Source organism: Musca vetustissima, unplaced genomic scaffold (genome assembly GCF_032173495.1).
Source record: "Musca vetustissima isolate MV318-11 ecotype Yass unplaced genomic scaffold, APGP_CSIRO_Mvet_v1 utg98279, whole genome shotgun sequence".
NCBI classification, from domain to species: domain Eukaryota; kingdom Metazoa; phylum Arthropoda; class Insecta; order Diptera; family Muscidae; genus Musca; species Musca vetustissima.
Window position 1 is genome coordinate 1 of NW_026883880.1, and position 54,309 is coordinate 54,309.

Here is a 54,309-nt window from a genome sequence, read left to right on the forward strand (position 1 = left end):
AGGCCACTGTGGCCGATATTTTTTTATTAGATAAAATTCAGAGGCCACTGTGGCCGATATTTTTTCATTAGAAAAAATTCAGAGGCCACTGTGGCCTCTATTTTTTCATTAGAAAAAAATCAGAGGCCACTGTGGCCACTATTTTTTTCAATAGAAAAAAATCAGAGGCCACTGTGGCCACTATTTTTTTCAATAGAAAAAAATCAGAGGCCACTGTGGCCACTATTTCAATAGAAAAAAAATCAGAGGCCACTGTGGCCACTATTTTTTTCAATAGAAAAAAATCAGAGGCCACTGTGGCCACTATTTTTTTCAATAGAAAAAAACAGAGGCCACTGTGGCCACTATTTTTTTCAATAGAAAAAAATCAGAGGCCACTGTGGCCACTATTTTTTTCAATAGAAAAAAATCAGAGGCCACTGTGGCCACTATTTTTTTCAATAGAAAAAAATCAGAGGCCACTGTGGCCACTATTTTTTCAATAGAATAAAAATCAGAGGCCACTGTGGCCACTATTTTCAATAGAAAAAAAATCAGAGGCCACTGTGGAATATGTGTTTTCAATAGAAAAAAATCAGAGGCCACTGTGGCCACTATTTTTTTCAATAGAAAAAAATCAGAGGCCACTGTGGCCGATATTTTTTCAATAGAAAAAATTCAGAGGCCACTGTGGCCACTTTTTTTTTCAATAGAAAAAAATCAGAGGCCACTGTGGCCACTATTTTTTTCAATAGAAAAAAATCAGAGGCCACTGTGGCCACTATTTTTTTCAATAGAAAAAAATCAGAGGCCACTGTGGCCACTATTTTTTTCAATAGAAAAAAATCAGAGGCCACTGTGGCCACTATTTTTTTCAATAGAAAAAAATCAGAGGCCACTGTGGCCGATATTTTTTCATTAGATAAAGTTCAGAGGCCACTGTGACCGATATTTTTTCATTAGAAAGAAATCAGAGGCCACGTAGCCTGTTTTTTCATTAGAAAAAATTCAGGGGCCTCTGAGAAAATTTCATTATTTCCTGGAAAAAATTTGGCCATTACCAAATGTCCTATTTTTGTTGTAATTGTTGTTGTTTTTTATTTTATTATTTACTATGACGTGTTAATAACATTCAACAATGTTTGTTTGGCCTATCCATCTCTAATTGAATTAGAGCGAAAGACCCTAGAAAATGCCAATTAAAAGAAAATTCGAAAAACAACAACAACAAAATGCATGAATTCCAAATAACATATGACGATTTTGAGAGGGAAATAAAATAGAAAACTAAACGGCTTTCGATATTTGATTTTGTGTGGTTTTTCAAAATTGTGTGCGTTGTTGTTGTTTTTTTTTGTGAGTGGAACAGAGGGTATAAATTGCAGTGGCGTTAAAAGGAAATAGGCCATTTTTCAAACGCGGCGGTTAATAAGAACAACAACAATGAGCGTGTGAAAAGAATTAATAAAAATAAGAAATAAATTAACATTAAATGTAAAACAAATATTATTATTTAAAAAAGATATTATTAAAATAAAAACATAACAAAAAATTCGCAAGTGGCGGGATCGTAATAAAAAAAAAAAGAAAATTTCTAATTAGAAAAATATTTATAGTTTCCAATTAATCCCAATTAAAAGCTTCGGCGTTTTGTTTGTTTAACAAAAATTTATATTTCAAATATATGCAACAATTTATGTGAACCAGAAAAATTAAAATAAATAAAAATACAAATAACTAAAATCCAAGGAAAAAAAACTCCCATTCAACACCTAGTTTTTTAATTTTCCAATTAAATTAATCCATAAATGGTAAAAGTGTTTGAATAAATATTTAATGCCAAAGTGTCAAAGTGTTTCATGTTTTTTTTCCTGAAAAAAAATTTGCAGTAATACAACAACAATTCCATTCATAAATCAACTGACCATAACCAGTTAGCCAACATAAATAGAATCTCATAAAAAATTCAGTATAAAACAAATTTGAACCTGAAAAAAGAATTCAGTGTTAAACTGTGTGTTTTTATCGTGTCCACAATTCAATTTACATTTATTTCTATACATGACCATTTTTTCATCAAAATTAGAAAATTACTATGCATCGGTGTGCAAAAAATTCAAAAATGTAAGTTATGAAAAAAAACTAGGAAATAAAAGGCTATTGATGTGTGCAAAATGCTTCATGTTAACAAGGATGTAAATCGGAAATTTTCCAAATAAAACATTCACAGTTGAATATTTTCAAAAAAAAAAAAAAAATCTAATAAAAAATAAAGTCCACAGTGGCTTCTGAATTTTTTTCTAATGAAAAATAGGGGACATAGCGGCTTTAGAATTTTTTTTAAAAATATAGGCCACAGTGGCCTCTGAAATTTTTCTAATGAAAAAATATATGCCACAGTGGCCTCTGAAGTTTTTCTAATGAAACAATTAAGAGGCCACTGTGGGCGATATGTTCTCCCGTGGAAAAAATAGAGACCACAGTGGCCTCTGAATTTTTTCTAATTAAAAAATATCGGCCACAGTGGCCTCTGAATTTTTCCTAATTAAAAAATATCGGACACAGTGGCCTCTGAATTTTTTCTAATTAAAAAATATCGGTCACAGTGGCCTCTGAATTTTTTCTAATGAAAAAATATCGGCCACAGTGGCCTCTGAATTTTTTTTAATGAAAAAATATCGGCCACAGTGGCCTCTGAATTTTTTCTAATGAAAAAAAATCAGCCACAGTGGCCTCTGAATTTTTTCTAATGCAAAAATATCGGCCACAGTGGCCTCTGAATTTTTTCTAATGAAAAAATATCGGCCACAGTGGCCTCTGAATTTTTTCTAATGAAAAAATATCGGCCACAGTGGCCTCTGAATTTTTTCTAATGAAAAAATATCGGCCACAGTGGCCTCTGAATTTTTTCTAATGAAAAAATATCGGCCACAGTGGCTTCTGAATTTTTTCTAATGAAAAAATAGAGGCCACAGTGGCCTCTGAATTTTTTCTAATGAAAAAATAGAGGCCACAGTGGCCTCTGAATTTTTTCTAATGAAAAAATAGAGGCCACAGTGGCCTCTGAATTTTTTCTAATGAAAAAATAGAGGCCACAGTGGCCTCTGAATTTTTTCTAATGAAAAAATAGAGGCCACAGTGGCCTCTGAATTTTTTCTAATGAAAAAATAGAGGCCACAGTGGCCTCTGAATTTTTTCTAATGAAAAAATAGAGGCCTCTGATTTTTTTCTAATGAAAAATTTGTTTTAGAAAAAAATTCTGTGGCGTCTCTGGCATCTATTTTTTATGAGCAAACTTTCAGAGGCCACTGTGAATTTCTCAACATATTTTCAATTCCCCTGGAGAATGGTATATTTGGAATTTAAATATAAAATAAAGAAATTCAATATTTGTATAAATAAAATATTTTTTGTTTGCCTGGCTACAAATATTTGCACTGCCCTAAAAAAGAAGCAGCAAAACTATGCCACCTTCACACACACTATCGCATTACAAGCACACACACATACACCACAATTAAAACATTTACTTAATATTCTGCATCAGAGACGAAACAAACAAATAAAAATTATTATTTTTTGCACTTTCAGCCAATCCATGTTAATAACAACACCAACAACAATAATTTTTATGATATTTTCATTTAAATTGGTGTTGTTGTTGTTGTATTTTTATTATTAGCTACAAAAAAATGGAAAATGCAAATAAATAAATATTTTCTCTTGATTTCATTCGGTTTCGATGTTGTTGTTGCCGGCTGCCTATCTGCTTTTTCTGTGTTGTTGTTGTATTTGTGTCTGAAGTAAGATTATGGTTTATGATTAAGGATTTATTCAGGACAAAATGAAAAAAAATCAATTCCAATTTTTTTTGTTGGCCGTTGACTTCAATTATGTCTGTGTGTGCGTACGTTTTTATGTAAATCTTTTTTTTTTTGCTCGTGTGGCTGCTGCAGATTTTTTTCTCCGGAGCTCTTCACATAATTGTAGGCTTTTGTATTTGTTTATGCAATAAATTTAATAAATATTAATAACTTTATATTTATGAATTATAAGTGGCTATTTTTATTTTTAACGATCTATTTGAAACACACACACACGTATGCATACATAAATACATAAATGAATTACTCAATTAGTCAATGAGAGAAAAATAAAACAATAAACAAGATAAATAATAACAACAACAAATCCATTTGAAAACATCATTTGTTAATTTGATTTAATAATAATAATAACGATGATAATGAAATATTTATGATAAATAATTACTAGTGTTGTTTATTATGGCAAAATTAAACAAAAACACACAGGAAATCGGATTTCAAAAGTTATTACTTAATCAAGAGGCCCAAGGGGAGGTCAAAGTGGCCGGATTTTTTTTTTAATATAGATAGAGGTCATAGATGCATCTAATTATTTTTGTAAAAATATAGACACCACAGTGACCTCAATTTTCTTCTAAAAAAGTATGGAATACAGAGGCCTCAGATTTTTCCCGAATTTGTGTATAATAAAAAATTAAGAAAAAAAAAATCAGAGGAGACTGTGGCCACAAGTTTTTAAAAGAAAAATATTTAGAGACCACTGCGGAAACCACTATTTGCACAGAATAAAAATTCAGATGCAATTTTGCCATCTAACCTTTCATAACAATTTTTTGACGTCACTCTACCTTCTCTTAATTTTAGAAAATAGAATATTATCAAATACTGCAAAGGCCTATTTTTTGTCGAAAAAATCGATAGCCTCTTTAAATCTATCTTTTCGTAGAAATTAAACATCGAAGGCATCTGTGATCTGAGGTTTTTTAAAGGCAAAAAGGACATATAAGACCTCCATTTTTATTAAAAAATCCGGGTCCTTTATTTTATATTTAGGAAAACAATAAATGACTCTAGTTTTGTAGACAAAAAAATTGGGGCATTCGAAGCCTACATTTTTGGATAGACCAAATATAAGCCACTGTGACCTCTTTTTTTAATTAAAAACCAGAGAACTGTAATTTTTTGATCATAATTTTTTAGAAAAAATTCAGAAACATAATGTATCCTCAATTTTCTTTAGAAAATATTTTTTGTAGACATTAAAAATATAGGTAAAAAAATCGACGTTACTTAGGTTCGACATAACTTTGAAATATTTCTTTTAAAATTCTACTTTTCTTAGGAAAAAAATAGAGGCCTTAGGAAAAATTAACCTCTGAATTTTTTCTAATGAAAAAAACCGGCCACTGTAACTTCTGAAATTTTTCTTATGAAAAAAATAGAGGCTACAGTGGCCTCTGAATTTTTTCTAATGAAAAATAGAGGCTACAGTGGCCTCTGAATTTTTTGTAAAAAAAATTGATTTTTTTCTCTGATTTTTTTCTAATGATATAATAGAGGTCACAGTGGCTTCTGAATTTATTCTAATGAAAAAACCGGCCCCAGGAACCCCTGAATGTTTTCTAATGAAAAAAATAGAGTGGCCTCTGAATATTTTCTAATGAAAAAAAAAAAACAGAAATTTTCCTCTGATTTTTTAGTAATGAAATAATAGAGGCCACAGTGGCTTCTAATTTTTTTTTTAATCAAAAAAATAAAGGCCACAGCGCCCTGTGAATTTTTTCTAATGGAAATATAGAGTCTACAGTGGCTTCTAATTTTTTTTAATTAAAAAATAGAGGCCACAGTGGCCTCTATTATTTCATTAAAATTTTTTCTAATGAAAAATACATACCAATGCCTCTGATTTTTTTTCTAATGAAAATATAGAGAGCACAGTTTCCTCTGAATTTTTTCTAATAGAATAAAATTGTTCTAAATAGATGAAAAATCCGAGCCAGGGCGGCTTAGCATAGCCATCAATTGTTGCTGTAGACATAAAATAAAAATTACATATGCAATTGCAGAGAGCAAGGAGGTCTCCAAATAGGTCATAGTCGGGTTAATTTGTTTTTATAAAAGCTAAAAGTGACTGATTTAAGGTTTCTAAAAATTAGATTGTGATTTCTTATAGAAAGTTTCTCTAAAATTTTTGCCAAGTCCCCGGATAACCTTGAACATTTATTTCTTTTTATAATAGACCTTACAGATACCTTTCATTTTTTGTCTGATGCTCAGGAAATCCTTGAGAATATTTTATTTATTACTTAAAATCAATCTATAATATAAGGGAGCTACATCTAAATCTGGACCGATTTTCACGAAACATGGCAAACATCACTTAAGGCTCAATTCAGTACGTTATACCAAAATTCGTGCAAATCGAAAGATATTAAAATCTTTGGTGTACCATTTACCTTAAATCGGACGAAAATATATATGGGAGCTATATCTAAATCTCAACCGATTTTTTCCAATTTCTATAGGGTTCATCCTTGGGCCAAACAAATGAGCTGTGCCAAATTTCATCCAAATCGGATTATAAATGCGACCTGTACTTTGTTTACAATTTAACACCAACAGACGGACGGACGGACAGGCATAAATCGACTCAGAAAGTGATTCTATGCATATTCTCAAAAGGAACTATTGGTCTATCTCGTTTCCTTTTGCCTGTTACAAACATATGCACAAAGACATAATACCCTGTACCACAGTGTGGTGAAGGGTATAAAAATAAAATTGTACAAAACCTTTATGATCTCATATAGTCCCCATATTAGAATCGGGATTTATTTTAGTAGCTTTGAAGTTCCTCTCTACATATTTTTCTGTTGATAAAAACAACAGTATTTGCTGGAAGGTTTCTGAAGTGTCGACCTTGAAGTCCTTAATTTTTTGTTGATTTTCAATTCTTAGAAGGCAATCAATTTTAATTGTTGGTCTGCCACATCAAGATGATGGCTACATTTGTAATATTTCAAAATGAATTGTTGTTTATTATGTTAACAAACAAATGATTTAATAACCTAAGGCCAATATTGTTAACCCATTAAGTGCCAAAAAGTTAATATATGATTTTAAAAAAATTCATCAAAAACATGCATAATATTAAAGACATATTTTCCAAAATAATAATTTAGATTAATTTTTCATATCCTTGTTGTTTTCTTAATTTATAATGCAATAATTTTTGGAGCTCCTTAAGGGTTAATTCTTCAAAAAATTGTTTACAAAAAAACCACATCGCTCTTGCATCAAATTATTGCAAACATTACAATTACATTTAATTACTGAAAATGTTTAATTATTGTTTTAAACACACAAATATTTTGATAATCAATAAACAAGAAAAGAAGAAATAAAAACACAAAACAATTTCCAAAAAGCCAAAGAAAAAATAAACAATTATTAAAATAAAAATTAGAAACACCAAAGAAAAAAAATTGGAAAAAATAATAATAATATCCCATTTTCAAATAAACAATTAAAATAAAATATGAAAATTAAAGACAACAAAAATATAAATATGTACGTACAATATATATTTATATCTTGAATATATATATCCCATAATTAACAAAAAATTGTCGATGTAACAAATTTTTGAGTTTGCCAAATTGAAAGCTCTCTTTTTTCAATTTTGTGTGGTAGCTGCCAATATTTATTATATTCAAAATACAAAAAAAATCATTCCACTTCTTTTCTGTGTCATTCCATCTTGTGCACTTTCGGCCATCACTGAATTTTGTTTATCACTCTTGATGGAAGATATTTTGGAATTCCATCTCTTAAGTGTGAACAACAGCCATAAAATATTGAAAGCAAAAATTATTTATTTTTGTGGCTGGCTCAATGGAAAATGAAATATTTATTTCTTTTTCTTCCTGCCATTCATTATTATTATTTCTTATTTTGGTTTGTAATTGAAAAAAAAATTGAAAAGTAAAAAACAAAAATCTTAAAAGAAAAATGAAAAATTTCGAAAATATAATTGATTGTGTTTTTGTTCTTTTCTTTCAATTAAAAATTATTTTGGCTCCATATCCAGCTGAGTGGAACTAGCGATCGCCAATATCTGAATTTTGGTGTGTGTTTGTCTGCCCTGTTGTTTCGGACAGTTTTCGTGTAGATTTAAAAGCGCCCACAACGGAATAACGAACAATATCTCTAGTGTATATTAAAAAAATATTTTGTTTCTTATTTTGGAAAGAAAAAGGGGACAAATAATAAGAAAAGTGAATAAAAATAGAGAAGAAAAATAATAAAATGAAGTGGAAATAAAAATAATAATAATAAAATATAAATGAAGAAAAAAATTGACCCTTCGGTACCATAACAAAAATGCTCAGCGTAGCCTTGAAAATATTCTCAAAAACCCCAAGAATTCAATGCTCGACATAGCATAAAAAATATGTTTTAAAAACGTAAGAAGAAACTTAGAAACTAATCAGAAGCCTCTACTTTTAACAGACAATCCGCGGCTCGGTAGGTCCTGTAATTAGTGTGGACTTAAAAATAATTTTATTTAAAATTCATGGTATCTGCACCGCGTTGAAAATATTATTGAACAGACAACAGGGTGGACCTTAAAATATTAAAAAATCCACGTCTGTTTGAGTCCTTGGAAAAATATTCTTCGAAAAAAATATTCTTTAAAAATCCACGTCTGTTTGAGACCCAGAAACAATTCTAGTCCTTGAAAATTATTCTTTAAAAAATCCAGGCCTGTCAGAAATCTTCAAAAAATGTCTATAAAAAATTACACCTGTTTGAGCCTTTGAAAAAATATTTTTTAACAAATGCACGCCATGTCATTGTCTAAGTCCTTTAGGCCTTACAAATTTTTTTCTAAAAAATCCTCATCTATGAAGACCGTCCGAGCCTTAATCTCTCTATCTAAACCTTTAGGTCTGTGTTAGTCCGCATCTCGATTGTAGAAACTGTCTGAGCCTTCAGTTCGCTTATATTGACTCCCTTTAGATCTGTATGAGCCTTCAGTTAATTTACAGAGATTTCGGAGGCTTAATCTCTTCTAAAGAGTCTGTCTCAGCTTTCAGCTCGCCTATAGAGTCGCCCTTCCGATCCGTCTGAGCCTTCAATTCATCTTCAGAGACTTACTGAGCCTACAGTTCATCTACAGAAACTGTCAGATCCTTAAGCTATTCTATAGAGGTTGTCTGAGTATCCAGTTCGTCTATAGAGACTATCTACTGCACCAGCTCGTCTAAAGAGACTTAATTTCGCCTATAGAGACTACCTGAGCCATCAGTTTATCTATAGAAACTATCAGAGCTTTCAGCTCGTCTGTAAAGTCTTCCCTTACGCCTGTCTGAGCCTAGATTTCATCTGTAGAGATTGTCTAAGCCGCCAACTTGCTAATAGAAACTATCCGAACTAGTACTTCATCGATAGAGGCTGTCATGTATTATAGAGGTGGTTTGCGACTTCAGTTGGTCTTTAGAAAATGTCGGAGCCTTCAGCTCAGCTATATACTTCATTCTATAGATGCTATAGATACTTATTTCACTTTTGTCGGAGCCCTCAGCTCGTCAGATCCTTAAGCTATTCTATAGAAGTTGTCTGAGCATCCAGTTCGTCTATAGAGACTATCTGCGCCATCAGCTCGTCTAAAGAGACTCAATTTCGCCTATAGAGACTACCTGAGCCTTCAGTTTATCTATAAACACTATCAGAGCTTTCAGCTCGTCTATAAAGTCTTCCCTTAGGCCTGTCTGAGCCTACATTTCATCTGTAGAGATTGTCTAAGCCGCCAACTTGCTAATAGAAACTATCCGAACTAGCACTTCATCAATAGAGGCTGTCATGTATTATAGAGGTGGTTTGAGACTTCAGTTCGTCTTTAGAAACTGTCGGAGCCTTCAGCTCAGCTATATACTTCATTCTATAGATGCTATAGATACTTATTTCACTTTTGTCGGAGCCCTCAGCTCGTATATATAAGCCTTTAATTTGTCTAGGGAGATAGCCTAAACCTTTAGCTCATCTATACATATTTTATTAGTCTTTAGATCGTCTATAGAAACTGTCCGAGTCTTCAGCTTGCCTACAGAATCTAACTTTAGGTCTGTCTGAGTCTATATATATTGTCTGATGTTTTAGTACACCTATGACTATGAAGTCTTGTCCTCGCATTTCAAAATCGTCCAACCCCACGTATAAGTAATATTTCACCGGTCAATAGTCATACGCCACATGTTACACGTTTTCATTAAATTCAATAATCTCACTAAATTACCGCAAATTTTCATTATTTAAAGCAACGGACCCATGCATTTTAACTATACCACCCAGAAAAAATCTACAAAGTAACAAAAACCAAAGAGCTAAAAAATTAATACCAAATATTTACATTGTGCTACAAAAACAGTGTCATGAAAATCCAATGAAAGTGCCACTAGAAAAATAACAATAAACAAAGGTTTTCAAATGTGAGTTTGGCTACAAAACAGACAAAATAATTTTCGCCAAGCGGGGGAAAAAAGAGAAAACTCTCCAAACATTGTTGCCAAAGGATTTTGCAAATACAGACAACTAAACAAAAAACAATCGCACGCCGTCTGTCGAACATCTCCAAAACGGAAACCAGGTGACATTTTAACTGCGGACCATTTTTATGCGGAAATAAAAAGCAAAACAATTCAAAGGCAGACTTCCGTTTGCCAAAAAACCGGATGGCCAAATGTGTTGCTTTCTTGTGTGATTTTTTTTGTTGGTTTGGTGATTTGAAACAAAGTTTTTTGATCTCCAAGCTGCCCAAACTAGAAATTCAAACAGCAAACTTCTGTGACATTTTGGAGCAGTTCTATGAAATTTTAAGTTTTCATTCTCAACGACAACAAGAACAGCAAAAAAATGGTTCTACTAAACCGTAAAGATCAAAAAGGTGTAAGTAATGCCAAAACCCCACAACGACAACAACACACATTTTTTGTGAACATGTAAAAATATTTTTTATTATTGTGTAGCAACTAGAAAAAAATGTATAAAAATTTTGTTATTGTAAATTGTAAAGTTGAAGTTTCGTAAACGTTTTAGTGGCCCTAAAAAAATGTTCAATGAGTTTTTGAAATAGTTTTGTAGAAGTAGTTGTAGATTTTTTTTTTAAATGGCAGATTTCATGGTATTTATGATTTGTGGAATTTTTGAAGCAGAAAAAACAAGTTTTATAACAATTTAAATAACAAAATAATTCACCTGTCCTGTTTCACCCCCCACATAGGGTGCGCATGAGTAGTGTCCACACGTATACGCTCCCTTTTCCCCTTGCACTATAGTGCGTATGATTACTGCCAGCACTTATACGCTCTCCCTTTCCTTTCCTCAATTTTAGTTAGTTGCAAATAATTACATTTTCCCTTTTCAAGTGCGGAACTTTTCAAGTGTTATTTTCACTTTATTTTCATTTAATTGCAAAAATTAAATTTTTGCAAAATATGCCAAATGCGTTCATCACTTTCCGCCAGACCAGTGATAGAAGTCGCTTAATATTTAATTCATTAAAACAAATCAATCAATTGGAAAAATAACTAAAATAATTGGATAAATCCCCAGAATGGCAATAAAGGGTTTAAAAAATGTCAATTTCTTGCGCAACAAATTATTGATAACATTGGAATTTGTGTAATAGCAGGATTTTTTTCGATGGTCATTTTTAAACTTTAATTAGTCTTTGTCGATTATTGGTGTAAATAAATCTTTTGATACAGATTTAAATAAAAGAATAAAAAAATATTTTTATTAGATTTCGTTCGCGTGGCTATTTTGTTGATTTCGACATTAAAGTACTTAGAAAATATTAATAAACGGGATCAGTGGAAAGGGTTTGAGTTGTTGTACAGAGGTTGTCTAAGCCTTCAGTTCCTCTATACAGAATGTCTGAGCCTTAAGCTCTACTATAGATATTGTCTGATCCTTCAATTGGTGATAGAAACTGCCGTAGTCTTCTGTGCTTCTAGCAGGAAGGCTCTGATAGTCGCTATAGACGAATACACAGTCTCTAAGCTATTCTACACAGGCTGAGTGAGGCTTCAGTTCACATATAAGTACGATGAAGGTTCATCCTACTATTAGAGACTCCCTTGATATCTGTTTGACCCTTCATCTTGGATGTAGAGACTGTCTGGGCTTTCAGTTCGCTTATAGAGACTGTCGGAGCCTTTATCTATGGTATTTATGATTTGCGGAAAGGGTCTGTGTTCTTCTACAGAGGCTGTCTAAGCCTTCAGTTCTTCTATGAAGACTATCTGAGCCTTAAGCTCCACTATAGATATTGCCTGATCCTTCAATTGGTGATAGAAACTGCCTTATTCTTTTGTGCTTCTAGCGGTAAGGCTCAGATAGTCACTATATACGACTACACACCCTCTATGCTATTACACAGAGGCTGTGTAAGGCTTCAGTTCGTATATAAGTAGGTTGAAGGCTCATCCTACTTGTGCAGACTCCCTTCATATCTGTATGACCCTTCAGCTTGGATGTAGAGACTGTCTGGGCTTTCAGTTCGTTTATAGAGACTGTCGGAGCATTCAGCTTGTCTATGAAGACTTTTAGAGCCATCAGATTGGATGTCGAGACTGTCTGGGCTTTCAGCTCAGATGGGATGTCGAGACTGTCTGGGCTTTCAGCTCGCTTTTGGAGACTGTCGGAGCCTTCAGCTAGCCTATATTGACTTTTATAGCCTTCAGTACGCCTATTGAGATTGTTTGAGCATTATTTTTTCTGTACAGACTCCATTCAGTTTTGTCTGAGCTCCAAGATCTTCTATAAAGGCTGTCTGAGTCTTTACTTCACCTATAGAAACCGTCTGAGCCTTCAACTTGCCCACTGATCTAGATGAGTCCCCTCTGATCTAGATGAGTCTTAAACTCATCAGTAGATACTGCCCGGCCCATTAGTTCGCTCAAAGTGACTGTCGGAGCCTTCAGCTGGTCTATACTGACTTTTAGAGCCACCATTTCCTCTATAAACATTATATGAGCTTTATGTCCTTGTATGGAGACTCATCTATAAAGGAAGTCTGAGCCTTCAACTTGCCTATAGTTTCCCTTCATGTCTGTCAGAGCTTCCAGCTAATTTCTAGAGACTGTCTGAGCCTTCAAATATATAGTCTCCTTTCAAGCCTCCAGTCATTTCTGATTGAGCCCTATGATCGACTATAAGGACTGAGACTACATGAACTTTTTCTATATATATACCTGCATGAACCTCTTCTATTTAGGCTGTCTGAACTCTGAGTTCACCCATAGAGCCTGTCTTAGCCTTAGTTCATCTGTAGAAACGGTCTGAGCCTTTAACTCGCCTATACAGTTTCGCTTCAGGTCTATCTGAGTTTTATTTTCATCTATTGAGACTGTCTGAGCCTAAAGCTCTTCTAAAGACAAACTGAGTATTCAGGATATCAATAAAATATATCAATAAAATATAGGTGCTCTCATCTGTGAGAGCCTTCACTTCTTCTATTAAAACGGTCTGTACATCCTGTCCTTTTTAGAGACTCCCCTCATGCCTGATAGAGCCCTAAGCTCGTATATAGGAACGGTTGGAGCCTTTAGGTCATCTACAGAGACTTTCAGACACTAAAGCTTAGAGAGGCTGTCTGAGCTTGTCTATAAAGTATACATTCAAGCATGTCATCAGCTCATCTACAGAGACTGTGCGAGCCTTCGGTTCGTCTATTAAAACGGTCTAAACATTCTGCTCTTCTATAGAGACTCCTCTCATGCATGATTTAGCCCAAAGCTAGCCTGTTTAAGCCTTCAGATTTTTTACAGAGACTGTCTGAGCCTTTTACTTCACTACAAAAAAGCCTGAGCCTTCAGTTATCCCAAAGTGACTGTCCGAACCTTCACTTTGTCTATAGAAACTACCTGAGCTCTCATATTGCCTATAAGGTCTTCCTAGAGGTCTGTCGAAGCTTTCACCTTTTCTACAGAGGCTGTCTGTACCTTCAATTTATATAAAGACTGTCAGAGTCTTCAGTTATTCTATATAAACATTCGAAGTCTTTCGCTTAATTATATGTTTTTCCTATCGATGATGTATACGTCTGACGTACTGGCGTATTAGTTATGCCCATACGTATATGCCTAGTGGTACCTTTGGTTTTAATTATCATTATTTATTTCAATATATTGATTTGAATTGGACTATTTTTATGTAAAAAACATTTCATAATATTATCTATGCGGAAAAATATAAATTTAAATTTCTTATCTTCAATTCCGCTGCTATTTGAATTCCTTCAACCTTATCTCCTTACACATAAAATTTTATTCGATATTTTCTACAAAAAATCAAATTCACATTTCTTTCATTTAATTATCTGTAGATTTATTTCTAGACATCATTGCAGACAGGCATTGCTACATAGCTAAGCGGATAGGCCCGCTGACTGACTGACTGACTGACTGACTGACAGAAGAACTGGCAAGCATTTTCTTCGCATATGATTGTTTATCACCCGGCACTCAGAACATAAATAACATTATGATAATTTAAAGAAGATGAGTACCTACGTAGCAAACTTGAGTGGATTTATTTATGAAGCTGAAGCCATAGCTAACAGAAAGAATGGAATGCTTGTGCTCTTTTTTATATTTTTCCAGCTAACACAATTTTATGTGTTCCACTTATGTGGGAATGTGGGAGGTACTACTCTTCCCTTCTTCTGTCGGATTTTTTTTGTATTTAAATCGGATTTAAATTGTAGGTTTTCTTGTTGTTGTTGTTGTTCGTATTCATCTTAAAGTGGTTCTTATATTTTCATGGCTGGATGCATGGGGATTGTATAAATGATGTGAATGCTGACGATGATGAGGTGCTTGGTTGGTAGTTGAGGTGGTGCGGAAAGTATCTGATAACTACATGTTAAAATGCTTATTAATGTAAGAAAATTCGTGAGGTGAGAAGGAAAGTGACTTAATGAGATATTGAGGCGGAGAGACAGTGGTTTGGAAACCAATAATTTTCGGTAACAATTTAAAAGGTTCTACATTTAAGGGACATTTGTGCGTATAAGTAATGACATAAGCAATACGCACCGTAGTACAAGGTGTAGAGGTTTTGAAGAATATTTTTTAATGCCTTAGACAAGGCTTAGACTTTTTGAAGAATATTTTTTAATGCCTTAGACAAGGCTTAGACTTTTTGAAGAATATTTTCAAGCCTTCAGCAAGGCGTAGATATTTTAAAGAATAATTTTTAAAATCTTAGAAACGAGATCGATTTTTTAAAGAATATTTTAAGGCCTTTGAAAGGCATCGATTTTTTAAATAATATTTTTTAAGACCTTAGACAAGGCATAGATTTGTTTAAAGAATATTTTTAAGGCATCTCCGCAGTTTTTTATTCAGAACATCAGGTCTCAGACTGAGCAAGGGAGCATTTATAAACTAGCTTAAGTCCCAGAATTTACTATAAACGAACTAAATGTAGAACTGAGAACCCACAATCTAGAACTGAGTTGAGGATTTAGATACTCTCAGTAGACGATCGTAGTGTTCTCTCTATAGAAGATAACCTTAAAATATTCTATAGGGACTACAGTACCCATGGAGAAAATGCGAACCTAACGGGAGTCTCCATAGACGAACTGAAGGATCAGGCAGTCTCTATTGATGAACTGAAGGCTCGGACAGTTACTGTTGACGCGCTGAATACTTAGACGGACATTATGGGGATTCAGGCTGATCTAAAGGCTCAGGCAGTCTCTGTAAAATATTCCAGGATTACGACAGTACCTATGGAGCAAATGAAGGTTCAGACAGCCTCAATATGTGAACTTAGAGCTCAGAAAGACCTTCATAGACAATTGACATTGTAGACCTATAGAAAAGTAGAAGGATCAAAAATTATCATAACTAAACTGAAGACTCAGACAGTTTCTATAGACGAGTCGGAAGTTCAGACAGATTTGAAGGGATACTCTGCATACGAGCTGAAGGCTGGGATTGTTTTTTATAGACGAATTGAAGGTTCAGGCAGCCTCTATGGATGAACGTAGGCCTCAGGTAGTAACGACAGAGAACTGAAGGTTTAAACATACCTATAGGGAAGCTCAATAGGCGAACTGAGAACCTAGATAGTCTTTATAGAGGACCTGAATATCCATACATTCTTTACAGGCTCAGACAGTCTCTATAAAGGAATGGAAGGCCTAGATAGAAGAAGAGCTGAAGACACAGACAGAGCAGAAGCCAGGCTCAAAAAATGAACTGAAGGCTCGGATAATGTCTAGAGAACAACTGAAGGTTTAGACAGCCTCAGTAGGCGTACTTAGAGTCCAGAAAGACCTACATAGACAATAGACATTGCAGACCTATAGAAAAGTAGAAGGATCAAACATTATCTATAACTAAACTGAAGACTCAGACAGTTTCTATAGACGAACCGAAAGCGTAGACATATTTGAAGGAATACTATGTATACGAGCTGAAGGCTGAGATTGTTGAAAACCTATATAGTCTTTATAGAGGACCTGAATACCTATAAAATGTCTTCAGGTAAACTGAAGGCTCAGTCTCTTTTGGACGAATGGAAGAGCCTATCCAATATCTGTGGAATAACTGAAGGAAACATAAGGTTCAGATAGTGTCCAGAGACGATTTCAGGACTCAGATATTTGCTATAGACGAATGAAAGTTCAGATAGCCGGCTAAACGGAGGTTAAGGTTCATTCTGACCCGAAGTGATGCTCTATAGACGAACTGAAAGCTCATACAGTCTCTTTAAACTGGTTTAAGGTTTATGAAGTCTCTAAAGTATAATTGGATGCTCAGACAGTAGGCCCGGAAAGTGGATCATCAGACAGCCTCTACTGAACAGCTATTGGCAAACTGAAAGCTTAGATAGATCTGAACGGAGGCTCAATAGGCGAACTGAATGCTCAAACCTCCTTTATAGGCGACCTGTATGCCATACAGGCTCTATGGGCGAACTGAAGGCCCACACAGTCTCTATAGACGAACAGATGTCTTTCTGAGCCGTTTTTATAAACGAGGTTAAGTCTTATGCGGACCTTAATTGATTCTCTATAGACAAACATAAGGCTGAGATAGACGAGCTGATATATCAGTCTCCATTAGAGCCGTAGGTAGCCTCATAGACGAGCTGGTTGGTGTCTCAATAGATGGAAGGATCCGAAGGCTTTATAGGTGAACTGAGGGCTCAGGTAGTTTGCATAGTTCATAGCTAATAGATAATGTAAATACATGAAATTCTTATGGGCTAGAATGATTTTCTGAAAAAGTTTAAAAGATTCTGCACTTGAGGGACGTATGTGCGTATAAGTATGGACATAAGCAATACGCACCCTTGTCCCATCACGATGAGTAAAGGCGTAGAGTTTTTAAATAATATTATTCAAGGTCTAATGCATCATGTAAGGCGTATATATTTCAAGACCTCTTTTTTTGGGATAGCGATTGACAAGGGCTAGGCCGTTAAATTGTTGCCATATCGGAACCTGGTACTTCATTGGAAAATTTCTGTCGGGTGGTATTTACTCTCTCAGAACCTAAAATGTCAATTTACCATCACTTTATTTAGGAAATGTGATGAGGACTTTCAGAATACCAAAAAATTAGTTGAGAATCTGAAAAGCCTAAATTACAGTCGTATAGATAGGAAGGAACGGCTAAAGCTTTCAAGGAACCAAAAATGGGCAGGATTTTTGTATAGGATGGTTATACTCTGAGCATGAGAGAATTCTATAACCTTCGCTTTAAACATTACAAACATTTTGATATTCAAACAATCGAAAAGATGTACAGTAAAGTATTTGGTGATATGGTCGTATGAGTGTTGTCGTAACGTATACGCACTCAAGTACTGGTTCAATGAAAAATTGGGCTAATTGGGGTCTAAATTAAAAAAAAAAATTACACTGAATTAAGTATAGAATGAAAAAATGTATTTATTATTTAATAAATTTAAATTTATTCCAGATTTATCTTCCTCACCACTGTAATATTTTTCCCATTTTCCATATCACTAAAAACACATCCCCCATTGAATATCCTGACATCACTTATGGAATAAGTATTGCACTTGCTTGTAATTCATGCTTGTTTCGGCTTTCTTTCATTGCATATTGAAGACCTGAAGACCTCTCTCATAACAATTGCTCGATATCATCCCAAAAACTTCTGGTAGTAGCTCTTCAGTATTCGTAAAGTGTTAAAAATGAATACCCAAATAACTGACACATTAAATATTTTTACATATGTACAAAAACGAAAAAAAATACTCAAGTGTGTGTGAACTTAAACGATTTTATCATCTTCTCTTTTTTCTCACTCTCCCATTCTCTTTTCTTGTTTTCTTCCTTTTCTTTCCGTCTTTTTAATTCCCTACACTTGTGGCCATATCTTATTACACATTCGGCTTTTGATGGGATATCCTGACTTGGTTGTGGAATATCATTGTTGTCCACGATGGCTGGCTGGTATTTCCCTTGTGCTGCCTGGTGTGTGTGCACCTATGTGTGTGTGGCTGCTGTTGTTTACATACACACACACATTAAACCGGAAACAGGTGGCCGCCCCCCATACAGGTGCTGCCTCTACCGAAACCATCAAACATGGTTGTCTGCCAATCGGTTTACCGCAGCCATTACAAATGGAAGAAAAGAAATTCCTGCTGGCTGTGGAACGTGGCGATATAGCAAATGTACGCAGGTAAGTTGGCAAATGTAATGTACTTCTTCTTGGTGTTGTTGTTTTTGTTATTGTTGTAGTTATTTGTTATTGTGTGCTGCTGGTAATGCAAAACGGTGCCACATGTTTAAGGAAAGTTATTTAGTTCGCCCGAGTTAAGGGTGCGGGAGTAATTATTTGTATATTAACGGTAGCGTGGGTTGCTTGGTAGTTAATTTTAAAATAATTTAAAAAAAACTGAAGGGAAAATATGGAAATGATGAGGTTGATATTTATTCGAAGAATAAACAGAGAAATATATTTAAAATATAAGGAGTCGTTTAAATGGATTAGTACAGAGAAAGATTTATTTATTTCTCCTTGTCTAAGGCCTTGAGAAATATTCTTTAAAAAAATATACGCCTTATCCATGAGAAAAAAAAAATTCAGTATTAACCATGCCCTGAGGACGAAGTAATCCATCCGCAGGTTCATGAGGATTTTTTAATAATAAAATTATTTTGGAAATTGAAAAACACTTTAGACCCAATTTCTTGGGCGCCAAAGGAAACCTACATAGAAATTATATGTCATGGAAAAAATCCCGTCATATTTTGTGTAAGGGTCTCCGACAATTCTGGTAGTTCTCGAATCCTCCAGGTACTCTGTATTAAAAATAGAGATATTTGTTAGACATTCTACACAGATCTTCGGTGTAAGTGCCTGTGGAGGTTTTGTGCGTATATTCGTAGAACTTTGCATGACATCTTTCGATAATATCAGTAGGGCTTTCCTTAAAAAAAAAGACAGAACTGAAATGACTTTAGGGTCTTTAAGAAGGAATCTCTATAAGACTTCAGTATGAGTACTCGTCGACCTTCGAGATATGCAGAAGTAGTCGAATATGAAGGAAGAGTGGTAATTACTACGAGAGAACTATAGAGACATCTATCTTCCGAATTATAAAGTCAGTGGATACTCAAAGTGCTGGCCTGAAAGGTTTCTATGGAAAAATTGGATGTTCATCATTAAGGTCTCAAACCTTCATCTATAGCCTAAGAAGACCTGAAATTCTTGATAGAGAAGATCTCAAAATCTATACTTCAAAATAAAAATCTCAGAAGTCTCCGCGGTAAGATCCCAAAATTTTCTTTAATAAGGTATTATAGCCTCAGGATATTCTGAAAGAAGGTCTGATCATATTTTCTGAGAAAATCCTACAGTCGTCTTTATGAGGAAGGAGTAGGAATTGACAAATAAGGTTCTTACTACAGTAGGCCTCAGAGACTACTCTTCAAAGCGAAGGTCTGAAAAGTTTTTACGGAAATATCCGAACGTCTTCCTCAAGTTCGTCTTCCCTAGGCTTAAATTCTTGAGATGTATATCTTAAAGTCTTTGCTTCAAAAGATGGCCGGATAAGTTTTCCCACTAATACGAACTTATTTTTACGAATACACTATAATCTCAGGATATTCCTAAAATAGGTCTGAGAACCTTTTCTGGCGAGAGTCCCAAGAATAGGTCATGAGAAGACATTAAGGCTATAAGCGGGAAGAGCAGGTTCTGAGGCAGAAGGTTCTTAGAGTAGACCTCAGAGCCTTCAAACGGCCTGAAAGGCTTGGCTGTCCTGAAGGAAGTCTCTGTATGCGAAGTGTAGATGAGCTAAAGGCTTTGGCGAAACTAAACGAACTCAGGGCTCTATTGATAACCTTGAGTCTCATATAGTCTCAATAGACGAGGCTCAGACAGTCCCAAATGGGCGGGTTTAGGCCTCACAGTCTACATAGGCGAGTTGAAGCCTCAAATATTTTCAAAAAATTAGCTTAAGGCTCAAACAATTTGTATAGGCGAATGGAGCCTCTATAGGCCATTAGAAGACTCACACAGTCGCTATGGAGGACTAAAATGTTCACACAGCCCTAAATGGAACCACCATGGACCAACTGAAGTCTCAGACAGTATCTATACATTGAGGCTCAGGCTGTCCTGAAGCGTGTCTCTATAGGCGAGCTAAAAACTTAGACAGTACCCATAGAGAATCAGACAGTACTGAATGGGGCCTGTATAGCCTGCTGAAGGCTCAGACAGTCTGAATGATGTTTCAATAAATGAATAGAGGAGCCTTCAGCTCTTCTATAGAAGAAGCTGAGCCCTTCAGTTCTTCTATAAAGAACCTGACCACTTCAGCTCCTCTATGGAAGAAGCTGAGCCCTTCAGCTCCTCTATGGAAGAAGCTGAGCCCTTCAGCTCTTCTATGGAAGAAGCTGAGCCCTTCAGCTCTTCTATGGAAGAAGCTGAGCCCTTCAGCTCTTCTATGGAAGAAGCTGAGCCCTTCAGCTCTTCTATGGAAGAAGCTGAGCCCTTCAGCTCTTCTATGGAAGAAGCTGAGCCCTCAGCTCTTCTGTAGAAGAAGCTGATCCCTCAGCTCTTCTGTAGAAGAAGCTGATCCCTCAGCTCTTCTATGGAAGAAGCTGAGGCCTTCAGTTTTTTTATGAAAGAAGCTCTACTATGGAAGAAGCTGAGCCCTTCAGCTCTTCTATGGAAGAAGCTGAGCCCTTCAGCTTTTCTATAGAAGAAGCTGATCCCTCAGCTCTTCTGTAGAAGAAGCTGATCCCTCAGCTCTTCTATAGAAGAAGCTGAGCCCTTCACCTCTACTATGGAAGAAGCTGAGCCCTTCAGCTCTTCTATGGAAGAAGCTGAGCCCTTCACCTCTACTACGGAAGAAGCTGAGCCCTTCAGCTCTTCTATGGAAGAAGCTGAGCAGTTCAGCTCCTCTATAGAAGAAGCTGACCGCTGCAGCCCTTTAGATCTTCCATAAAAGTAGCTGAGACATTCAGCTATCCTATAAAAGAAGCTGAGCAGTTCAGCTCAGGAGCTTAGCCTTTCAACTCCTCTATAGAAGAAGCTGTGTCCTCTTTTCAAGCTGTGGCCTTCAGCTCTTCAACAGAAAAAACTGAGACCTTCAGCTTTTCTATAGTAGAAACTAAACTCTTCTATAGAAGAAGCTGACCGCTTAAGCTCTTCTTCAATTGAAGAAAGTTCTCCACATTTTTTATAGAAAGAAAAAACTCTCCCCTGATTTCGTTTGAATTTCCCCCACGATCCTCGTTAATAAATTATTATTTTAAATATATTTTCTCGCACACTCATGACTTAGACAAAAGGATGTATTTACGTATTTTTGTTGTATTGTGGTTTTTTCTTCCTACATAACAAAAACAACAAGTACACATCAAGTCTACACCCTCAATGTATGCGGAATAAGGATAAACCACAATAGTGGGCACACAACTAGTGGTAGTAATGGTAAAGAACATTTAAGCTAATGTTTTTCACATTGTTCGCTTAACGAACAAACAACCATACAAATATTTACCTCCACCCCCTACCATCACCCCTCACCTATCAAGTATCATCTTTCGAAGCTGTTTTGCCTTAGTCTCCTTCATCTGTTGTATCCTGGCAGCAGACAAATGTCTGATGTTATGTTCCGTTACCCCTAACACATTTATATATTTTTGGTTGGTTGGCTGGTTGTTTGGTGTTAGTCCTGGAGAAAGGATATGTTGGGAAGGATGGTTGGTTGTATTTTAACAAAAAATTTGTTGTTAATATTGGTAGCGTTTTTGTGTTGTTGTTCTTGGTATTCTTGTTCTTGTTTGGGTACATGGAGTTATTGTCTTGTTTGTTGTTGTTGTATGTGTTAGGTATAAAAAGGTGTTTATATGTTAAAGTAATTTATCTTATTTCACATCCTCCCTCAACACTTCGCTGCACAAAAGACTTGTTGTTGTTCTTCTCCTTTTAGCCTCCTTTTTTGGATTCCTCTGCATGTGTGTTTGTGTGGGTGTATGTGTTGCTATTGTTTTACCAGTTTCTGTTGAACATTTTTAATAAATTTTCAATTAATTTTCCTTTCTCTTTTTTCCATTGCAAGGGAATTTATTAAAGACGAGTAAAAACATGAGAATTTAATACCATCAGATTGAGAAGAGAGATGGGCATGTTAAGTTTTGATTTAAATTTTCTTTGAACAGTAATTTTACAATAAATTATAAATTAAAAGTTGAATGGTGTTACTAAAAGTATCCTACGTATGGATTATTGAAGTTGTCTTTAATGTTTAAATATGCCATAGTTTGCAATAAAATTTTGAATGAATATTTTATAGGAAATAATTGCTGTTAATATCCAGATTTTGAAGGATGGACCAGATAGAAGGTGGAAAAAATAAGGAGACAGTCAGAGTGTTAAACATTTTTTCCTACAAGACGACTACATCAGCTCTCCTATAGAAAAAGTTGTCCCTTTGATAGAAAAGATCTTCGAGTTTTCAGGTTAATATCCGACCATTTTTTCTTTGTGCAGGCAATTTAGTCTCAAGAAATTCTCTAAGAATGCCAGAGAGTTGGTTTTTCGGCATAAGGTGTATAAATTCTGAAAGTACATTTCGAGACCTTTAAATTGATGTGGGTCTCCATACTGCATCCATTTTAGTTTTTGCGCAATATGGCGTTTTCTACCCAGAGTCCCCACTGTCACCGAGACTTGCAAGGAAAATCGAGAAAATCCGTTAAGCAAAGTTTGTTCTTCGCCATAAGGTGTATATATTCTGAAATTACATTTCGAGACCTTTCAATTGATGTGGGTCTCCATGCTGCATCCATTTTAGTGGCGTTTTCTACACAGAGTCCCCACTCTTCAACAGAAGAAGCAGAGCTGTTCACCTCTTCTATAGTAGAAGTTGAGATCTTTCACTTTTCTATAGAAGAATCTGAGCTCTTTTGCTCTACTATAGCAGAAGCTGGTTTCTTCAGCTCTTCTACAGAAAAAACTGAAGAATTTGGGATACGAGACTTATTTTCTATACAAAAAATATTGGTCTATAATTATACCCTTCACCGCACTGTGGTACAAGGTATAATGTCTTTGTGCATATGTTTGTAACAGGCAAAAGGAATCGAGATAGACCCATGGTTCCTTTTGAGAATAGGCATAGAATCACTTTCTGAGTCGATTTATGCATGTCCGTCTGTCCGCCCGTCCATGTATTTTTGTGAACAAAGTACAGGTCGCATTTATGATCCGATTTGGATGAAATTTAACACAGGTCACAAGGACGAACCCTATTGAAATTGGGAAAAATCGGTTCAGATTTAGATATAGCTCCCATATATATTTTCGTCCGATTGTAAATGGTGCAACAAAGGCCCTATATTTATTTTGATTTGCATGGAATTTGGTATGGCGTACTGAATTTAGTCTAGAACGATGTGTGTTAAATCTATAATGGCGTGTGTTAAGTTTCGTGGAAATCGGTTCAGATTTAGATATAGCTCCAATATTTATTTTCGCCCGCTTTAAGGTAAATGGTGCACCGAAGTCCCTATATACCTCTCGATTTGCACGAAATTTGGCACGGCGTTCTAAATTGAGTCTAAAATGATGTGTGTTAAGTTTCGTGAAAATCGGTTCAGATTTAGATATAGCTCCCATATATATATTAAATGGTGCACCGAAGTCCCTATAAATCTTCCGATTTGCACGAAATTTGAGACAGCGTAATGGATGAGGTCTAGAATGACGTGTGTTAAGTTTCTTGAAAATCGGTTCAGATTTACATATAGCTCCCATATATATGTTCGTCCGATTTAATGTAAATGGTGCACCAAAGTTCAAATACATTTTTCAATTTGCACGAAATTTGGCATAGCGTACGGAATTGAGTTTAGTATGATGTGTGATAAATTTCGCGAAGATACGGTCAGATTTAGATATGGCTCCCATATATATGTTCGTCCGATTTAATGTAAATGGTGCACCAAAGTCCGAATATATTTTTCGATTTTCACGAAATAAGACACAGCGTAATGAATTACGTCTAGAATGATGTCTGATAAGTTTCGTGGAAATCGGTTCAGATTTAGATATAGCTCCCATATATATATATATAGTTTCGTCCGATTTGAGGTAAATGGTGCACCAATGTCCGAATATATTTTTCGATTTGCACGAAATATGGTACAGCGTAATGAATTAGGTCTAGAATGATGTGCGCTAAGTTTCGTGAAAATCGGTTCAGATTTCGATATAGTTCCCATATATATATTTTTGTCCGATTTAAGGTAAATGGTGCAACAAAGTCCCTTAATATCTTTCGAATTGCACGAAATTTGGCACAGCGTAATGAATTAGGTCTAGAATGATGTGTGTTAAGTTTCCTGAAAATCTGTTCAGATTTAGATATAGCTTTTATATCTGATCAAAATAAAAATTTTGTATCGGTTGCAGAATGACATGTTTATGGATCCAATTTCATTTTACTGGTCCTTTAAAAATGCGACGTCTTTAGGATTCATCTGTTAAATATACCCAAAGTGGTGAAGGGTATCATATAGTCGGCCCCGTCCGACTTTACTTGTTTCCTTACTGGTTTTTTCTACTCTCCAAAAATATTTTTCTATAGGAAATATGATCTACCAATATTACTAGTTGGAGTTTTTACTTTTTTCATCCTTTGTACGTCATAAACAATTACAAATTTTAAATGTGTTTCGAAATTTAAAAAATTACTACCCCAGTATTAAAAAAAAATACCAAGAATTATTTTTTTTCTAATTTAAATATCAGTTTGAAAAAAAACATCTATCCCCTTTTCTTCAAGAAAAATTTTGTTGAAATATTTAATAAAATGTAACCCTTTTTTCTTGGTCATATCCAATGAATATCTAAGTTTGGTCCTCTGTCATCCTCACACTCATGAACACACAAAATTCCAAAAACAATGGCATAATAATAAACACATACCTGTGAAATTCTTTTTTTTTAAGGGACAATTTAATTTAAAAAATATGAGACAGAGTCATCAAATGAATGTAGACAAGGTAACAACAACAGTTTTAGACATGCCACAGGACGGAATAGAAAATTTAAAATTCCAAACATTTTGTAACAACATGGGCTGTTATGGGGTACCTCATCCTTCGACATCAAGAGTGGGAATGGGAACGGGGTATGCTTTGAAAGAAAAAATCCTTTCCAGGTGAATCTCCACACACACAAACAACCGTTACCTTGCAGACCAAAAAATAATACATCAGGATATCTGTAGGTGTGTACGTGTCGCAAAGACAATACAACTGTTAAGGTTACACCATATTTTTGTGACCAAAAAACAACTTGAAACTCAATTCCAGTCCCATCCTCACATACCTCCAATGGTATGGATATGGACTTCAACAGAACAAAAGCTGTTACATTTACACTCCGAATGTGTGTAACACACTTTGTTAGGTTGTACACACTTTTAACCTTTTGAATTCGTTTACACTACTAACACTATAACAGACAGACGGACACACTTGAATGCTTACAGGATAATGACACATAACAAACCCATACATTGAATGTCTTGTTCTTCTTCTACGACTTTTTGTTGTTGAGATGACTACCATGGTTACTTACTTTACAAATAATGTCCAAAAACTTACAAACACACTTACATTCTCACACACACACACTGAGAATACATTCCGCAACAAGAGCTGTAGAATTTCTAGAGAAATGGAGTTCAAGAGGACAATAACTTTGATGTGGGCAACAAGGAAGTTGAATTTGACCCCCATATACCTCTCAATAGGATTGGATATTGTTGCCGAAACATTTGAGGACATTGATATTCATAATTGTGTGTAGATATGTATTATTTAAGCAGAATGACATATAGGGAGGACCTACTTCGAAGGGTAAAGACTGCAAAATATATTAATATATCGTTCAGAATTCTGAGAAAAAAAATATAGACTAAATATGGAAAGAGGGAATTTTTATCTGGAGAAATGAAATTTGTAGTGTAGGTCTTGGAAAAAATATTTTTAAAAATGTACGCCATGGTAAGGATCTTGAATATTTTTACAAAAATAATTTAAAAAACCTACTCCTATAAGTAGGCCTTAGAATCTAATATTTAAAAATCCCCACCTATAACATGGCCTTAGAATCTAATTATTAAAAATCCCCACCTATAACATGGCCTTAGAATCTAATTATTAAAAATCCCCACCTATAACATGGCCTTAGAATCTAATTATTAAAAATCCCCACCTATAACATGGCCTTAGAAACAATTTTTTTTAAAATCCACGCCTATAAGTAGGCCTTAAAAACTAATTTTTAAAAATCCACGCCTTTAAGTTGGCTTTAGAAAATAATTTTGAAAAAATCCACGCCCAAAAGTAGGCTATAGAAACTATTTTTTAAAAATCCACGCCTATAAGTGGGCCTTAAAAACTAATTTTTAAAAATCCACGCCTTAAAAACTAATTTTTAAAAATCCACGCCTATAGGTAGGCCTTAAAAACTAATTTTTAAAAATCCACGCCTATAAGTAGGCTTTAAAAATTTATTTTTAAAAATACACGTTTATAAGTAGGCCTTAAAAACTACTTTTTAAAAATCCACGCCTAAAAGTAGGCTATAGAAACTAATTTTTAAAAATCCACGCCTATAGGTAGGCCTTAAAAACTAATTTTTAAAAATCCACGCCTATAGGTAGGCCTTAAAAACTAATTTTTAAAAATCCACGCATATAAGTAGACCTTAAAAACTAATTTTTAAAAATCCACGCCTATAAGTAGACCTTAAAAACTAATTTTTAAAAATCCTACAAATAGGCCTTAGAATCTCATTTTTCTAAATCCACGTCTATAAATTGGCCTTAGAATCTCATTTTTAAAAATCAACACCTATAAGTAGGTCTTAGAAACTAATTTTTTAAAATCCACGTCTATAAGTAGGCTTCAGAGACTAATTTTTAAAACTCCACGCTTATAAGTAGGTCTTGAAAACATTTTTTAGAAATCTACGCCTATAAGTAGACCCTAAAAACCAATTTTTAAATATGTACGCCTATAAGTAGACCTTGAAAATAAATTTTTAAATATGCACGCCTATAAGTAGGCATTGAAAACAAATTTTTAAATATGTACGCCTATAAGTAGGCCTTGAATTTTTTTATAATATACTCCTATAGGTAGGCCTTGAAAACCATTTTTGAAATATCTATGCCTATAAGTAGGCCTTGAAAACATTTTTTTTGAAATATATATGCCTATAAGTAGGCCTTGAAAACATTTTTTTCAAATATATATGCCTATAAGTAGGCCTTGAAAACATTTTTTTGAAATATCTATGCCTATGGATATGCCTTGAAAAATATTGTTTAAAAAATCCACGCCTAAGCCTATGCCTTGAAAAATATTCTTCAAAAAAATCCACGCCTAAGGCTATGCCTTGAAAAATATTCTTCAAAAAAATCCACGCCTAAGGCTATGCCTTGAAAAATATTCTTCAAAAAAATCCACGCCTAAGGCTATGCCTTGAAAAATATTGTTTAAAAAATCCACGCCTAAGGCTATGCCTTGAAAAATATTGTTTAAAAAAATCCACGCCTAAGGCTATGCCTTGAAAAATATTCTTTAAAAAATCCACGCCTAAGGCTATGCCTTGAAAAATATTCTTTAAAAAATCCACGCCTAAGGCTATGCCTTGAAAAATATTGTTTAAAAAATCCACGCCTAAGGCTATGCATTGAAAAATATTCTTCAAAAAATCCACGCCGAAGGCTATGCCTTGAAAAATATTGTTTAAAAAATCCACGCATAAGGCTATGCCTTGAAAAATATTGTTTAAAAAATCCACGCCTAAGGCTATGCCTTTAAAAATATTGTGTAAAAAATCCACGCCTAAGGCTATGCCTTGAAAATTATTCTTTAAAAAATCCACGCCTAAGGCTATGCCTTGAAAAATATTGTTTAAAAAATCCACGCCTAAGGCTATGCCTTGACTCCAAAGGCTATTCCTTGAAAAAAATATTTGTAAAGAAACCACCCATATGGATATGCCTTGAAAAAATATATTTGAATTGTTTTACGTTTTTACCCTTTTCCTTAACCTTGAAAATAATTTTTTTTCAAGAATTTGAATTAAATACAGGAGTCCTCCTTTTCATAAAATTAAAGCATACTTTTAGGCACAACATAATTCTAATAAATTACAAGACAATTATATTCTTTAAGAATAAATTACATCCTTCGAATAAATGGGTGTTATGGTAACAAGTTAAATAAATTACAGAGAGAAGGAAAGTCAAATGCCGCCAGTTGTTCTAAAGTAATTTATTTACTTTATAATTTTTCGAAAAACTTTTCAAAGAGGCCAACAAACTTTTTTTAATGATGTATCTGGGCAAGGTCTTTATAAAATATAATTAAAGAAAATTTACAAAGGAATCAACATCCATTCCATCAAACCATTCTTAGAAATCGAAAATTCATGTGAAAATTGTAGCAATATTTTCGATGATGCAATTTACTCCAGGAAAATATGTATGTCCTTTGTTCCTAGTTATGTTCCCAAGAAATATTATTACTTGCGTTGAAAGCTCACCTGCCTGTCTTCTTGGAACACTTAAATTATACAATTTTTGTACCTCATTTCCTCAAGTCGAAGTCTTGTAGTCATTTCAATTGCCAATCATTGAATTTTTGATGTTCCCTCCCACCTCTTCCTCCTTTTTCCCCCAACCACTTCCATTGACATTCTAATTTTCCATTTTCCCACAGCCATAAGGCATCTAATTAAAAGTTTCTGTGCCTTCCCATTCCTGATTTTTTTTTTTCATTCTAAACAAAGTGTACCTAGCAATTTGTCGGAAATAAAAAAAAACGAAGTCAACATTTAAAAATTTCAACAACCTTCTTTTCCAATTTAAATATCAACTTTTTTCTCTTCTATTGATTTCAAAAGTTTTTAGAAAAAATTACAAAACCAACAACAATTCTGAACATAATTGTGTTGCTCTTTTTGCAACGAAGTAATTTTTGTATGTCAATACGAAAAATATCAGGAATTGGTTTCACAAAACTAGAAAAAAAAACTTTTCTGATATTATTTTGACAATTTACTTAATGAGTAGGGTAATTACCTGTAACAACAAGGAAAAGCATACTTTTAGGAGAAATGAAAAATTCAAAATTGTTGTTTAGATTTTTAATGAGAATGCAATTTTGGGAAATAAATTTAAATTAGAATAGTTGGAAATTTGTTTTGCGAATTAATTGGGAAATTGTTGAGAAAATGTTCCTCTATTTTCTATTAATATTGAATATGTAGGCCTTGAAAATAATTTCATTAACAAATCCACTCCTTTAAGTAGGCCTTGAAATAATTGCCGTAAAAATCAACGCCTATAAGTAGGCCTTGAAATAATAACTTTAAAAAATCCACGCCTATAAGTAGGCCCTGAAATAATTACTTTAAAAAATCTACGCATAAAAGTAGGCCTTGAAATAACTACATTAAAAAATCCACGCCTATAAGTAGGCCTTGAAATAATAACTTTGAAAAATCCACGCCTATAAGTAGGCCTTGAAATAATAACTTTGAAAAATCCACGCCTATAAGTAGGCCTTGAAATAATAAATTAAAAAAATCCACGCCTATAAGTAGGCCTTGAAATAATCAATTTAAAAAATCCACGCCTATATGTAGGCCTTGAGATAATAACTTTTAAAAATCCACGCCTATAAGTAGGCCTTGAAATAAATATTTTCAAGAATCCACGCCTTAAAGTAGGCCTTGAAATAAATATGTTAAAGAATCCACGCCTTAAAGTAGGCCTTGAAATATTAACTTTAAAAAATCCACGCCTATAAGTAGGCCTTGAAATAATAACTTTAAAAAATCCACGCCTATAAGTAGGCCTTGAAATAATTGCTTTAAAAAATCCACGCCTATAAGTAGACCTTGAAAACTGATTTTAAAAAATCCACGCCTTAAAGTAGGTCTTGAAATATTTACTTTAAAAAATCCACGCCTTAAAGTAGGCCTTGAAATACTTACTTTAAAAAATCCACGCCTTAAAGTAGGCCTTGAAATACTTACTTGAAAAAATCCTTGTCTTAAAGTAGGCCTTGAAATAATAACTTTAAAAAATCCACGCCTATATGTAGGCCTTGAAATAATAACTTTGAAAAATCCACGCCTATAAGTAGGCCTTGAAATAATAACTTTGAAAAATCCACGCCTATAAGTAGGCCTTGAAATACTAACTTTGAAAAATCCACGCCTAAATGTAGGCATTGAAATAATAAATTTAAAAAATCCACGCCTATAAGTGGGCCTTGAAATAAGTAGTTTAAAGAATCCACGCCTATAAGTAGGCCTTGAGAACTGATTTTAAAAAATCCACGCCTATAAGTAGGCCTTGAAAACTGATTTTAAAAAATCCACGTCTATAAGTAGGCCTTGAAAACTGATTTTAAAAAATCCATGCCTATAAATAGGCCTTGAAAACTGATCTTAAAAAATCCACGCCTATAAGTAGGCGTTGAGAACTGATTTTAAAAAATCCACGCCTATAAGTAGGCCTTGAAAACTGATTTTAAATAATTCACGCCTATAGGTAGGCCTTGAAAACTGATTTTAAAAAATCCACGCCTATAAGTAGACCTTGAAAACTGATTTTAAAAAATCCGCGCCGATAAGTAGGCCTTCAAAATTGATTTTAAAAAATACACGCCGATAAGTAGGCCTTGAAAACTGATTTAAAAAAATCTACGCCTCTAAGTAGGCCTTTAAAAATGATTTTAAAAAATCCACGCCTATATGTAGACCTTAAAAAGGGATATTTAAAAAATCAACGCCTATAGGTAGGCCTTAGACACTATTTTTTTTTTAAATTCACGCCACTGTGTATACTTTAAAAATAATTTTAATTTTTTTTATATATTCCAGAATCCTTCAAAAAGCCCATCGCAAACATCACATCAACATCAATTGCATGGACCCCTTGGGTCGGCGAGCCCTTACCCTGGCCATCGATAATGAAAATCTCGAAATGGTAGAACTCTTGGTTATTATGGGTGTTGAAACCAAAGATGCCCTGCTGCATGCCATCAATGCAGAATTTGTCGAGGCTGTGGAGTTGCTATTGGAACATGAAGAGCTCATCTACAAAGAGGGTGACCTATATGTAAGTATTGTATTTTATCAAAAAGGAAAGGATGAGGAAAGGGATGACAAAGAAAAGGATATGTGTCTTATCACCAACAACACAAAATTTAAAGTACATTTTAAGTTTTTTCCTCCCAGGGATATATAAAAAGAGGTTACACTCCTTTGAAACATTTTTAGTTTTCCTTTTTTATTATTTCGTCGTATTTCAGCCTCAGCCTCAGGCCAGGAAGTTGAGTTGAGAAAATATATCCTAATCTTTAATTAGACATCAGTCATTAGACACGTTTTTTGGGAAGGGTGTGTGTGTGACAATGCCTTGGGGATATGTTGCAAATTTCCTTCTTGGTTTTTTTTGTAGTTGTTGTTGGTAATTTTGTGCCAGGATTGTCATCAACACCTTAGGGTGGAAATTTAATATGAAATTTTATTTCTTAGAATGAGGGCAGGGAGGAGGGCAATCAGTTTTATTTTGCAATTATTTTTTATTGATTTTATTATGGGGGAAAAAAATAATATTTTTACAAAATCCAAGTCAGGTATGGAACCTTAAAAATATTTAATGAATATCCAAAGTGGGTCTGGCAGTAAACGGCGAGAAGACAAAGCTGATGGTATCAATGCACAAGACGTCCAGTAGACTCGGACCAACTGTGGAACTTGAGAACTACAGTTTTGAGGTCTTTAACTTTATATACCTTGGTACCGCCATAAATAAAACGAATGACATCAGTTTTGAAATTCGGAGAAGAATTGTGATGGCCAACCGGTGCTAGGTCTGAGCAAACAACTCAAAAGCAAGGCCACCTCCCGCCAGACCAAGTTCACACTTTCCAAGACGCTGATACTACCCGTGCTATTATATGGATCGGAAGCATGGGTACTTGCGCAAGCAGATGAGGCAGCTCTTGGGGTGTTTGAAAGAAAAATTCTCCGGCGGCGGTGAATATCGGCGTCGAATGAACCACGAGCTCTACAGTTTTTACGCGGACATCGACATAGTCAGTCGTATTGAGTTGCAGCGACTACGGTGGCCCCAGCTAAAAAAGGCATATAAAAGCGAGCCTACTGATGGTTCCCGTAGAAGGGAAAGGGCACGAATCAGATGGAAAGACCAAGTAGTGAACAACATCTTGGAACGTGGTCTTCCAAATTGGTGGATATGTGCACAAGACCGACGCGCTTGGAAATCTTTTTTAAGCTCAGCTTATGGAACAACCGTTCTGTAACAAGCCAGCTAAGTAAGTAAGTAGTAAGAATATCCACGAATTTTTTGGACCTTGAAACCAGTAAGAAAGTAGTAAAGTCAGACAGGGCCGACTATATGATACCCTTCACCACTTTGGGGATATTCAATAGATGAATCCTAAGAGACGTCGCATTTTTGAAGGACCAGTAAAATGACATTGGATCCATAAACATGCCATTCTGAAACCTACACAAAATTTTTCATTTGGTCGGATATAGAGTTGCTTCTTACAATGGGACAAACTTATGTAAATCAATTTAAAGCAAATATCAATCGGACACCCGTTAATTATTTGAATAAATATCTGATAAACATGAGGAGTTTGGTGCACAATTTACATAAACCGATTTTCAGGAAAGATGTATATGAATCTGAACCGATTTTCACGAAACTTAACACACATCATTCTAGGCGTAATTCAGTATGCTATGCCAAAATTTCGTGCAAATCAAAAGATATATAAGGACTTTGGTATATCATTTATATTAAATCGGACGAAAATATATAAGGAAGCTTTATCTAAATCTGAACCGATTTTCACAAAACTTAGCACACATCATTCTTGACTTAATTTAGTACGCTGTGCCAAATTTCGTGCAAGTCGAAAGATATTTAGGGACTTTGGTACTCCATTTACATTAAATCGGACGAAAATATGTATGGGAGCTAAATCTGAACTGATTTACACGAAACTTAATACATACCATTCTTGGCTTAATTCCGTACGCTATGCCAAATTTCGTAGTAATCTCCTTGGTGCACTATTTACACACGAAGATATATATGCTATATCTAAATCTGAGATTTTCATGAAACTTAGCACACATTATTCATTATGCTGTGCCAAATTCGTGCAAATCAAAAGATATTTAGGGACTTTGGTGCCCCATTTGCCTTAAATCGGACGAAAATATATATGGGAACTATATCTAAATCTGAACCGATTTTCAAGAAACTTAATACACATTATTCTAGACCTAAATAATTAGGCTGTGCCAAATTTCGTGCAAATCGACAGGTATATAGGTACTGTTTACATTAAATCAGGCGAAAATATATATGGGAGCTATATCTTAATCTGAACCGATTTTTCCCAATTTAAAAAGGATTCGTCCTTGGGCCAAATAAATGAGCTGTGCCAAATTTCATCCAAGTCGGATCATAAATGCGACCTGTACTTTGTTTACAATTTAACATGTACAGACAGACAGACGGACGATTTTTTTTTAATCCACGCCTATGGAAGACCCTGTAAAACATAGCCTGAAAAATGACATGCTCTACAACCGCAAAAAAAAAACCAGTGAGCGGAGCTGTATAGTCGGACGGGCCGACCATATGATACCCTACACTACTACCACCGAACTGTAACATTTTGCGGATGTATATTCCAAGCCTGTTGCCCGATTAGAGATCAAAAGCACCTCTTCCTTACACTGACATATTTTCTGTACTCTGTACAATCCTTCTTATTATTTATCCAGATTCCCTTGACCTTCGACTTATAAATGTGGCCTATAGATCGACTCGAAAAACCACAAAAAACTAAGTTTTTGGTCCACTTCATCCCAAAATTATTATCTGATCATCACCGAAAATTATAGGCGTTGTCCTTGATCATACCTGGAACCTCATGGAAAATTTCAAAGCGATCATCGCTATATTTCCGCCCTCTAGTGGGTTACAGGTGCTTACACCTGTAAATATTTAAGTGCACCTCCCACATCCGAGTATATAAAGGCTAACCACTCTTCTTCGATTCACTATCAACTTTTCGGGTCTATATCCTTCAGGAGTAAATGTATACGCCATACAATACAATACAATTTTTTCACACAAATTTGTATTTTTTCACACAAAAGTCAGGGTTCATTTGACCCGTTAACTTGCGGCCTTTAGAGCGACCAGAAAACCCGATAAAAATTAAGTATTTGGTCCACTTCATAGATATTAACCGATCTTTACCAAAGGGGTCTTCATTGAACCCATCCTACATTTCGTGAAGATTGGTCCATAACTGTGGCCTGTATTGTGTTTACAATATATAATGGACAGACGGACTGACGGACACACATGTCTACATGGACACTGCTAGTCGAGATATGACGAGCGGTATACTTAAAGGTGGGTCTAGGACAATATTTCGTGGCGTTACTAACTTTTGGGGCTGCACAATGATATAATACCCTGAGAACATAGTTGTGTAGGGAATAAAAATTGTTTTTTTCCTTAAATCCTTAAATTTGACCCTCATCCCTTGGGTTTGAAACTATGTCACTCATATGTATCTCCACCAATTTTGTTTAAATGCTGGCAATATAAAATCATAATCACTGGCAATTTAGTTTCGTTTGTGCGTTTCTCTTTCTATTTCCATCATTTTTCCTATTTTTCGTAACTCAAGAAGAACAGAACAGACAAAGGAACAACAAATTTCTGATGATATTCTACAATGGGGGTAAGCCTACTTCTATATGCCTAGTCATAGGCATTCATTCATAGTTGGAAGAGGATGTGTGTGTGTGAGAGAGAGCCTTTTTTACGCTTGGCTCTTAAGCAAGCAGAACGATGACAACAACAGCAACAACTACAAATGACATGAATGTTTGCTTGATTAGGCACTTAATGTACCACAAATGTTACGTTTTAGCTACTTTAACTTCTATGATGCTTGAGACGATGATGATGACGATGACTACGACGACTTGCCTCTTAGTTGGTCTTTTGGAAAAAATACAAAATCACTTATTTATGCCAGCGGAACTGGAAAAAAATGAAAGGCACACGCCCTTGACTTCATTTTCTTCCCATGAATGAAAATGTTTAGAAAAGTTAAGCAAGAAAAAAATGTTTTGCAAAGCTCTAGAGACAGGCTACTAAGCTTTTGCAGTTCAGTTTTTTTTTTGTTAGGCAAATAAATGATTCGCATTTTTGCCACTGAATTAAAAGTTATCTCAACTGGCTTTAAACATTTTCCTTTTCAATGAAACAGTTCTTGTTTTGTTGCTGTTGCCTTCTTTGGTATTCACTTTGTTATTCAGGTTGTTATTCTTTCTTCGGAGTTTTTTCTTCTTCTTGTTTAACCAACTATGTTTCCTTTGTTTTCACTGCGATTTTTTTTTCTTTTCTGTTTCTTCTTCACAGAGTTGGCAAAAAGTTGACATTAATACCGCCATGTTTCCGCCGGATATAACACCTTTGATACTGGCAGCTCACAAAAACAATTTCGAAATTTTAAAAATTCTTTTGGACAGAGGTGCTGCTGTCCCCGTGCCGCATGATATCAGGTAAGTTGTCGCCAAGAATTTTTTTGCATCCTTTTGTATTTTTGTTTGTGGGTATTCGGAAAAAGTAAAATCTAGGCATGAAAAGTAGACAATCAGGAACACAAAAGGAAATGAAGGTTTTCATGGTTCCTTTATTTTATTTTTTTTTGGAAAATATCTCAAAAATAGCATAATTTTTAAAGGAGGAGGTCCTGCTAAGACTTGAAAACACATTGTTTAAAAATCCACGCCATGTTTGAGACTTTGAAAATAATTTCAAAAAATTCAAGCCTTTTGTGGGCCTTAAAAAACATTTTTTAAAATTCACTTCTGGGTCCTATGGTGCGAATCGGCTATATTTTGGGTCTTTGGTTCACCATTTACTGAAAATTGGACGAAATTATATATAGGTGCTACATCTAAATCTGAACCGAATTCAACGAAACTTTACACACAGTAGGTTATGCCAACTTCAGTACGTGATGCAAAGTTTTGTGACAATCGGCCATATTTTGGGGCTTTGGTGCACCATTTACCATAAATCTGACGAAGATATATAAGGGAGCTATATCTAAATCTGAACCGATTTCCACAAAACTTAGCACACATCATTATTGGCTTAATTCAGTACGCTGTGTCAAATTTCGTGCAAATCGGAAGATTTTTAGGGACTTTGGAGCACCATTTACCTTAAATCGGACGAAACTATATATGGGATCTATATCTAAATCTGAACCGATATTCACGAAACTTTGCACACACCATTCTAGACTTAATTCAGTACGCTGTGCAAAATTTCGTGCAATTCGCAAAATTTTTAGGGACTTTGGTACACAATTTACCTTAAATCGGACGAAGGTATATAAGGGAGCTATATCGAAATCTGAACCGATTTTCACGAAACTTTGCACAGATCATTCTAGACCTTAGTCATTACTCTGTGCCAAATTTCGTGCAAATCGAATGATATATAGGGACTTTAGTGGACTATTTACCTAAAATCTGGCGAAACTATATATGGGATCTATATCTAAATCTGAACCGATTTTCACGAAATTTTGCACACATCATTCTAGACTTAATTCTGTACGCTATACAAATTTCGTGCAAATCGAAAGATATATAGGGACTTTGGTACACCATTTACCTTAAATCGGACGAAAATATATATGGAAGCTATATCTAAATCTGAACCGATTTCCAGGAAACTTAACACACATCATTCTAGACCTTAGTCATTACTCTGTGCCAAATTTCGTGCTAATCGGATGATATATAGGGACTTTAGTGCAGTATTTACCTAAAATCTGGCGAAACTATATATGGGATCTATATCTAAATCTGAACAGATTTTCACGAAACTTTGCACACATCATTCTAGACTTAATTCAGTATGCTATACCAATTTTCGTGCAAATCGAAAGATATATAGAGACTTTGGTACACAATTTACCTTAAATCGGACGAAGATATATAAGGGAGCTATATCTAAATCGGAACCGATTTTCACGATACTTTGACTTTAGTGGACTATTTACCTAAAATCTGGCGAAACTATATATGGGAGCTATATCTAAATCTGAACCGATTTTCACGAAACTTAGCACACATCATTATTGGCTTAATTCAGTACGCTGTGCCAAATTTCGTGCAAATCGAAAGGTATATAGGGACTTTGGTAGACCATTTACTTTAAATCGGACGAAAATATATATGGGAGCTATATGCAAATCTGAACCGATTTTCCAAATTTCAATAGGGTTCGTCCGGGGCCAAACAAATGAGCTGTGCCAAATTTCATCCAATTCGGATCATAAATCCGACCTGTACTTTGTTTACAATTTAACATGGAGAGATAGATGGACAGACGGATGGTCGGACGGACGGACATACATCGACTTTGAAAGTGATTCTATACATACTCTCAAAAGGAACCATGGGTCTATCTCGTTTCCTCTATCATGTTACAAACATATGCACAAAGACATAATACCCTGTACCACAGTGTGGTGAAGGGTATAAAAATCTACGCCTGAAAAATATTTTTTTTATGGACCTTGAAAAAAATATTTTTGAAAAATCCACGCCTATGGAGGACCTTTGAAAAATTATAGTACTTCAATATTTAATTTACTTTTTTCCAGATGCGGTTGCGATGAATGTGTCCGCATGTCCACCGAAGATTCTCTACGTCATTCCTTGTCTCGTGTTAACATCTATCGTGCCCTTTCCAGTCCTTCGCTGATCTGCCTGACTTCTCAAGATCCTATTATGACATCCTTTCAGTTATCCTGGGAATTAAGGAATTTGTCACTGACCGAACAGGTGAGGTCCTAGGAGAAATAAATTTTACTCATAAAATAAAACTTATCCTTTTTATCCTCCCCCTCAGGAATCTAAGACCGAGTATGTGGAACTGCGAAGGCAATGTCAACAATTTGCCGTCGATCTTTTGGATCAGACTCGGACCTCTAGTGAATTGGCCATAATGTTGAATTACGATCCGGATATGTCAACATATCAGCCCGGGGATCGTATGTCCTTGTCACGTCTAACCCAGGCGGTGTATTATAAGCAGAAGAAGGTGGGTCAAATATGGAGAGATTTTTGAAGGTTTTTATGTTTCTTTCCTTTTTTCCAGTTCGTGGCCCATTCCAACATCCAACAATTGCTCTCGGCCATTTGGTATGAAGGCTTGCCCGGTTTTCGCCGCAAAACCCTGCTGGAGAAAATGATTTGTATTGCCCAGGTGGCGGTATTGTTCCCTATCTATTGTATGATCTATATGGTGGCGCCCAATTGCAAAACTGGAGATTTAATGCGAAAACCATTCATGAAATTTCTCATTCACGCCTCTTCGTATCTTTTCTTTTTGTGTAAGTAGACGATGATGATGACGAAAAGAAGAAGAAAAGTGACACAAAAGATTTGAGATCTTGTTTTTGATGGTACACACACAAACAAGCATAATTGAATAGCATGCTTAGATATAGAAAGTGATTGTGGGGGTGAAAGAAGACTGAGGGGAAAAGAGTCCACGAATTGTTGGGAAAAAGCTGGTAAATGACAGACTCATTTTCAATTTTCAAGTTTTCAATTCATTCATCACAGAGAATTTTTAATACAAAGGACTTTTAGTGGGTAGGGGAGTACTTTGCAAGGGGGGAAGAGGATTAATACACTCATACACATTCAACCACACACACATACACATTTCTACACACACTAAATGAAAATATATTCACTAACATCCTTTTGGAAAATTGAGGGAGTAAATCCACTTCCTCTGCACTATGTTTATATGAGCGGGGTTGGGGCTTCGGGGTAGGGCAAGTAGTGGAGGAGTTCCTTGTTGTTGTGGTGGTAGGAGCCAATGGACTTTATGCTTTCCTATTTGTTTTTGAATGACATGATGACTCTACTGGTTTTCAACAACTGTGACAACTGTGAACCCACACAAGAGAATCCTCCACCCGGACTGGAGGAAGATGCTGTTGTCTTAAAACCATTTGTGGACATTATCTAATCTCATAAAGCAACGACAGCATCATTTCATGTAATACAACGACAATAATGATAACTGACGAGAGCTGACAGTGGGTAAGGAGGTGAATTCCAGGATTTTCAACCAAAATAAATTAAATCAGGAAAATTATCTAAGAGATAAGAGCAACAGGACAACTTGTTGTTGAGATAAGGTCCAGTAAGGACCATTATCTTAGAGATAAGGGCCAGTCAGGACCATTATCTCTGAGATAAAGGCCAGTCAGGACCATTATCTCTGAGATAAGGGCCAGTCAGGACCAAGATCTATGAGATAAGTGCCATTCAGGATCATTATCTATGAGATTATCTCTGAGATGAGGGCCAGTCAGGACCATTATCTCTGAGATGAGGGCCAGTCAGGATCATTATCTCTGAGATAAGGGCCTGTCAGGACGATTTTCTATGAGATAAGGGCCGGTCAGGACCATCATCTCTGATATAAGGGCCAATCAGGACAATTATCTATGAGATAAGGGCCAGTCAGGATCATTATCTCTGAGATGAGGGCCAGTCAGGAACATTATACCTGAGATAAGACCCAATCAGGAACATTATCTCTGAGATAAGACCCAATCAGGAACATTATCTCGGAGATAAGACCCAATCAGGAACATTATCTCTGAGATGAGGGCCAGTCAGGACCATTATATCTGAGATAAGGGCCAGTCAGGACCATTATCTCTGAGATAAGGGCCAGTCCGGACCATAATATTTGAGATAAGTGTCAGTCAGGACCATTATCTGTGGCATAAGGGCCAGTCAGGACAATTATCTCCGAGATAAGGGCCTGTCGGGACCATTATGTTTGAGATAAGTGTCAGTCAGGACCATTATCTCTGAGATAAGGGCCAGTCAGGACCATTATCTTTGAGATAAGGGCCAATCAGGACCATTATCTTTGAGATAAGGGTCAATCAGGACCATTATCTCTGAGCTAATGACCGATCAAAACCCTTCTCTCCAAGATATGAGATTTTTACCACTTCCAGTAACCACTGTGTCCCTCATCCAACACCATGGACCATAATGATAATGGAATAGAATGCTAAGCGCATTTTTCCTTTTCCTTTTGTTTTTAAATACCAACACTCTTCCGCACACACTGACACACACTTTCATATCCTCTCATAGATATTCTTACATTTAAATGACAACCACTAAGCCAGCACATAAGAATAACATTTAATGCTGCTGCCACCATCACCACCACTACTATCACACTAACGACCACATAACAAACCACACACACGAATACATGCATATAGGAGATCACCACATAATAACCACATACCAACACCATCAAATCATAGACTATTATTATTCTACTTAATGGCATATCCTGGCAAAGAGGGATATTCTGTAGGTGTTCAAGTGGGTGTGTTGTGTAGAACATAGAATGTCCTTGTACTTGACCAAAAGGATATCATGTTATTTTTTCACACACGACCACACAACCATACACACATGGATAGGGATTTACTATTTAAGAATAATCGAGTAAAGACAATGGCGACCACAATCGTATAGGGAAGTTCCAGGGAGTCCTTCGAACTATTTAAAGAACATCATACCCAGGAAAGGGGAGATGAGTAAAGTGAGAACTGTAAAAATGAACAATCGATAGTGTTGTTGTGTGTGTTTTTTTTTTAATTACGTGACAAAAAATCGCATAGAGAATAACGAGTTCACCTACATTACGGAGACATTATGGGGTCAAGGAGAGTCTTTGTGTAAGAAAAGGGTCTTAAGATAAATATGGGAAATATATAAAGGCCAGCCAGGTTCATTATATATGCGATAAGGACAAATTAGGTCCATTATCTCAGATATAAAGGCCATTATTCAGAGATAAGGGCCAATCAGGTTCATTATCTCAGAAATAAGGGTCAATCAGGTCCATTATCACAGAGATAAGGGCCAAGAAATAAGGGTCAATCAGGTCCATTATCACAGAGATAAGGGCCAATCAGGTCCATTATCTCAGAGATGAGGGCCAATAAGGTCCATTATCTCAGAAATAAGGGCCAATCAGGTCCATTATCTCTTACATAAACATAAAAGCCGGTCAGGAATATTATCTCGGAGGTAAGGGCCAGTCAGCATCATTATTTCTGAGATAAGGCACAGTCAGGACCATTATCTCTGAGATAAGGGACAGTTACGATCATATGGGCCAGGTAGGACAATTACCTCTGAGATTAGCGCCAATCAGGACCATTATCTCTGTGATAAGGACAGGTCAGCACCATTATCTTTGATATAAGGACCGGTCAGGACAATTATCTCCGAGATAATGGCCATTATCTCTGAGGTAAGGGTCTGTCAGGACCATTATCTCTGAGATAAGGGCCAGTCAATACCATTATCTCTGAGATAAGGACCATTTAGTATCATTTACTCTGAGATAAGGACCTGTAAGGACCATTATCTCTGAGATAAGGGCCAGCTAGGTTGATTATAAAGACCAGTCAGGGTCATTATTCTAAGATAAGGGCCATTCAGAACCATTATCACTGAGATAATATTTAGTCATGACCATTATCTCTGAGATAAGGGCCACTCAGGGCGATAATCTCTGAAATAAGGCCCAGTCAGGATTATAATCTCTAAGATAAGGGCCAGTCAGAGCCTTTATATCTGAGATAAGGGCCTTTCAGGACCAATATCTCAAAGATGAGGGCCATTCAGGACCATTATCTCGGAGATTAGGGCCAATTAAGAGCATTATCTCGAAGATAAGTGCCGGTGAGGACATTATCACGGATGTAAGGGCCAGTAATGACCATTTCCCTCTTTCTGCTAGCCCTGATTACTATTTAATATCTCCAATTTTCCATAAGCAAGTCACATAATTTTTCGTTTTTTATTGTCCTTTTGGTTTTCTATCCTTTTCTTTTTCCCTGCTGCTGCTGTTCTGCATTTGACATTCAACAGTTATCCTGATACTCGTCTCTCAGCGTGCCGATGAAGATGTCATTCGTATTCTGGGCACTGAACGTATGAAAAAGCAGCTACTCGAAGAGAAAATGCGACAACGTGGTAGGGGTCCAACAAAACTTGAGCTGTTGGTGGTGTTGTATGTCTTTGGTTTCATGTGGGAAGAGGTGCAGGAAATCTTCAATGTGGGCATGAAATGTTACCTGCGGAATATGTGGAATTTCATTGATTTCCTGAGGAATAGTTTGTACATCAGTGTGATGTGTATGAGGTAAGGGCAAAGGTATAGATTTTTTTATGGTGAAAAAAATAAAATTTTCTTTTTCAGGACCTTTGCTTATATCCAACAGGCCCGCGAGATATCCCGTGACCCCAAGATGGCTTTTGTGCCCCGAGAGCAATGGGATGATTTTGATCCGCAGCTGATTGCGGAGGGGCTGTTTGCTGCCGCCAATGTCTTTTCGGCCTTGAAGCTGGTCCACATGTTCTCGATAAATCCCCATTTGGGTCCATTGCAGATTTCTTTGGGCCGTATGGTTATCGATATTGTGAAATTCTTCTTCATCTACTCTCTGGTGCTGTTCGCCTTTGCCTGTGGCCTAAATCAGTTGCTGTGGTATTTTGCTGATTTGGAGAAAAGCAAATGTTATGTCCTGCCGAATGGAGAGGCAGATTGGGCAGGGCACTCGGACTCGTGTATGAAATGGCGACGTTTTGGCAAGTAAGTATGGGTACCCCGACCATCTATGTGCATGACTAAGGGAATTCTAAAAATAGTAAGGATTCTTTTAACTACGAGGAGGATGACGTCCATGGAGTTGGACTATTGATTCAAATGACAATTTTTTGTGGGCCCATAAGGAAATTGATGATTTGACAACAGCAACAACAATTCTAACCAATGTTTGTTTTCTTTTTCTCATCCTCCTTTTTTCTCGTTTTCCCCTTGCAGTTTATTTGAATCTTCGCAGTCATTGTTTTGGGCCAGTTTCGGCATGGTCGGCCTCGAGGATTTTGAGTTAACTGGCATTAAATCCTATACACGTTTCTGGGGTCTTCTCATGTTCGGCTCGTACAGTGTCATCAATGTGATTGTCTTGTTGAATCTGCTAATAGCCATGATGTCCAATTCCTATGCCATGATTGATGTAAGTTCTTCCCAACCAACACACACACTTCGAATGTTAAGGGCCAAACAGAAATCTCTTTGAAATGCCAGCTGACGTAACAAAAACAAAACCGAAAAAAATCGACAAACAACAACAAGTGAAAGCAATCTCCAAGGATATCTGGCGATTTTGAAATTTCGGGCACGTGTATTTCAAGGGGATTCTTGGCATTTAACATTGTTAGGTGTTTCCTCTCCCCTCTCCATCCCTCTCTATATGAGTGTGTTTCTCTGTGTCTGTCTCTATGTATACATTGTAATGCCTAAGTGTGTGTCTGTGTGTTTGTGGTTTTTCGTAGGAACATTCCGATACTGAATGGAAATTTGCACGTACCAAACTCTGGATGAGCTATTTCGAAGACAGCCCCACGTTGCCGCCACCCTTCAACATTCTGCCCTCCGTAAAGTGGCTCATTAGGCTATTTAGGAAATCAAGCAAAGAGATTGATCGCAAACGGAGCAAGGTAAGTGGTCATGAGTTGTCTGTCAATATTTTGCATAACTTCTAAAGGCAGCTACTAATTCGAGGTTGTTGTTGTTCTCCTTTCTGCACAGAAACGTCACGCCAAGGAACAGGATAATGCCTATGAGAATATTATGCGCTCATTGGTATGGCGCTACATAGCCGCCCAACATCGCAAGTTTGAGGATAATCCCGTTACTGAGGATGACATCAACGAGGTGAAGAGTGAAATTTCGACAATGCGTTATGAAATGTTGGATATCTTCGAGAGCAGTGGCATGGATGTGACATCGGCGGCCAAGAAGGAGAAACGTAAGGAGGAGATTTTTATTTTATTTTGAGAGGAAATAATGAATCATAAGTTCGGGATGGCCGACCCCTATCTCAGAGATAATGGTCATAACCGGCCCTTATCTCAGAGATAATGTACCTGACCGGTCCTTATTTTAGAGGTAATGGTCCTGACCGATCCTTCTCTCAGAGATATTGGTCCTGACCGGCTCTTATCTCAGAGATGATGGTCCTGACCGCCCCATATCTCAGAGATAATGGTCCTGACCGGCCCATATCTCAGAGATAATGGTCCTGACCGCCCCATATCTCAGAGATAATGGTCCTTACCGGCTCTTATCTCAGAGATAATGGTCCTGACCGGCCTTATCTCAGAGATAATGCACCTGACCGGCCTTATCTCAGAGATAATGCACCTGACCGGCCTTATCTCAGAGATATTGGACGTCTCAGAGTTACTGGTATTGTTCCCTACTGGCACTTTTCTACGAGATAATAGCAGGCTATCTAGAAGATAGCCTGAGGCTTATCTTCTTGATAATAATACTGAATGACCCTTATCTCCAAGACGATAGTCCAACATCCCCTTATTTCTGAGATAATGGTATTGAATATCCATTGTCTCAAAAACAATGGTCCTGATTGGCCCTTATCTCGAAGATAATGGTCGGGATTGGCCTTTATCTACGAAATACTGGTCTTGAATGGAGCCTATCTCCGTGATCATAATCCGGACTGGCGGTTATCTTCGAGCCAAGAGTCCTGACTGGCACTTATCTCCGAGATAATTGTCCTCAGGGTTCTAATCTTTCATAGAGTATTCTTTAAGGTACCTTATCTCGGAGATAATTGTCCGGAGTGGTCCTACGAGATATAACTGTGGACTGGTCCTTATCTCAGAGATAGCGTTCTTGACCAATTTCTTATGATGTTCTGAGAATATGGTCCAGGCTGGAAACTTGGGATCCACAGAACCTACCTTAACATAGCTTGAAATATTGAAATATTTTTTTTTCTTTCTTAGCCTGTCGTGCCAAGAAGACCAAAGTTTGGGAACGTCGTCTCATGAAGGGCTTCCAATTGGGTCCTGTCGAAAATGTCAACGATGAAAAATCCCCCAATAATAGCAATGTCAACGGCGCAGGGGATATGAATGAAATTAAAATCGAAAAGGAAGCATCTCGACCAGCGCAGGAAACTCCCAAGCAGAGATTCCAACGTGTTGCCAGGCAGGTGGCTGCTCAGTCGACTGCCCACAAATGGACAGTGGTGATACAAGGGACGCTAAAGAATTCACAAATTGGTCGATCGAACCAAGAGTCGGCTAAGAATTTGCAGCAGTTGAACAAGGCCATAGAGGAGGCAAGGAAGTAAGTGGAGCGAGAGAGGGAACAAGGAGAGGATCTCATAAAACACTAATTTATTTTAATTTTGGTATTGCAGATTAATTTTACACACCCCTGGCCACGTTTCGGGACGTGACTCACCCATTGGCGTTGAATTCGAGGATGAAAAAGCCGAAACCCTTTTGGAATTGTTAAATCAAATTAGCGAAGAACTATCAACCAAATCCAGCTCCACCACCAACCGTTCGAATGTTGAAGATGTCAAAAAGAGATTCCTGCAATATCAAAAAACTCCACCCGGCAGCGAGGCCAAATCCATATTGAAAGATCCACAGCCTCGTACCAAATCACCTTCCACGAAAACTGTTACCACACGATCTCAAACAGCACCTGAAATACAAATAAATAAGCATTTGGCGCCCAACAAGGGGCCGGTGAGTCATAAATCCCGGAAACCTGAGGCAGCTACCGATCCAAAATCTAAGAAAATTGAGGAATTGACATTATCAGCTGGGAAATTGTCATCAATAAAGAAACCAGCTCCATCGGCTCCAGGTGCTGCCAAAGCCCCGGAAGCGTCTAGCAGAACCCCTTTCTCGGTGGAGTTAAATAAGCCAGGACGCCGTCATGGCTATGACAATAAGACGTTGGTTTCCACAGCCAATATGGATTTCAATGTTGTGGATTTGGATGATTACGATAACGGGATGATGGATGATATATCACAGTTTAGTGGTGATTATCCTTAGAGGGAAATATTCGATTTTTGAGAACAAATGACAAAGAGAGTCAAAATTCAAATGTGCCTTATATGATTTTTGTCAGAGATTTTGAAGGAATTTATAGAAATTAAAATTCATTGTGATAATATTGAAATTTTATAAAAAAAAAATAAAGCGGAAGTAATTACGAAGGTTGTAGAGAACATATGGCTGAGCGTTATTTATTCGAGGGAGGTTCAGTCTGACATAATGAGCCTTGCAAAAAAAAAATCCACACCTGTGGTTATGCTTTGAAAAAATATTTTTAAACCAGTAAGGAAAGTAGTAAAGTCGGACTGGGCCGACTATATGATACCCTTCACCCCTTTGGGTATATTCTACAAATGTATCCTAACAGACGTCGCCTTTTCGAAGGAATACTAATTTCAATACGTTGTGTCAATCAATTTACATTAAATAGGACGAAAATTTATATGGGAGCTATAACTATAACTAAACCAATTTTCACGTAACTTAGCACACATCATTTTCGACCTAATTCCGCACCCTATGCCAAATTTCGTGCAAATCGAAAGATATATAGGGACTTTGGTGTAGCATTTACACAAAATCGGACGAAACTATACATGGGAGCTATATCTAAATTTCAACCGATTTTCTCGAAACTTAACACACGCCATTCAAGACTCAATTCAGTACAATATACACAATTTCGGGCAAATTGAAGAATATATATGGAGACCCGATTTTTTTATGACACACATCATTTCAATTTAGTACCCTATTTGAATTTATAGGGACTTTGGACAATTTACCTAAAATCGGACGAAAATATATATGCGACCTATATCTGTACCAATTTTCACGAAACTTTGCACACATAATTTTCGACCTAATTCAGTACCCTATGCCAAATTTCGCGCAAATCGAAAGATATATAGGGACTTTGGTGCACCATCTTCATAAAATCGGACGAAATTATATACGGTAGCTATATCTAAATCTGAACCGATTTTTACGAAACGTAGCACACGTCATTCAAGACCTAATTCAGTACCCTATGCCAAATTTCGTGTACATTTAAAGACATATAGGGACTTTGGTGCCCCATTTACATTAAATCGGACGAAAATATATATGAGAGCTATATCTTAATCTGACCCGATTTTTTCGAAACTTGACACACATCATTCAAGACTCAATTTAGTACCCTATGCAAAATTTCGTGCAAATCGAATGATATATAGGGACTTTGGTGCACCATTTACTTAAAATAGGACGAAAATATATATGGGAGCTATATCTATATCTGGACCGATTTTCACGAAACGTTTACACACATCATTCTCGACCTAATTCAGTACCCAATGGCAAATTTCGTGCACATCGAAATATATATAGGGACTTTGGTGCACCATTTACATAAAATCGGAAGAAACTATTCATGCGAGCTATATCTAAATCTGATTCAAGACACCATTCAGTACACTAAACAAAATTTCGTACAAATCGAAAGTAATAGTTACGGTACTAGTTACATAAAATCGGACGAAACTATATACGGGAGCTATATCTAAATCTGACCTGATTGCCTTCAATTTCAATAGGGTTCGTCCTTGGGCCAAATAAGTGAGCTGTGCCAAATTTCATCCAATTCGAATCAAAAATGCGAAATGTACTTTGTTTACAATTTATCATGGACAGACAGACGGACCGACATGCATAAATCGACTTAAAAAGTGATTCTATGTATATTCTCCACAGGAAATCTAAGTCTATCACGTTTCCGTTTGCCTGTTGCAAACATATGCACAAAGACATAATACCCTGTACCACAGTGTGGTGAAGGGTATAAAAATGCATGCCTGGTTTAGGACCTTGAAAAATATTCTTAAAAAAATTCAAGCCTTACTCTGGCCTTTGAAAAAATGTATAGGGCCTTGACAAAAAATTTTGACAATCCACGCTTTGTTTAGGACCTTGATGGGACCTCAAACAAATCTTGTTAACCTTATTGAAGAATTTGAACACCGCCCTAGACAATTTTGATTAAATAAATGTAAATTCTATTTTTTTAACTAAACTATCCCTTTAACAGTTCTACATAATCTCACCCACAATCTCTCAACGGGATCTTTCTTCAAACAGAAATTTATCTTCTCGCCCCTTTTGTGTGCTGCTGGTTTCCCATCAGCTTTGCCAACAAAATATATTTCGTTGAGATTATTTTCTCTAATAAACAAACGGATATCTAACAAAACAAAAAAAAAAAAAAAGAAATTCGAAAATAAAATCAGACATCATGGAAATAAACAACAATTTTTTGTCATTGATCCTTTTTTCACTTTCTCTGCATCCCCGCCCTGGTTTATTCGATTTTCACTTATCAGCGATGGTGGAACGGAAGAAGGATATGTTTACACATGATTGTCGTTGACATAAGGATTGTGACAGAAAAAAAACAAGTAAAACAAAAAAGAGTTTATTTGTTTTTGGTGTATAGTTGTTGTTGTTGTTGTTGTTGGCAGGGATGTGGTGGTAGTGGCAAAGGAAACGGATGTGTGATATTGAGCTGGCTTCTTTTAAATAACTGGCTGTGCAAGTTCCATTGCCAAAATCTAAGAGATTTGTAAGACAAACGAAAGAAAACAAAAACGACCCATAGCGACGACTATTTACAATCATCAAAACATTGATTCGAATGTTTTGGACGAAGAATCCGTTAGAATAAATGCTAGGATTATGGGCCTGGATGTTTATGACAACATTCATTGTCATTTGGCTTTGTTTGGGTCGTGAACAATTTTTAAATTGACAAAATAATCCATAAGGGTTGATTCGATGATATATAAAAAGAGGATTTAAATATTTATTAAAAAAATCAGTAAGGAAAGAAGTTAAGTCGGACGGGGCCGACTAAATGATACCCTTCACCACTTTGGGTATATAGAACATATGTATCCTTACAATTGCATGTCAATGTTCCTTCGAAGGGACATACTCATGTCTTTCTGTAACCTATGATAAATTTAATTTCATTCGGACAGATTTAGAGTCGTCAGCATACCGTGGGACAAATTTATAGAAAACGATGTATAGGAAAATAGGTATACAATATTCGGTACGTCGCACTGTTCAAAATTTAATCTCAATCAGACATCCGTTCGAAATCCATATGGAAGCTATGGCTACATCTGCACCAATTTCAACAAAATGCAATAACTTCATTCACCTATATCTAAATCTGTACCGATATTCACGAATCTTTACACTCATGGTTCTAGACTTAATTCAGTATGCTATGCCAAATTTCTTGCAAATCGAAGGATATATAGGGACTTTGGTGCACCATTTACCTAAAATCGGAAGAAAATATATATGAAGCTATATCTAAATCTGAAGCGATTTTCACGAAACTTAACACCCATCGTCGTAGACTTAATATAGTACGACTTGCCAAATTTCATGCAAATCGAAGGATATATAGGGACTTTGGTGCACCATTTGCATGAAATCGGACGAAACTTCATATGGGAGCTATATCTAAATCTATACCGATTTTCACGAAACATACCAGACATCATTCTAGGCTCAATTCAGTACGTTATGTCAAATTTCGTGCAAATCGAAAGATATATAGGGACTTTGCTGCACCATTTTCATGAAATCGGACGAAACTATATGGGAGCTATATCTAAATCTGGACCGATTTTCACGAAACTAGGCAGACATCACTCTAGGCTCAGTTTAGTACGTTATGCTAAATTTCGTGCAAATCGAAAGATATATAGGGACATTGGTGTACCATTTACATGAAATCGGACGAAAATATATTTGGGAGCTATATCTAAATCTGAACCGATTTTTCCCAATTTCAATAGGGTTCGTCCTTGGGCCAAACAAATGAGCTGTGCCAAATTTCATCCAATTCGGATCATAAATGCGACCTGTACTTTGCTCACAAAAATACATGGACAGACAGACGGACGGACATGCATAAATCGACTTAAAAAGTGATTCTATGCATATTCTCAAAAGGAACCATGAGTCTATCTCGTTTCCTTTTGCCTGTTACAAACATATGCACAAAGACATAATACCCTGTACCACAGTGTGGTGAAGGGTATAAATAATCCGAAAAAACTACGGGCCGATTTGCGTCGACGGTGAATATCGGCGTCGAATGTACCACAAGCTTGAGCTGCAGCGACTACTAGCCATCGTAGTCGCTCCATGTGGAGCGAATGAATGAGAATGCCCCAGCTCAAAAGGCATATAAAAGCGAGCCTACTGATGGTTCCCGAAGAAGGGGAAGGCCACGAATCAGATGGAAAGACCAAGTAGAAAAAAAACATCTTGGAACGTGGTCTTTCAAATTGGAGGAGATGCGCACAAGACCGACGCGCTTTGTAATCTTTTTTATACCCTTCACCACACTGTGGTACAGGGTATTATGTCTTTGTGCATATGTTTGTAACAGGCAAAAGGAAACGAGATAGACACATGGTTCCTTTTGAGAATATGCATAGAATCACTTTCTGAGTCGATTTACGCATGTCCGTCTGTCCGTCCGTCCGTCCGTCCGTCTGTCCGTCTGTCCGTCTGTCCGTCTGTCCGTCCATGTATTTTTGTGAACAAAGTACAGGTCGCATTTATGATCCGATTTGGATGAAATTTGGCATAGGTCACTTATTTGGCCCAAGGACGAACCCTATTGAAATTGGGAAAAATCGGTTCAGATTTAGATATAGCTACCATATATATATTTAACCGATTTAATGTAAACGGTCCCTATATATCTTTCGATTTGCACGAAATTTGGTACAGCCTAATCATTAAGGTCTTGAATGATGTCTGCCAAGTTTCGTGAAAATCGGTCCAGATTTAGATATAGCTCCCATATATAGATTCGTCCGATTTCAAGTAAATGGTGCCCCAAAGTCCCTATATATCTTTTGATTTGCACGAAATTTGGCATACCGTACTGAATTAAGCCTAGAGTGTTGTCTGCCAAGTTTCGTGAAAATCGGTCCAGATTTAGATATAGCTCCCATATATAGTTTCGTCCGATTTCATGTAAATGGTGCCCCAAAGTCTTTATATATCCTTCGATTTGCACGAAATTTGGCACAACGTATTGAATTAAGCCTAGAATGATGCCTGCCAAGTTTCGTGAAAATCGGTCCAGATTTAGATATAGCTCCCATATATAGTTTCGTCCGATTTCATGTAAATGGTGCCCCAAAGTCCCTTTACATCTTTCGATTTGCACGAAATTTGGCATACCGTACTGAATTAAGCCTAGAGTGATGTCTGCCAAGTTTCAAGAAAATCGGTTCAGATTTAGATATAGCTCCCATATATAGTTTCGTCCGATTTCATGTAAATGGTGCCCCAAAGTCCCTATATATCTTTTGATTTGCACGAAATTCGGCATAACGTATTGAATTGAGCCTAGAATGATGCCTGCCAAGTTTCGTGAAAATCGGTCCAGATTTAGATATAGCTCCCATATATAGTTTCGTCCGATTTCATGCCAATGGTACCCCAAAGTCCCTATATATCTTTCGATTTGCACGAAATTTGGCATAACGTACTGAATTAAGCCTAGAGTGATGTCTGCTAAGTTTCAAGAAAATCGGTTCAGATTTAGATATAGCTCCCATATATAGTTTCTTCCGGTTTCATGTAAATGGTGCCCCAAAGTCCCTATATATCTTTCGATTTGCACGAAATTTGGAATAACGTACTGAATTGAGCCTAGAATGATGCCTGCCAAGTTTCGTGAAAATCAGTCAATATGAAGATATAGCTCCCAAAGTTCCTATATATCCTTCGATTTGCACGAAATTTGGCATAACGTACTGAATTGAGCTTACAGTGATGTCTGCCTTGTTTCGTGAAATTCGGTCCGGATTTAGATATAGCTTCCTTTTACGATATATTGATTTTAAGTAATTGACGCACCAAGGAACCAATAGGAACAAAACGTCCGATTTCAAGTAAATTGGGCATCAAACTCCTCATGTTAGTCAGATTGCCATCAAATTTTGCACAACGTACAATATTGAGCATAGAATTACGTAGTTGCGTTTTCTAGAAGTACAGACATAGCCCAACGGATGACCTATTTATATTTGTTTGAAGTCGATTTACATACTTTATGGATAGATCTAGGTAGATTCACATTTAGATAAATATCACATATTTTATTTCATCCAATTTCATGTTAATAGTCCTGTTTAATATACCCATAGTGGTGAAGGGTATCACATAGTCGGCCCCGTCCGACTTTACTACATTCCTTACTGGTTTAAGCTCGGCTTATGGAACAACTTTAAATGGTCCATACAAGTCCGACGTAAAGTTAAATTTAATTCCTTTTTCCATAAGCTTCATATTTAAATAATTCCGAATACGGTTTCAGGCTGATTTACTAAGTTTTTCAATAAAAGTAATGTAAAAATTTCCAGTAACTCTTTCATGACGTATGTAGTCATGTGTTCAATGTGAAATTTCAATTTTGAAATAAGATATTGTATTGACCCAAAAATATAACTTTTAATATTGCAAATATGTGAAATGGGGTGGATCGGAAATATTGACAAACGAGACTATGGTACAAAATTATTAAAAATGACAAGAAGTGTGAATATGTTTTAAATAATATTTTTATAAGCTATATCAGAGCCTCTTTTTGTTATAAAAATATTTTTGCATAGCCTATTCGTGGCAGGATTTTCTAAAGATTTTTTCAAACCTTATCAGAGTGTTGATTTTTAAGATTATGTTTAAGGCCTCCCAAAGCGTTGAGTGATTAATGCATATTTTTCCTAAAGGATCTCAGATATTAGCTAGTATGAACAATGTTTTCTTAGGCTCTTCCGAGCACTTCTCTTCCGAGTATTTCTCTTCCGAATTTTTTAAAGAATTTTTGAAAAAAACCCTGAGTTTTTGAAAACAATTTTTTGAAATATTTTCTTCCCATATTCTCCTGCCACCCCAATATCCTTAAAATATTCATTGCGTTCGTTGCTATTTGATATGTACATTGACCTATTGAAATCATCGTCAATATCCTCGCTGGTTACTGCTCTTACTAAAAGTATCTCTTACATATTTGACTATCGAGGGAATTTGTAAGGTAACAACGGATTGAATATCATGAATTGTCGATAATATCTGTTTGGTTATGAAATTTATTGATATTGATGGATACACCCACACACACACATACACTCCGATAAATATTCTCGATGTGGGTTTGAGCCAAATAAAATGTTTTAGCCAAATAACAGTTTTGGGTAAATATGATTAGAGCATCATTATATATATATTATAATATAGAATATGTGTTAAAGTGTGTATAAATAGATACGAAAATTATAAATGAGATTTTATTAATAGGGAAATATAAAAGAAAATGTGGAAGCGGAATAAAGTTAAGAAAATGTTAGGATAGTGCAGGGTAGAAATTGAAAAAAAAAATATTTGAAAAAATGTACGCCTTGTTGAGATGCATAAAAAAAATTGTAACAAATGCACCTCTATATGTGGTCCCTGAAAAAAATATTTTTTATATCAACGCCTATATTTATTCCTTAAAAATATATTTTTTGTAATCCACGCCTAATTGTAGGTACTGAAAACATATATTTAAAAATTAAGCCTTTTGTTAGCTTTATGTTGTTTCCCAAAAAAATATTTTTATAAAAATCCAAATTAATTTTTATTATTCGGAAAAAAATTAAAAAAGTCACGTACATAAAAATCTACGGACATATGGGACCCTGTTTTAAAATATT

The 54,309-nt window shown here is 36.0% G+C and overlaps 1 protein-coding gene across 1 annotated transcript; it reads left to right on the forward strand.

Annotated features, from left to right (window-relative positions):
• The first annotated feature begins 10,711 nt into the window (after window positions 1–10,711).
• Window positions 10,712–46,531, forward strand: LOC133330875 (transient-receptor-potential-like protein). The gene is made up of 14 exons (XM_061539278.1): window positions 10,712–10,754; window positions 18,402–18,544; window positions 31,298–31,535; window positions 35,910–36,052; window positions 38,176–38,356; window positions 38,424–38,615; window positions 38,673–38,907; window positions 42,512–42,785; window positions 42,843–43,235; window positions 43,467–43,662; window positions 43,982–44,146; window positions 44,238–44,457; window positions 45,461–45,806; window positions 45,880–46,531. The coding sequence occupies exons 1-14, from the start codon at window positions 10,722–10,724 to the stop codon at window positions 46,529–46,531; spliced, it is 3,411 nt and encodes a 1,136-aa protein (XP_061395262.1). The 5' UTR covers window positions 10,712–10,721.
• Window positions 46,532–54,309: the final 7,778 nt, after the last annotated feature.

Coding starts and splice junctions, on each gene's coding strand:
- LOC133330875 (XM_061539278.1), top strand. CDS start 10,722: ATGGTTCTACTAAACCGTAAAGATCAAAAAGGT. Junction 36,053..38,175: donor CCCGTGCCGCATGATATCAG/GTAAGTTGTCGC, acceptor ACTTTTTTCCAG/ATGCGGTTGCGATGAATGTG. Junction 44,458..45,460: donor GGCGGCCAAGAAGGAGAAAC/GTAAGGAGGAGA, acceptor TTTCTTTCTTAG/CCTGTCGTGCCAAGAAGACC.